This window comes from Mixophyes fleayi, chromosome 1 (genome assembly GCF_038048845.1).
Source record: "Mixophyes fleayi isolate aMixFle1 chromosome 1, aMixFle1.hap1, whole genome shotgun sequence".
NCBI lineage: Eukaryota > Metazoa > Chordata > Amphibia > Anura > Limnodynastidae > Mixophyes > Mixophyes fleayi.
The window spans coordinates 76,848,733-76,920,821 of record NC_134402.1 but is presented as its reverse complement, the minus strand read 5'-3'; the positions used below and the strand labels follow the sequence as shown (position 1 = coordinate 76,920,821).

General features: G+C 40.8%; 2 protein-coding genes across 4 annotated transcripts; one reads left to right on the top strand and one right to left on the bottom strand.

Moving 5' to 3' along the window:
• Positions 1–4,037: 4,037 nt before the first annotated feature.
• On the top strand, positions 4,038–8,068 carry CDKN2AIP (CDKN2A interacting protein). Of its 2 annotated transcripts, none has more exons than XM_075197241.1 (3): positions 4,038–4,639; positions 5,755–5,854; positions 7,300–7,434. In XM_075197241.1, exons 1-3 carry the CDS (start codon positions 4,389–4,391, stop codon positions 7,306–7,308), a joined length of 360 nt encoding a protein of 119 aa, XP_075053342.1. In that variant the 5' UTR covers positions 4,038–4,388; the 3' UTR covers positions 7,309–7,434. The 2 variants fall into 2 exon arrangements, with proteins under 2 accessions (XP_075053342.1, XP_075053333.1); XM_075197232.1 differs by having other exon boundaries at positions 4,041–4,639; positions 5,755–5,885; positions 7,300–8,068.
• Positions 8,069–43,148: 35,080 nt separating this feature from the next.
• On the bottom strand, positions 43,149–71,635 carry LOC142139527 (cytochrome P450 3A12-like). Of its 2 annotated transcripts, XM_075197214.1 has the most exons (13): positions 71,454–71,635; positions 63,637–63,730; positions 57,373–57,425; positions 52,972–53,071; positions 52,625–52,738; positions 52,051–52,139; positions 51,064–51,212; positions 50,828–50,955; positions 49,288–49,375; positions 47,586–47,746; positions 46,865–47,091; positions 45,476–45,638; positions 43,149–43,922 (listed from the first exon to the last, which is right to left on the bottom strand). In XM_075197214.1, exons 1-13 carry the CDS (start codon positions 71,522–71,524, stop codon positions 43,827–43,829), a joined length of 1,533 nt encoding a protein of 510 aa, XP_075053315.1. In that variant the 5' UTR covers positions 71,525–71,635; the 3' UTR covers positions 43,149–43,826. The 2 variants fall into 2 exon arrangements, with proteins under 2 accessions (XP_075053315.1, XP_075053322.1); XM_075197221.1 differs by lacking the exons at positions 57,373–57,425; positions 63,637–63,730; positions 71,454–71,635 and adding an exon at positions 54,004–54,192.
• Positions 71,636–72,089: the final 454 nt, after the last annotated feature.

Genomic DNA, 72,089 nt, shown 5'->3' with positions numbered 1-72,089 from the left:
GCTTGGGCCGGTTCTTGCCTACCCCAACCTGATGCCCAAGGTATTGCGCCCCTACCATTCCCATTTGACATCTGTCGGAATGTTCTGACATCCACGAGTGACTGATGTGCTCGAGCACCTGGGTGACATATCATCATCTTCATTATCTATTTATTTATATAGCGCCACTAATTCCGCTGTACAGAGAACTCATTCACATCAGTCCCTGCCCCATTGGAGCTTACAATCTAAATCCCCTAACATACACACACACAGACCAAGAGAGAGACTAAGGGCAATTTAATAGCAACCAATTAACCTACCAGTATGTTTTTGGAGTGTGGGAGGAAACTGGAGCACCTGAAGGAAACCCACGCCAACACGAGGAGAACATACAAACTTCACAGATAAGGACATGGTCGGGAATCGAATTCATGACTCCAGTGCTATGAGGCAGAAGTGCTAACCACTAAGCCACCGTGCAGCTCATATCCCACTGAAGATGGTTATGTCATGAAGATATGCCTGATAAAAATCTTGCAATTCTTTCAAGTGGTGATCCACCATTTCCGGAAGGTGGCCGGGGCATTCTTCAAGGGCATGGCAGTAAATTTGAACAGCTCAAACAAATTGATAGAGGCGAATCACTCCTGCCCCTCCATGGTAAGGTAGTCCTTGCTAACATCCAGGATGGACACATAGTGAGCACCCCCCAGCTAGTCTAGTAACTTATCTATTCAGGGAATGGGATACTCATTAGTCACAGTCACCTCATTCAGCCAACATTAGTCCATGCAGAACCATGTGATCCAGTTCTTCTTGGGCACTAATACTATGCTGGTCACCCAAGGGCTGTGCACAGGTTTGTTCACCCCCCATGTCATAATCTCTTCAACCTTTTCTTGACTATGGTGAGCATATTGAGACTCATCTAGTATAAGGGTTGCCCAATCGGCCGAGCCTCACTGGTGTTAACATGGGTGGCCCACTACATGTGTTCATCCCAGTTTGCTGGTGAATTGGGGCTGCTATACCCCAAGGTCTCACCTAGGTCCACTAGTAGGTCAGGAATGAGACTTGAGAATGAGATATATATATATGCAAATACAGCAACTCAAACAGGAAAAGTCCAGTGGATTCCCTTTACACTTCTTTACCAATTTCTCCCCTCCAAGTGGATGTACCAATGAACCTTATGAATAACCTGTTGGCCTGGGGGGTCTGTGCCAACTCATCCTGAAATTTAGACCCCTGGTCAATGACCACTACCTGGGGGCAGTTCACCCTGCTAAAAATATGCATCAGTTCCTGGGCCATCTATGGATGCCAGAGCTAATGCTTAGTTGGATCCAGTGTCATAGTTGACCACACTATCCACAGATACTTACTGGAATAGCAATGACTGGTGCCCCTACACAGCAGTCCATGTGGTTCCATACCAATCAAGATCTCTGGACCAAGTAGGGGCAAACCAAAGTGATGGATGCATCCGAGTCCCATCTCCTTGGTGGTGCGTTAGGTGCCGCTGGGGTGCGCTGAGGGATGGCATGACATGCATATACTGATGGTGGCATGTCAAGACCTCAGATAAAGTGCAGAGTTGATCCACTGTCATGCCTGGTGGATCCTCATCACCTAGGCCGGTTGGCTATTAATTATCCACCAGCCATGCTGATTGCTCTTGTATATCTGGGTTACCATCTGCCACCCACTCTCAGATCTCGGGAGCCAGCTTCAGCAAAAGCTGTTCCAATACCATCAGGTTTAATACCGAATAAATTATTCATTTTGTGAATTGGTGGAATTACCTCAGTTAAAATAGATATTCTGCCAAAATTCTATATTCATTACTAAAACATTCCCTCCAGGACCTTTGTTACTATACAACAAATGGTCATCGTTCATTTGGTCTGAGAAAGAAAAACAATAAACTGCTGGTATGAAAAAGTGGAGATGTTGCCTATAGCAACCAATCAGATTCTATCTGTCATTTATTTAGTACACTCTACAAAATGACAGCTATAATCTGATTGGTTGCTATAGGCAACATCTCCACTTTTTCAAACCCCCAGTTTAGTAACTATACCCCTAAGTCTGCTTTACTCCTATCATCAACGTTGACTGTCATGTGGCTGGACACACTGCGAGGAAACTCATTCTGAGATTATAATTTTCTAATGATGTTTCATTGTCCAAGATGTAACCTCTCCACCCTCTACTCACTCCATTCCTCTTTTCCTTACCTTTTATTCTTCTTTAAAAAAAAATCCTGGTCGAAAAAAACAAGCATCAAATGTCTTCTTTTTTTAATGTTTACTGTACATCTGCCTTTACTTATATTCCATTTACTATTTTTCAGTGTTAGAATAATACAGACAGACCCCTACACCTGGTACAAGATGATCTGCTGCTGCTCTTCCCACTTAATTTGCTATTGCAGATACCTTTGCTGAATTGTGTTTTTAAAAAAACACAGTTCTCATCAATAAATTAGTGGGATTCTAACCCTTTTTTTTTTTTTTATTTGCCTTTATATGTATCTAATGTAAATATTAAGAGATGAACATGTAAAATTATAATTTATTATAATTATTCTAAATTGAACTTTACCTAGTTTAAGTGTTGGTATTAGTAAATCTGCTTTCAGAACTCACTATTCAGTATTTAATCAGTTTTGTTTCACTTCCTCATAATCTCTTTATCTCCTCCCAGATCTATCATGGCAATCAACTGATATGTAATACTCTCACAATACAAGTTTGTGTGTGTGGTATAGTGGAAAAATGTGTGCATAAATTAATAGGGTAGGACCAGGTCACGAAAGGTCCATAAATATTATTAAAGAGAAATGACAGACAAAACTCCCCAACTTTGCTGACAGAATGCATACAGATAACAGAAAACTCATACTTGCCAACTCTCCCTGAATGTCAGGGAGACTCCCTGAAATAGGGGTGATCTCCCTCACTCCCTGAAGTGTCTGGCATTCTCCCTGATGCTGAGCCAGTACAAGACATGGTTGGCTTCGCCATCTGTGGCATAATGACACAGTTCAGAAATTGTGTCCTATGTCCATGTATTGATGCCTATGGAGGTGGCCATTTTCATGGAGACCAAAATTTAATCAAAGACTGACAGGTAAGACAACATGACTTCAGTAATGGAGACAGAAATGTAAAAGACACTTCAGTCTCTAGAGATTCATTAGCTGCTTTTCTTTAACGCATAGTTGTCTACTCTCCCGGATTGTCCGGGAGACTCCCGCATTTCTGGGAGACCTCCCGGTTCTCGCCCCTGCAATAGATAAGTGGCAGGGGGGGTCTTAATGACGCAAATATCGCATCATCTTAGCCCCTGCTGTAATTGGCCAAAATTGTAAAAATCATTGAGGAGGCGGGGCTAAAATGATGCAATTCATCAAGCCTCACCCCTGCACGTCCACCTCCCCTGGGATCTCCCTGAAGCCAACCAGGAAAAGTTGGCAAATATGAGAAAACTATGTCTAACATATGCATTCCCCTGTACTAACACAATTAAGCAAAAAAAAGTAATAATTTGAGTACCTCTTTAATTCAGTACAAGTAACTGCTATAGTAAATAAAAGCTGCACTATCACCTAGTAAAAGATTTTACTAAGATGCCCCCTCTGTATAGCTGTTCTTCCTGATGCTCCCTGGCCTCTCCACTTACAGCTCCAGCCAATAAAGGGTTGGAAGCGGACCAATAGCAGACCACTATAACAAGACTGCACTTGTGATTGGTCCTCCCGCTCAGCTTCACCCAATTGATTTGCCGGTTCTGTATTACAGCGCTGAATAGGAACGAGAATCCTCATGGGAAAATTACTGCATCAATTAGGGAGAGATAGTAAAATATTACATATAGAAGACAGTGCAGCTTTAAGTGGGAAGTTCCGCAGCAGAGCATTTTGTACCTGTTGAAACAGGTTATGTTGCAGGGCTGTGTACAGATACATTCACACCCACTAAATTACACAGCCACTCCCCCAAAAAGTGTACACAGCCCAAGTCTTTTCTCCTCGGCTTTTACTTTGCAGAACAAAAGTGTCCCTGGTTATTTTTCACAAACTACTTCGGCATCTCCAGAGCATTGTCAGTAACAATAAAACGACATTGCTAGTATATATGATAGACCGCTGATAAGGCTAAAGAGGAAATAATACGGAGTCCCGGTCTAACGGAAAAATTATATTGTTTTATTTTTTCCCATATCAAAGATGGCGCCGCGGCGCATTGGTTGGGTCACGTGCAGGTAACGGAAGTAATGTGATGTAACAATGAGGGGCGGTGACTTACAGCTGACGGTAGCTGATTCTGGAGTTTTGAAGATTTTGACTTAGTAGTCCCGGAGTCCGCGGCGCCTGGATACTGCTCCCCCCTAATAAGGGCATGGCGACGGAGGATGAGGTGTCCGAGTTCCTGAGCCAGAATCGGGAGACCGCCGCCTGGGCGGAGAGCTTACGGGGGGCGTGTGAGACGGACAAGCTGTGGCGGCACCGTAGAGAGTTCATTCTGCGGAACATGAGTGACTTCTGCGTGGTCGGAGAATTGCCGCAAAATCTCGACTCCAACCACAAGGGCCTGGACCGGCTGATCGCCTACTCCATGGTGTGGTGTAACCATGTCTTTACCGGGTGCCGGTAAGTGTGTGAGGAGACGGGTAATGGCCCAGCCGACGCCGTGCGCCTGGGGACGGCGACCAGTCATTATAGTGTGAATATACAGTGTCCTTGTGTACTTCACATAGGGTATGATGTGACACCATGTGTCTGTGCAGTAGGTAATGCTGTGCCACCTTCTGTCAACCAGTGGTTGTACTGTGACATCCATACTGTACTTATTTCAAGGGTCGGAATGTGCCACCCAGTCATGGGGTTTAGTGTGTCCCACAGCCCATGTGTACACAATAGGAACTGTCACTTGACCTCTGTGGCCATACATTGTTTTTTTGAGCCATCCTGGCTGTACATGTTGTGTTATTTAAGCTGGGTACACACTACAGAATTTTCCACCAACTTTTTATGTCGATGATTTTACATGCGACCGATGGTCCGATCGCTCGGTCCATGGACTGCATACACACTAGCCTTGTTTAGGACGATAAAGGGAAGAGCGGACGTCCCTTTAGCGACTTTTTACAGCCATGTTGTCGTGAGCAATGACTGTAATTTCGTACTCACTGTTGTGGATCGGCTGGAAGTTTATACACACTACCCAGCGGAAACGAGAGTGGAACGAAAATATTAAACGGTACGACCAACCAAATGAGGCGACAATCGTCCATTTGGGCAGACTTTCAACCATCGTGTCACTGCACACGCTGACCCGACTTTTAAACGAGCGGTCGTATGTCTGCTGATTGAGCCGATTATTGGACGAAAACCGTGTAGTGTGTACCTAGCTTTACTCTTTGGAAATCAGTCTGGGAACAATTGATTCAGTGATTTAGGATTACATTGATTTGTATTGCAACATTTTGGCTTATCAAACACTAAATTTGGGACGTCCTATGTTTTGCTGATCATCACTAACTGCCTTAAAAAAATGCAGGGTTTGCATGCCAGACATCCCTCTCCCCAGTAGTGTTGCAACAGCTTTGTTTCAGTTTTGATCTTACTACTTTCATTTCTTAAGAATTGTCTCTATTTGCAGTGCTCAGTCCTATGTTAATTAAGCTAAATAGAAACCTATGTTATATTAAGTTCTCAATCATTATTGCATTATTTTAAGTCTTTTTTTTATATTTTTATTACAGTTATCCCCATCCTGTTATGGAAAAAGTGCTTAAAATGGCAGAAACTATAAAGGTGATTGATGCACCAGTCCGCACAACACGAGATGAACTGGTTTCCAAGGTGAAGAAAAGAGGGATTGCAAGTAGCAATGGTTAGCAGAACATAGATATGAAACATAAGGACTTTAATATAATTTTGAGTGATTAAATGTGTGTTAAATAGTAAATTCACTAATTCATGTCAATTACTTATTTTTTATAAGTATGTATTTTTCCAGGGTGTATACGGGTGTTGGTAATCTAATTATAAAGAAATATTACTGTGTCTTATGCTTGTAAGCCTACCATCAACCCCGCTTCAATTGTGCAGTTTTTGCCACTTGACAACGCACACACAGAGTGTATGCTATTACAGCTATTGACGCCTAGCATTTATTAAAGACCTATAAAACACTATTTCTAGGAGAACCACTTTGTTAGATATACATAGATTAGTTCTAACTAACAAAACTTGGAAAGCCCTTTGATCAGTCTTTAGTAAATTACACTGTTAGCATAGTTTGTGTGTTTGAATTCTCTACTGGATCAAATACTAGGCCTGAATTGAACTGTTGTCAGGAGCATCAACTTAATTTACTTAGCGAGTCTGTTCTGAGATGCTCTGAAATACTATGGCACCTAATTACAAATATTACTGTTCTGTCTGAGAAGCAGTGTGTATGCGCCAGGTCCTCAAATGAATAAGCCCCTAAACCCAATAACTGAACCTACCCTCCCTGGAGCTGTCACACTAAAAAGCTGACATGTTCTTTTACTACAAGTGTCCAAATGTCACCAGTTCTCCTCCATATTGTTTAATTGGTAAATTCACTTGTCACTTCAAATCATTGTGATTGGATTGGTGTATTTCCCCACTGAGCTTCATTAATAAATTCATACATTAGGAGGAGAAAAGGTATAGATCATACATTTTAGAGTCTGCTAGAAATCTGATTGTGCAAAATGTGTCTGGCACAAAAAGCCCTAAATTTGTCATAAAAGAGCTTTTTGTGTGATTTCAGCCAAGTAGAGGATAGGGGGTAAATGTTTCAAGTTTTCCGGTGGGTTTGAAAAACCAATCAGATTCTAGCTATAATTTATTTAGTGCATTCTACAAAATGACAGCTAGAATCTGATTGGTTGCTATAGGCGGCATCTCCACTTTTCAAACCCGCCGGAAAACTCCGCTTGATACCTTTACCCCTATGTGTTAATTTTCACAGCAATTACTAACTTAGTAGAGTTTAGGGAGGATAATTTTAGTCATATCTAACTTATACCTAACAGTTTTAGAAAAGTGTGACAATTCTTCATTTTTAACAAGGTATTTTTCCCTTTTGAAAGGGTTTCTAGGGTGAAACCCAAACATTACCTAATTGGCGCTAATGCAGCAAATGTGTTGTAGAGAAAATGTGCAATGTCTTATACGTTAATCCGGAAAGCAAAATAAAATTGGTTAATTGGTCACCTTAAAAGATCAATATGTTCTTAAACAATAATGGTTCTTATTTTTTATTTTATTTGCAGAAGGGATAGAGGACGAACATTTCAAGAAGCAAAGATCTGCTGATGGCACATGTATGAAAACAGCGGGCCAGCCTAGTAATGTGGTGACCTCCTGTAGTGACGCACAAAGGACAGATGCAGGCTATTACCAACCTGCTACTCAGGAAAGAAGAAATAGCCGTGAATGTAATCAACAAACGGTGAAAGGTCAGTTACAGTCCAGTGTGAATACCATAAACGTACCTCGCCGACTGACCTCTGAAGACATTAAGGGGCGCCAGTCATTCTTCAACAGACTCTACAAGACCGTAGCCTGGAAGCTGGTTTCTGCGGGAGGATTTGGCCCTAACCTCAACCATTCAGAGCTTCTGGGCAATTCTATTGAGTCTTTAAAATCTACTTTGGACATTGCTTTTGTACCTCTGAAGGAATTGGCGGATTTGCCTCAAAATAAGACCTCTCTGGAAAACATAGTGTGTGAATTAAGGTGCCAGGCTGTCTACCTAGGAATGGGTTGTGGGAAAACAAAGGAAAATGCTAAAGCTGTGGCTTCTCGGGAGGCAATCAAACTTTTTCTGAAAAAGAAAGTAGTGGTAAGAATATGCAAGAGGAAATACTGTGGACGGGATGTTGAAGACTTGGTTTTACTGGACGAGGAATCCCGCTCTCCAAACTTGCCTCCTGCACTGAACAACCCCTTGGATCTAATATAAAAGACTTTTATGTTTTAAACCCTAGAGAAATATAGATACCTAATACTTTATATATTAAAATATTGAGTTTTCTCAAATTTTGTATTCTTTCATTCAGTTTTAATAGGAAAAAAATGTCACCTATATCACCTGAAGCATGTTTTGCTTCAGAAACTTCTTTTTATTTGGTTTTCTACATGGGTTATCTTAGATAATTTAATGTGTGTGGTTTTACATACATTAAAATGTTGGTATGGTTTTAATATTTTTTTTTTTTAATGGAATATCTTTCCCATATTGCTTATGTCTGTCCCAAAAATGTTTAGTGCATTTCGTCAATTTATTTAACTACACTAAAAAAGAAACTTGAGTATACTAAATTTATTATAATCCAGCGGTGTTAGTCATGGTTACAGGAAAAAGAAACTTTTGTTTTGTCTTTGCTATTGGATTTTTTTCATCCAAATCTAACTATTAGTGATCAGCAGAATCTCCTTGGAAGGCTAAGGTTTCAAATAAAAATGTTTTAAAATATATATTTTTATTTTGTATTGCTAATTTCTATCCCAGTCCGTCTGCTTCATGAAAATGTCAGGGCTGACATAATTAAATATACTTTTGTTTTTGTTAGTGTGACTTGTTGCCACTTTTTTTTTTCTTTCTTTTTCCTTGTTATAAAGAGTCCATTAGGTGACCATTAGTGATACATTACAGGTGATGCTCTGGTTTACTGCTGCCATTGATCACGTATACCCACATGCATATGAAGCATTTTTAAATGTAAATATATAGGATGACTATGTTGAAGTGACCAAACCATTATTGAATGCAGGCCAGTGACTAGATGCTTTTAGTTTCTTTGCTTGTTACATAGTACACAGGGCACTATTTAGTAAATCAAAGAAAACGGGGATCACTCAGAAACTCATTCACCTGGGATAGAGCATATTATTCAGCATGCCCAGAGAGCAGTGTATAGCTGTGATTTGTAGAGGAAGCCACCCTGGGAGTGAGCATAGCATAGTGTCACAGCTGGAGTGTGAAGCAGAGTTGTGGTGTCAGATGAGTGCTTGTTTCCTTTGCATGCCACAACTCTCCTGTGCAGGATAGAGGTGAAGCCTGGGAAGTAGCACTATCTAGTAACACAAATAGTGCTAGAGTCCTTTTTTAAGTATGGTCTTGCCTATGAGTCCACCATATCGGAGGATTCTTTTATGCTTGGGTTCATAGTGCATTAAACTAACACGGTTGATTTAATAGATGAAAACTGGGGTGCTGATTTGCCAAAATCACAGAGCATGTAGTGTAAATGTGGATGGTATCACAAATATCAAGATTTTGAATTTCTAATGCACTTTTCATCTGGTTTCCCCTCATCAAAACTGTTACTGTTTTTCCCAGGGATACTCTGGTTCTGTAATACAGTACTGATACTAAATTTCCATTCACCACTTTAAAATATCGGCAATGGGTGGATTGTCAGTGGGAGGAGCAATCCCATGTTGCGTCTTTTGATTGTTGTTTATGATTGGTTCTCCAGTTCAAATCCTTTCCCCTTTGTGGTTTGTGATTGGAGCTGTGAAAAGAACAACTGAGCCCTGGGAAAAACTACTGCACAGGACAGCCACTAGGGTTGGGGATAAGAGTGGGAGTAGGCTTGTAAAATGTATCATGTATGTGGTAATACAGCTTTAAAGAGAGCTTTAAGGTGGTAAAATTGTGTGTTTAAGAACTCTGGGCCTGATTCATTAAGGATCTTAACTTGAGAAACTTCTTATTTCAGTCTCCTGGACAAAACCATGTTACAATGCAAGGGGTGCAAATTAGTATTCTGTTTTGCACATAAGTTAAATACTGACTGTTTTTTCATGTAGCACACAAATATCAACTTTAAATTTCAGTGTACAAATAAGCTATCAAATATTTGTGTGCTACATGAAAAAACAGTCAGTATTTAACTTATGTGTAAAACAGAATACTAATTTGCACCCCTTGCATTGTAAGATGGTTTTGTCCAGGAGACTGAAATAAGAAGTTTCTCAAGTTAAGATCCTTAATGAATCAGGCCCTCTGTCTTTCCCTATCCAAAACAGTGGCACGCAGTAGTGAATGAGAAAAGTGACAGAATAATAGTAAAGGATAACTAATCAAAAGTGATAATTTTTCCAATTCAAAAATCATAATGTTGGATACTAGTTTGGAATCACTGCTGACAGTTTAAATGTGACATTTGCTTTAAATCCACATTTGTAAATGTAAGGCAGGCACACACAGGCTGAATCTGCTGCTCAGGTGTGTTAATAGAATGAATGTTCAATTTGGCCACACACACAAAGTTGTTCAAATTGTACGAGATTCAGGCATTTGGCCTTGGCACGAGCAGACAAAGCACTTGTGTTAGTGCAGCCGGAAGATATCTGGCATGCACAGGCCTACAAGAGCCATCATCTTCCAAACACATTTATGAACATGTCTAATAATGACCCCATCGATTGTGATGGACTCATTATTGAGTATCACAGTTGTTTTGAGCCATATATGAGCAGTATGTATGACCAGCATTAGAAACAAACTGTTGCTACAATTTGATGTGCTGTGAATAACTGCTACAGCTGTAATCATGGAAACTTCACCAATTACTTCCATGACTACTGCCTGAAAAAGGTCACTTATTCACAGCACATCTGTTAAGTTGGTGGAAAAGAGATTACATCTGCTGGTTTCCTATTTTTAATTACAAGGGGTAAATGTATCAAGCTGTGAGTTTCCGGTGGGTTTGAAAAGTGGAGATGTTTCCTATAGCAACCAATCAGGTTCTAGCTATCATTTTGTAGAATGTACTAAATAAATGACAGCTAGACTCTGATTGGTTGCTATAGGCAACATCTCCACTTTTAAAGCTCGCCAGAAACTCGCAGCTTGATACATTTACCCCCAAGAGTTGTTCCAGTAAATCAAAGTGAGAACCATGATTTTAATGGGGCAATATAAAAAAATGAGTGTGGTTAAGCTAGGTACACACTACAGAAAATTACTGCAGATACAATTTCTGTAACTTTTACTAATGGCTGAAAGTCCCGTTGAGCATGCAGATTTATTGTGTACACACCTACACGATTTATCTTCAGATATGTATTCTTCATCTGCCATAACCATCTGCTGAAAGGACCATTACTGGACACTATAGAGATCTGCCTACACAGCTGGTTGTGAGTGTGTACACACTTCTACATTTGCCCGACATTGTTCCATCGTTAATAGTGATTTTTAGGGAGTTTAAACAAAATTAAACGTTAATATGTGCTCTGGTACGATAAAACATGATCGTGGGAGTGTACGCACTAATGCAATATCTGGCCAAAGTGTTGTTTGTTGTGTAATTGGCACTATAATTGGATGAATGTTTGTATAGTCCACAAAAGAAGCTGCTTATTCACACCTCCCAACATGTCCCCACCAGCGGGATAGGGGGCATGATCACAGCAAATGGGGGCATGGCTATGTTGCAGCGATGGCGTGGTCATATGCTTGTACATACATCCCGAGATGATCATTTTGCCAACCCGATTTTCCATTCTAAAAGATCTGCGTTGTTCTCTTTGCAAATTGACTACTTTTGCAGGCACACAAACATGCTAATTTCAGGTCAGTTTTTAGACAAATATTACAATATTCAAAGAAATTGACACCTAAGGCCAGCTTGAGACTGCAGGTAAATATGTTTACAGCACACAGGGATTAGGCCTTTAGCAGCATTTTACAAATGGATCTGCACAGATCTTTCAGATGGTCTAAATCCAGATGGACTTATATTCTTCTTGCCTCTACATGCCACTTTCAAAAGAAAAAGAGGTATTTATACATGTTGGGGTTTCTTTAAAAGCCCATGTAAATGAATAGAGAGGTATTTAGGGTGTATCTGTGTTGTCAGTGTGCATTAAGTGTGCTCTTAAATAAAGGTCCCTCTGGATGCTGCCAAACAGGTATATGGTATATGGGCAAAAACAAGGTCCTCAAGAGACCTCACAAATTAAAGGAGATTATGTGCTCTTTTAAGGCAGGGCCATTACAAATTACATGCAATTATCTCTTTGCTATAGTTGTTTTCACCATCCAAGGTGACTCATTGCATCCAGTGCTATTTTCACTATATATGTGTAAACAAACAAAACGTTTTACTATGCACTCTCTATCCTGGAGAGACAATAGATCAGTGTGCCAGGTAGCATTACATTAGGAACAGGGGAGACTTTGATGAGCTCTCACTATACCGCTGATTTAAAAAACCAAAGAAAATGGTAGGAAAAATATATTTTAAAAAAAAATTATAACTACATATTTCCCCCCAATCTCACTGCTCAGCACCATAACATTGTGTCATTCACTGTGAGTGGACATGTGAGTATCATCTAGAATGAATGTTGCCCACCAGGGTATGTAATGGAAACAATGGTAAATACCCCCAATTACAGATTACCCTGCGACAGCCCTCAAACAATTTAAACTCTCTTATTTAGTGGTAATGACACCAGCAAATGCCTAAAAAAATATTTAAGAGAATCTCTAGAGTGACAATAAAGAAGCCTTCCATTAATCTGAATATAAAAACTTTTGTTGTCACAGCACATTTTACATGTTAAAAAAAAAAACTTCAAAATTAAACTTCCGTATTTCCCCATGTATAAGGCGCTCCCATGTATAAGACACACCTTAATTTTGTCCCCGAAATTTTTTTAAAAAATATTACAGTAGCTGTCACAAAAGGCAGGGAGATCACAATCAGAGCAGCTGGGCAGCACACTCTCCCTGCAATCGCCCCCTTCCCGCTGCCACTGTGCCTCTGTCCCCCTTCTCCTGGATCCCCGCTGCCACTCTGCCTGTCCCCCACCTGCTGGATCCCCGCTGCCACTCTCTGCCTGTCCCCCACCTGCCACTCTGCCTGTCCCCCACCTGCTGGATCCCCGCTGCCACTCTCTGCCTGTCCCCTGCCTGCTGAATCCCTACTTCCACTCTGCCTGTCCCCTGCCTGCTGGATCCCCGCTGCCACTCTGCCTGTCCCCCGCCTGCTGGATCCCCGCTGCCACTCTCTGCCTGTCCCCTGCCTGCTGAATCCCTACTTCCACTCTGCCTGTCCCCTGCCTGCTGGATCCCCGCTGCCACTCTGCCTGTCTCCCGCCTGCTGGATCCCCGCTGACACTCTGCCTGTCCCCCTCCTCCTGGATCCCCGCTGCCACTCTGCCTGTCCCCCACCTGCTGGATCCCCGCTGCCACTCTCTGCCTGTCCCCCACCTGCTGGATCCCCGCTGCCACTCTGCCTGTCCCCCACCTGCTGGATCCCCACTGCCACTCTCTGCCTGTCCCCTGCCTGCTGAATCCCTACTTCCACTCTGCCTGTCCCCTGCCTGCTGGATCCCCGCTGCCACTCTGCCTGTCCCCCGCCTGCTGAATCCCCGCTGCCACTCTCTGCCTGTCCCCTGCCTGCTGAATCCCTACTTCCACTCTGCCTGTCCCCTGCCTGCTGGATCCCCGCTGCCACTCTGCCTGTCTCCCGCCTGCTGGATCCCCGCTGCCACTCTGCCTGTCCCCCTCCTCCTGGATCCCCGCTGCCACTCTGCCTGTCCCCCACCTGCTGGATCCCCGCTGCCACTCTCTGCCTGTCCCCTGCCTGCTGAATCCCTACTTCCACTCTGCCTGTCCCCTGCCTGCTGGATCCCCGCTGCCACTCTGCCTGTCTCCCGCCTGCTGGATCCCCGCTGACACTCTGCCTGTCCCCCTCCTCCTGGATCCCCGCTGCCACTCTGCCTGTCCCCCTCCTCCTGGATCCCCGCTGCCACTCTGCCTGTCCCCCACCTGCTGGATCCCCGCTGCCACTCTCTGCCTGTCCCCGCCTGCTGGATCCCCGCTGCCACTCTCTGCCTGTCCCCGCCTGCTGGATCCCCGCTGCCACTCTCTGCCTGTCCCCCTCCTCCTAGATCCCCCCCCCCGCTGCCACTGTAACTCTGCCCCGCTCCCCCTTGATCCCCCCCGCTGCCCCTGTAACGCTGCCCCCCCCCCCCTTCCCCGCGCATCCCTGCTACTCCTGTATAAGACGCACCCAGGTTTTAGACCCAACATTTTGGGGAAAAAGGTGCGTCTTATACATGGGGAAATATGGTATTTGCCTTTGTTTCTGGCCCTATAACTTTGAACAGTGTACACGTGTTTGGTCTCCCTGAACTCAGAAAAACAATCTGATTACATGTTGGATTACATTTCTGGGGTTCATCAAATTACGTGAATGTAACCATAGAAGCAGGGATTTCCCCATATTACCTGGTTTTCCTATACAATGCCTATAAAATAAAACATATTTACACAACTATACTACAAAAATAAAAACAATATAAAATTCACCAGGGTAGTCCAGCATGGCTAAAGAAAAAGGGATCAGTGACCAGATTTGGGCTTCCAGTTCCAGATACTGTTTTAAAAAAAAAAGAAGAAAAGTAAAAAAAAAATAGGAAAAAAAATTGTAACAAGCCATGTTCATCACATGGTAATTTTCTCCTCTGATGAAGTTATTTCATAACGATACGCGTCAGGAGTTCATTCTGATTGTATAGATGATTCACTAATGCAACCTTATATATCGAACTGATAAGCTCTTGTAGTTTGGAGGACAGAGCTGTGACTACCATCTCTCAGGACAAGTCACTTTTACATGACTGTCCACAATTACAGGCACCATTTGCACCAGGCTATTCACTCACTCATCCAAAGCTCTGAATTAGGAGTCTGCGCACCTAGAAACAGTGGAGATCCGTGCACGGGATTTCCGCGAGCGGATCCTATCCGCCGGAGGGTCCTGCTGGAGGGTTTCACCAATACAGCAAAATATTAGAGCCTATGTGGTTCAAACTAGAGATGGGCGGGTCCGGTTCTCCGAGAACCGAACCCACCCGAACTTTGGGTATCCGAGTACCGAGCTGAGCAGCTCGGTACTCTCCCGCCCGTTCCGAATCCAAATCAAGGCAGAACGTCATTGTGACGTCGTCGGATCTCGGGGCTCGGTTCTCGCGATACTTCAACTTTATAAATACACGCCTCCACAGCAATCCATCGCCATTTGACAGAGGGAGAGAGCAGGGTGTAGTCATAGGCTAATTAGAGCAGGGACAGAGAATACAATATTGTTCTTGCAATTGCTCTAACCAAAATCGCTAGTGCAGAGAGGAGGATAGAGGTTTATTATTTTTTCTTCATATTTGGCACTCCCCAGCGCTTTTGGGGTGTCCCCCATAATTGTGCATTAATATTTCTGGCTGTCAAAAGTCATTTCTGTCAGCAGTATCTACTAAATAATTTTTAGCACTCCTCAGTGCTTTTGGGGTGTCCTCCCTATTTGTGCATTAATATTTCTGGCTGTCAAAAGTCATATCTGTCAGCAGTATCTACTAAATAATTTTTAGCACTCCTCAGTGCTTTTGGGGTGTCCTCCCTAATTGTGCATTAATATTTCTGGCTGTCAAAAGTCATATCTGTCAGCAGTATCTACTAAATATTTTTTAGCACTCCTCAGTGCTTTTGGGGTGTCCTCCCTACTTGTGCATTAATATTTCTGGCTGTCAAAAGTCATATCTGTCAGCAGTATCTACTAAATAATTTTTAGCACTCCTCAGTGCTTTTGGGGTGTCCTCCCTAATTGTGCATTAATATTTCTGGCTGTCAAAAGTCATATCTGTCAGCAGTATCTACTAAATAATTTTTAGCACTCCTGAGTGCTTTTGGGGTGTCCTCCCTATTTGTGCATTAATATTTCTGGCTGTCAAAAGTCATATCTGTCAGCAGTATCTACTAAATAATTTTTAGCACTCCTCAGTGCTTTTGGGGTGTCCTCCCTAATTGTGCATTAATATTTCTGGCTGTCAAAAGTCATATCTGTCAGCAGTATCTACTAAATAATTTTTAGCACTCCTCAGTGCTTTTGGGGTGTCCTCCCTAATTGTGCATTAATATTTCTGGCTGTCAAAAGTCATAACTGTCAGCAGTATCTACTAAATAATTTTTAGCACTCCCCAGTGGTTTGCGCTCAGAATGGATTCAAAGCAGTCCACATATGATCTGAATGAGCAACCAGGTTCTGTCACCAGTCCTGATGTTAGTGTTCCCAGTACGTCATCTGGCCAAGGCGATGTCAAACAACAGAGTGTTTTCAAATTAGTGCAAAAAACAAAAACCCAAAAAAAATTTACTGTATTGAAGCGAAAAAGAAGTGTAACTGAGCAAAAGTTAAGTGACGATAAAAAAAAAATTGCAAGCATGCCATTCTACACACGCAGTGGCAAAGAGAGAATGAGGCCTTCACCTTTGGCTATTAGTGGCAGATCCCAAAAAGTTACCCAGCCTACAATTGGTGCACAACTACTGTTACGCGTCAAAGCCGAGCTGCAAGATAACAGTGAGACATTACAGGAGAATATTTGCTCTGATTCACAAATGACAACAATCCCTGTGGAGAGTCCATCCAACAGTGGGATGTCTAATCGTGAGCATTCTGCTGATGTGTGCCTTAATAGCCCGAGTGTAGCCGGTGATACCCAAATTGAGGATGCCACTTTGGAATTAGAAGAGGATGAGGGGGAGATTTGTGTAGGCGACGAGGGCGCTAATGAGGATGTTGATGAGGATGAGGTTGTTTGTGTAAGTCCTGCACCAGTGGCAGCAGTTCTGGCACGTGACAAGAAAAAGGCCATTGTCATGCCTGGGCATAAAACAAAAAAATCCACTTCTTATGTGTGGAATTATTTCTACCCAAATCCAGACAACAATTGTATAGCCATTTGTAGTGTATGTGAAGCCACAGTCAGTCGAGGGAGGGACCTTAACCATCTTGGAACCTCGTCTATGTTACGCCATTTAACGAGAGTTCATGGCAAAGTGTTGGGAAAAGCTGAAAGTTCTTCCCAAAAGAATACAAGCACTCCCTCATCAGCTAAGACCCTCCGCTCACCGACATACCGACGGCTACAAAATACACCCACCACACCATCCTCATCAATATCCCCAGTAGCGCTCGGAGTTAGCCCGGCATCCCACTTAAGGCTGGATGACTCCGGCACTATTATTGATTCCTCTGAAGAAAGCGTTAGTCCTGCTGCTGCTGTTGCTGCTGCTGGGGGTGAATCGTCATCCCAGAGGCAGGTTAATAAAATGAGCAGTCCTACATTTCAGCAATTAACTGTGAAACAATCATTTGCGAGGGGAAGCAAATATGACAGCAGTCACCCAGTCGCCAAGCGAATCACAGACGCCATGGCTGCAATGTTAGTGTTAGATCTGCGTCCAATCTCCACAATAAACGCAGTTGGTTTTTCACAGTTAATTGAGGTTTTGTGTCCGCGTTACAGAATTCCATCGCGACACCATTTCTCCCGTAAAGCTATTCCACAACTATACCAAAAAGTGTGTAAAAATGTAGAGATTGCGCTGAAAAATGCCATTCTGCCCACTGTTCACTTAACCACAGATATGTGGACAAGTGGAAGTGGCCAAACCAAAGACTATATGACTGTGACAGCCCACTGGGTTGGTCATTCACCTTCACCAGCAGGAACAGCAGCAGCATGTACACCACTACGTAACATTTGTCACAGGCAGGCCACTCTTTGTATCACCGGCTTCACTAACAGGCATACGGCTGACAATTTGTTACGCAAACTGAGAGATGTGATTGATGCATGGCTTATACCACTCGGACTCTCCCCAGGGTATGTAATTTCAGATAACGCCAACAATATAGTGCGAGCATTACAGCTGGGTGATTTCCAACATATTCCCTGTTTTGCTCACACCATCAACTTGGTGGTGCAGAGCTTCCTACGAAATAACCGTGAGGTGCAGGAGATGCTTTCGGTGGCCCGTAAAATTTCAGGCCATTTCAGGCATTCAGCCACAGCATGTAGGAGATTACAGCAGCTCCAAGAGCAGTTTAACTTGTCCTGCCACCAACTTAAGCAAGAGGTGGTAACTCGGTGGAATTCCACCCTGTACATGCTTCAGAGGATGGAGGAACAGCGCAAAGCCATCCAAGCATATTGCACAAGTCATGACAATGGGAAAGGAGGGGGGATGTATTTCACTCTTGCACAGTGGGGAATCCTTTCAGTGCTGTGCAAGGTGCTGAAACCATTTGAAGTTGTGACATGTGAGGTCAGTGCAGACTCTGCTAGTTTGAGCCAAGTCATTCCTTTAATTAGACTATTGGAAAAGCAGCTTGAGAAAATGAAGGAGGAGCTGAAAGCAAGCAATTCAGCAAAGTATGTTGGCCTTGTCGATCAAGTACTTAATTCGCTTCACAATGATCCTCGAGTTATTAAGATCTTGAACTCGGATCAGTACGTTTTGGCCACTGTGCTTGATCCAAGGTTTAAAACCTACATTGAGTCTTTACTTGTAAATGAGCGAGATGTGAACTTTTGCAAGGAGCTATTGCTCAGCAAGTTGGCCGCTGAACTGGGCCTCGGCTTGACGACGTGTCCTCCTTCACTTTCTCAAGCTGTTGCTCGTAAAAAATTAAATTTCCAAAAAAGAAGCAGGGAAGACACAGGGGGCAGACCAGAACAATTTAACATCTGGGCTGGTTTGAAGGATTTTTCAAAAAAATGTGTCACTTTGCCCATAACTCCATCCAATATGAGTATAAACATGCAAAGGATGGTGGAGGATTACTTTCAAGAGGTAGTTGATATGGAAATGTCAGACAGTCCCTTTCCTTACTGGGAAGAAAAGCAGGCCATTTGGAAACCCATGTACAAACTTGCTTTGCAATACCTAAGCTGCCCACCCTCCAGTGTGTACTCTGAACGAGTGTTCAGCACAGCAGGGAACTTAGTCAGTGATCGCCGTAGAAGGTTACTTCCCAAAAATGTGGAGAAAATGATGTTTATAAAAATGAACTACATCTTCCACGAGGAAGGCCTTCACCATCCAAGACATCCAAGCACTGACTGTTCTCTAATGGCGGATTCAAGCGGCGATGAATTGATAGTCTGTGATGATGACGTACACACTGATGAGGGTGAGGATTAAGCTGAAGATGATGCCGATAACATCTTTTTAAAACTTTCTATGTAAGTGTAGGGTGCAATCTACCCCCAAAGAGGAAAGGGACTTGTGGCATTTCCATATCACATCTTGAAAGGCTGCTGTTAGGGCAATTTATCCTTAAGGGTAGGGTGTCATAGACAGAGTGACCCTAAACTGGCTTTGTCCATTTTTCATAATATTGTACAGTCTATAATGGCTGAATTTTTGGGTATTTTATACAAGTGGAGGGGGGCCTAGAGAGACAGAAACCAAACTGGCTTTTTCCATGTCAATTAATATTGTACAGTCTATAATGGCTGAATTTTTTGGTATTTTATACAAGTGGAGGGGGGCCTAGAGAGACAGAGTGACCCCAAACTGTCTTTCTCCATGTCAATTAATATTGTACAGTCTATAATGGCTGAATTTTTTAGTATTTTATACAAGTGGAGGGGGGCCTAGAGAGACAGAAACCAAACTGGCTTTCTCCATGTCAATTAATATTGTACAGTCTATAATGGCTGAATTTTTTGGTATTTTATACAAGTGGAGGGGGGCCTTGAGAGACAGAAACCAAACTGGCTTTTTCCATTTCTTTACATATTTAACTATAAGTGTAGGGTGTAATATACATTCAAAGACGATGGCTGCATTGCCAATATGCATAGATGGAGAGGAAGACAATCTGTTTTGTGTGTAGAATAGGCCTACCAACGAAGAAATAAACTGTTTTTTTGGATGATTTATTACCTCAACAATTAGATTACTTGTCTCTAAAACAGTTGGAGCACTAAATTGGGTTAATTTAGGCCCAAAAACATGGATTTTCCAAAAAAATAGCAAAACAAAACCAAACACAACCAAAACCAAAACACGCAATGGCGGTTTTGCAAAACCAAAACCAAAACCAAAACACGACGGTAATCCAGATCCAAAACCGAATCCAAAACCAAAACACGGGGGTCAGTGACCATCTCTAGTTCAAACCCAGAGTGAGGAGGCTGCCATATTATTCTGGTGTCTGTGAGTAGTAAATCAACCTGCTACAGTACAGAGTGCACCCAAATGTATTATGGACATATGATGTGTTATAACCCGGAGAGTAATCTGCAGTTCAAGTAGAAAATCAATTTGGTCATAGTGATTTACATATACAAATAAAGAGCAATCATTAGAGACAGTCTTTAGTTACCACCAGCTGGTCTATTCAGAGCACATTTATATCAGCTGGACAATAATTATTGTGCTATCATTCAGCTATATCCAACTCTGTTTACATTTACAACTAATATATGTGGAGAAGTGCTAAATCTGAAGCCATTCATTGTGTGATTCCACAGATTAACAACAGAGGATCCGGACATATATACTATATATCTTGTTATATTTGCATATTTTCACTAGGACTATTATTTAGATACTGTATTCTTGAGCTAGAGCTTTTCGAGTTTGTCATTATACATGTTGTGTTGTGTAAAGTATTTGAATTTTTATTTTTTATATATATTTTACAGTGATAACATATGTTTTGTTATGATATATGGCTAAATAAATTTTGTTTTGGATTTACCTGGTGTTGCACATGCTATATGAAAATTGTGTATAAATGTGCATATTGTGCACGCTTTGTAAAAATTTACTTTTGGTTATAAGCGCTGAACTCTGAGGTTTTGTAAGACATGTTCATCAGAATAACGCTAACAACTTCCTGGGTCAAAGGTATAGGCAATGCATAACATACGGTTAACATCTGTAACACCTCCCTTTGTTTAGTGTATAATGACATAGCTGAACGTTTACTGTAGGTTTCCATAATGGGGTATGTGGTATGCCATCTAGCATACTTGCATGTTTCATGTTCTCGTTGTGATGGTTCTCTGGTATGACGACTTGTGGTCATTCACCTTTATTAATGGTGGCTCAATTGGGGGTACCTGGCTTCATCATCAGTCTATGGCAGAATGTCCACCATAGTCCTGCAGAGTTGGCCATTCTGCTATTCACAGGGACACAACAATTCTGTCTGTAGAGGGCACCTTTCACATCCACAAGATATGAGCATGGTGCCACCTTTTGCACACAGAAGCCTAGTCTACAGCGGCCTGTGCGATTTAGAGGAATGGGCTTTGTATGTAATGCCCTCCGATGATGAGTTCAGGAAGTTACTTGGCTAATGAATCGTACTAATTTTGAAATCTGCTTCCTCTGTTGTAGTTTCTATAGTATGCCTAGTACCACACTGGGCAGAAGTAATCTGGACAGCTGATCTACCTTTACTGTTTGATTTTGGGTGGCGCAGAGAAATACTCAAACTTCAATTCAGGGGCAAACTACTCACATGCAAATCATTCAGGCTGGCCATGACACCCAATTTGTGCCTTGAAACACTTAATTGTAGTATCTGCTGACATGTCTGGTAGTAGCTTAGTTTCCCAAAAATCAGAGTAGTGGTCAACTATCAACAGAAATCCCTAACCTCTGTAGGTGTATAAATCCATGCTGACCATCTGGCATGGCCATATCTGAATCTCTTTCTGTTTTATGTGTGTTTATTTATTCATACTTGCCAACTCTCCCGGAATGTCCGGGAGACTCCCGAAAATCGGGTCGGTCTCACAGACTCCCAGGAGAGCTGACAATTCTCCTGCATCCCGCTACTGGCTTCCAAAAATTACGCGATTCGCGGTGAATTGCGTCATTTTGGCCCCACGACAAAACGGCATTTCCATCACAGGGGCGGGGCCGAAATGACGCGTTTGGCCGCGGCCTGCCCCCTCCCGCCCCCTCAAGTCACGCCCCTCTCCCGGAAATAACTGCGAAAGTAGGCAAGTATGTATTTATTACATGCTGAACAGTTGCTGACAGTGTTTGATCTCACTTTGCATGATGGGCCAGTACAATATATCATTCCACTCTGTAACATGCATCACCTCTGATGTGGTTTGAATGTATGCATGCTAGAATCTCTGACCTTAAATATTTGCCTATTATGACCCTAGGCCCCTTGCACAGAATACCATTCTTTATGCTGATATGATCTCTAAATGACCAGTAGTCCCTCACTGTGAGTCATGTCTACTCTTTCAAATCTGGCCAGTACAATGGACGTCATAGTCTGTAGAATTTCACCACCACCCATGGTATGCTGTAGGATCAGATGCAGTCGTTGATCTGTGACATCTAGTCTGCTTGGTGCAGTGTTGGTCTGCATTTGGTGCACATGGTCTGCTAAATGATGTACATAATGTACATATTAGGCTCTGGCTTGTAAATGACATGGAGTTTGCAATGTTAGCATCATGCTCTGAAGTCGCCTGGGTGGCTTCTTTAAGATTAGTGGCTTGTGCTCTGTCTCCACCAAGATCATTTCCCTGCCATATAGTGAGGAAAGCAGTGGCAAACAAACACAATATTCAAGCACTCCTTTTCAATATATATGTGTGTATATATAGATACATATATTACCTGTGTGTATATGTATTTGTAATCAGGGCCACATGTTCCTCATACAACAGTACATGTGATCCCCTGTGAATTTATTACGCCTTCCTAGGAAGTTGTTCCTCTAACTCCACCCCTTTGAGTTTACAGATCTCTTTGAGGTCGCATTCTCGTGTGGGCGGGGTTGTAAATGTATAAATTAGCATGCGCTTCTCTTCTCACATCGCACATCTTATTTATTATTTTTCTTACTCTGGTTTACACAGAAGATGCACCCACCGCAAACAAAATACCTCACTGCACACCATAGTCTTTACAAAATAAAGCTCAGTTCTTATGTCGCCAATACCTTAAAAAGTTTGGAGTTTTGGTGATATAAAAGCCGGCAGGCGTAGCTCTGATTGGTAGGTATTCTGAAGACCTGACGTCTAGGCCACGCACTGAGGACGTATTGTTTCTCTCACAGCCTAGGGGAAAGTCCCCGGACCTCGGGTAGAGAGTGCCGCGTGCTCCCGCAGCGCGCAATAATCCTGCCCCTCCACTCATATCACGTCCGCCAAGAAGCTCCCAGAGCCGAGCGGCTGGGTGAGGGCGGGACCCTTCGTCAGTACCCATAGAAACGCAGGTAGCGAGACACGTGTGTCACGTCAACAGAACGGGGCTCATTCTCAGAATGCTCATTTTATTTATGGTTTGGATATATATATATATATATATATATATATATATATATATATAACCATGTGTAATATGATATATATATAAAAAGTTATGGTAAACGAACAATAAACATAGTTTACTGGGTATAAAAACTACATTCCAAAATGTTTGATATATATTTGATTTTATATATATATATATATATATATATATATATATATATATAGGGCTCACTTAGGTTGTCTGCATATATATATATATATATATATATATATATATATATATATGTGTGTGTGTAATCGTGCAATATGATATATATTATATATATATATATATATACATATATATATATATATATATATATATATATATATAATCAAATATATATCAAATATTTTGGAATGTAGAGTTTTTATACCCAGTAAACTATTGTATTGTTTTATTACCATAACTTTTTGTTACTTACAGTTTAGACATCCACAATAGCGTTTATAGAAATTTTAAAATGTAAAAATTAAATTTGAGTGTTGTCCCTGAAGAAACTTGTGCCCACAATGTACCAAGCCTTGTTACAGCAGCCAATTAGCTGTGTCTCTGCTTGTTAAGAGTAGTAGTAGTAGTTCATCTGTTTTATGCCAAAAGGAATTGCATGTATTGCATGTCTCAGTCTGCCAATGTAGGTGGGCAGTTGCCCCAACTGCCAGGACCATTGAGAGGTATGTACACCTGACACTAGTACAGTTTTTTATTGGAGAGGGCGTGGGGTGCTTAATGCTGTATAAGCTGCAGCTCAATAGATCATCTTTGTGGGGGTAAATGAGTAAACTGTTATTTTACTGAATTTGTGAAAAAGTTATAGGTGGCCCCAGAGCTGGATTAAGGCTTCGGGGGGCCCGGGAACTTAAGACAGGGGGGCCCCTAAGATCTAAAATTAAGGGCATAGTGACACATCCTGCATTACATCACGTACAGCCCACAGTATGACACAGCTCTCCCAGAGGGCTCACTTAGGTTGTCTGCATAAGAAAAATCATTGCTTCCACAAACTAAAATACTGTACATTAAAACAATCATCAAAACACCATATTAAAATGGGTATTGACACCACACATTAATACTAGCAATGATATCACACATTAAAAATACCATTGATTATGTACACTAAAACTAGCAATGATACCGCACGCTAAAACTAGCAATGATACCGCACTTTAAAAATAAAATTTATAATGCACATTAAAACTAGCAGTTATACCGCAAATTAAAATACCATTGATAACGCGTCACTGGGCATGGCCAGGCCACCCTCCTACAGACAAAAAAACTGCATTGTTGTGTACACCATTGAACGGTCACCAAAAATTGGGATTGTCCTACTAGAATCACAACATTTCACAGACTTTGCTGCTCTCTCCTACCTGTTCTTCTCACTTTCACCACCTGTGCTGCAGGTTTCTTTAGTTGCGGCTTGTCTGGATCCTGGAATATTAGGGGCCCTATTTGGAGGAAAAAAAATGGGTACATTTAGAAAATTACAGCCACCCCCGGCGTTAAATCAGTACCACCCATGATTAATAATTAGGCCTTCCTCCAGCCCCAGGATTAAAATAATAGTATTCACATTTAATAAATAAACCTATTTCCCTCCCTACAAACAGCCCCAGCAATAAATTAATAGTATTTACATTTCAGAAATATACCTATTTCCCGCAACCGTCACTGCCATTAAATAATTCATAGGCACATTTAATAAAGGGACCTCATTCTCCCCAAACCACCCCATCTTAATTTAATTGTCCCCACTATTGTGTCTCTCCCCCCCCTTTTTCCTCATGCTGTGTCTCTCATCCTTTTTTCTTATACTGTGCCTTTCTCCCCCCTTTTTTCTCATGCTGTGCCTCTCCCCCTTTTTCCTTACTGTGCCTCTCTTCTCCCCCTTTTACCCCCATAGTGTGCCTCTCTTCTCCCCATTTTTCCTCCATACTGTGCCTTTCTTCTACCCCTTTTACCTCTATACTGTGCCTCTCTTCTTTCCTTTTACCTCCATACTGTGCCTCTCTTCTTTCCTATTTCCTCCATACTGTGCCTCTCTTCTTTCCTTTTACCTCCATACTGTGCCTCTCTTCTTTCCTTTTACCTCCATACTGTGCCTCTCTTCTTTCCTTTTACCTCCATACTGTGCCTCTCTTCTTTCCTTTTACCTCCATACTGTGCCTCTCTTCTTTCCTATTTCCTCCATACTGTGCCTCTCTTCTTTCCTTTTACCTCCATACTGTGCCTCTCTTCTTTCCTATTTCCTCCATACTATGCCTCTCTTCTTTCCTATTTCCTCCATACTGTGCCTCTCTTCTTTCCTATTTCCTCCATACTGTGCCTCTCCTTTTTCCTTTTACCTCCATACTGTGCCTCTTTTCTTTCCTATTTCCTCCATACTGTGCCTCTCTTCTTTCCTATTTCCTCCATACAGTGCCTCTCTTCTTTCCTATTTCCTCCATACTGTGCCTCTCTTCTTTCCTTTTACCTCCATACTATGCCTCTCTTCTTTCCTTTTACCTCCATACTGTGCCTCTCTTCTTTCCTATTTCCTCCATACTGTGCCTCTCTTCTTTCCTATTTCCTCCATACTGTGCCTCTCTTCTTTCCTATTTCCTCCATACTGTGCCTCTCTTCTTTCCTTTTACCTCCATACTGTGCCTCTCTTCTTTCCTTTTACCTCCATACTATGCCTCTCTTCTTTCCTTTTACCTCCATACTGTGCCTCTCTTCTTTCCTATTTCCTCCATACTGTGCCTCTCTTCTTTCCTATTTCCTCCATACTGTGCCTCTCTTCTTTCCTATTTCCTCCATACTGTGCCTCTCTTCTTTCCTATTTCCTCCATACTGTGCCTCTCTTCTTTCCTATTTCCTCCATACAGTGCCTCTCTTCTTTCCTATTTCCTCCATACTGTGCCTCTCTTCTTTCCTTTTACCTCCATACGGTGCCTCTCTTCTTTCCTATTTCCTCCATACTATGCCTCTCTTCTTTCCTATTTCCTCCATACTGTGCCTCTCTTCTTTCCTATTTCCTCCATACTGTGCCTCTCCTTTTTCCTTTTACCTCCATACTGTGCCTCTTTTCTTTCCTATTTCCTCCATACTGTGCCTCTCTTCTTTCCTATTTCCTCCATACAGTGCCTCTCTTCTTTCCTATTTCCTCCATACTGTGCCTCTCTTCTTTCCTATTTCCTCCATACTGTGCCTCTCTTCTTTCCTATTTCCTCCATACTGTGCCTCTCTTCTTTCCAATTTCCTCCATACTGTGCCTCTCTTCTTTCCTATTTCCTCCATACAGTGCCTCTCTTCTTTCCTATTTCCTCCATACTGTGCCTCTCTTCTTTCCTTTTACCTCCATACTGTGCCTCTCTTCTTTCCTATTTCCTCCATACTATGCCTCTCTTCTTTCCTTTTACCTCCATACTGTGCCTCTCTTCTTTCCTATTTCCTCCATACTATGCCTCTCTTCTTTCCTTTTACCTCCATACTGTGCCTCTCTTCTTTCCTATTTCCTCCATACTGTGCCTCTTTTTTCCTATTTCCTCCATACTGTGCCTCTCTTCTTTCCTATTTCCTCCATACTGTGCCTCTCTTCTTTCCTAATTCCTCCATACTGTGCCTCTCCTTTTTCCTTTTACCTCCATACTGTGCCTCTCTTCTTTCCTATTTCCTCCTTACTGTGCCTCTCTTCTTTCCTATTTCCTCCATACAGTGCCTCTCTTCTTTCCTATTTCCTCCATACTGTGCCTCTCTTCTTTCCTATTTCCTCCATACTGTGCCTCTCTTCTTTTCTATTTCCTCCATACTGTGCCTCTCTTCTTTCCTATTTCCTCCATACTGTGCCTCTCTTTTTTCCTATTTCCTCCATAGTGCCTTTCTGCGTTATTCCCTTTTTTTTTTTTTTACTTACCTTTCTGTTAGCTTCTTTCTTCTCCTCTCTTCTGTCTTCTTTTTTCTTTCCTGGTCCTCTCCGCGCTGTTCCTCACTGAAGGACAGGCGTGACTTGATGACGTCACGCCTGTCATTCAGTATCAACAGTGCAGGGAGGAGGAAGGACGCCAGCGCCGCGGTGAGGTGAGTAGTGTATCTTTTTTTTTTTTTTACTACCCGGCTCCCCCCACCAACGAAGTGAGCCCCGAACCCCCCCCTTCCGCCGCTGCCGCTGCTAAAAAGAAAAGTGTAAAATAAAAAATAAAATAAAAAATCAGTAGAAGTTATGCGCGCGGCGGCGGGGGGTCCTCGGAGAGAGGGTTGCCCGGGGCACATGCCCCCTGTGCCCCCCCCTTAATCCGGCTATGGGTGGCCCCCATCTGTGGGGTGGTGTAGGTGCATACTCTTAGACCCTGACCTCTAGAGATCCTGATACTCATAGTACATAGTTGATGAGGTTGAAAAAAAGACACCAGTCCATCATGTTCAACCCATTTTGCATCTCCTCAATCCCTATCTTATATTTGAAAATGATCCAGATGATGCAACCACCAATCTGTTTCAATCTGAAAAAATCCCTCCTGCCCCAATAATGCAGTCCTATTTCTCCCTGGATCCACTACTATGCTTCATTTTAATTAATGGCCATAACCCTGGATACCATTTTCCGCTAAATATTTGTCTAATCCTTTTTTGAACATATCAATTGAATCTGCCATCACAACCTTCCCTGTGTCATGAGCTGCAGCGGTGCCCTGATGCGCCGCAACTCACTGCTTTCTCCTAAGCTGCGCCCCGGCCATCACCATAACGACTGGGACGTCACTTCCCCTCTGTCCCGAGCATTCCATGTTAAGCAGCCGGGCGCGTGCACAAAAATTTAATTAAGCAGCCTTCTGAGGCTGATTGTGAGCCATGTGCCTCCTCTCTTCTGATTGACCCATCAATGTATTTAAGGCCGGGAGGGCTTAACCTCCCTGCTGGTTATAGCGTTCTGTGTGCTGCACGTTTTGCTGACCAGCTTTTTGCTCCTAAGGATACTTTCTATCTGTGACCTGATTCCCTGTTGTGACCTCGGCTTGTTTTCTGGACTCTGCTTGTTTGCCTATGCTCTTTGACCTTTTGCCTGTTCTCTGGATTCTCCATGTTTGCTACCTGCCTTGACCTCTGGCTTGTATATTGACTTTCCTGCTTGCTACGGACCCCAGGAGGTTCCTACACATGTATGTGACATATGAAAACAGTTATCAGATGATGATTAGAGATATAGTATGTGGAGATCACAAGCAGCAATAAGAGCGCTGAAAAATGTTTTTTTATTAATTAAAACTTTATACACCAAGCAGAATAATTACAAATCTATTTCTGATTTACAAACAGTTAATGTACCAATAGACAATGATATCTCACAGGAATTGTAGGAAAGTACAAATTAGATGTAACATTTAGGTCTCTAAGACGTCCTCATCTATAGGATGTTAGAGACAGATCAGCCCTGATATATATCAAATAGGATGATACAATTCAATTCTGTGTATTTATAAGAGTGGGGCTTTTACTGAAGGGTTTTGTTTGTTTTTATCTCACAATTATTTATACCATTTTGGTCACATTTCTCTTTCTATCAATTTTAATATTTTGCTATTATTATTCTCCAAATAAAGGCTTTGGCCAACCAATAAGTAAATGAAAGTTTATTTTAATAGATTAACTAAAAATATACACTACCGTGTATTAGTGAACTGGAGTGCCTTTTTTGTTTTAATTCCAATTCTGGTCTTTAAGATACAAAAGTTGTATTTGTACATAGTAATTATATCATCATCATCATCATCATCATCATCATCATCATTTATTTATATAGCGCCAACATATTCCGTAGCGCTTTACAATTGGGGACAAACATAAAAAACTAATAAACAAACTGGGTAAAACAGACAACGAGGTGACACCTTTTTTCTAAAGTAAACATGCCTAAACTGGCTAACCTTTTCTCATAACTTAATGACTCTATACCCTTCATCTATTTTGTCACCTTTTTCTGAATCATTTCTAGTTCCAAAATGGTTTTTTTATAGAGTGGTGCCCAGAACTGTACTCTGTATTCAAGATGAGGTCTTACCAACGATTTCTATATTGGCAACATTGCACCTTCTTCCCTTGCATTTATTCCCCTTTTTATACATGCAATACATTAATGACCCTTGCAGCTGATGCTACACCCCATCCTCTTGTTCCTTGCTAAAGTATGTAGTTAGCCGGACAGGTACACATAAAGGTTTAATAACAAACGAAAGTTGAACATGTGTAGAGTTGGCACAGGCGTGGTAGCACAGTACAACCACAGTTGACACAATGAATGGGCACTAGAACATCTTCCAAGGTTGAATTATTATTATTATTATTATTATCTTTGACTTATAAGGCGCCACAAAGGGTCTGCAGCGCCATACATTACATATACAGAAAACAAAGAACCAAGACACAACATGATGCAAAAATATATACAAACACAGGTGACAGGGTAAAGCATATCAGATTATTTCTGGGACAGATAGTGAAATGGATGGTAGAAATCAACGAGAAGAAAGCTGAAGCTTAAGAAAACAGGGAAACCAGGGCTAGCGAAGCAGGCCAAGAGGTACAGAGGGCGATGGAAAAATTAGAAGGAGCACACAAGGAAAGAGGGCCCTGCTCATCAGAGCTTACCACTTTTATTACATGTTTTACTCAGCACAAAAGTTTTTAACATGAATCACAGTAGTATCACTTCATACAATGGTCACAAAGCTGACACTCTCTCAATGTGGGGTTGCTTTACTACAGGGTATCTCTCCTTTTAAACTGTTCTACCTTGTGTTCCTCATGGTATACTCATGTGTACAGGTCTAACATACATACTCTGTGGATGCCCTTTCGGAACAGACTTCCACATTTCTGCACACTTGACTCAGTTAACAGTCAGACTAATAGGACCTGGCTTGGCTACACCCGCAAACTCGGATTACTACACATAGCAGTATCGTTTGCATCTTGTTGGGTTCAGGAACTTCCCTTTCGGAACCCAGGCTCTTGTTTTTGCTCTTGGTACGTATGGTGGCATGCACTTTAGCTGTCAGTATTCCAATATCTGCATCAGAAGGGTACTGGATATTAAAGGCTCTAGCACCAAGACAAGAGTTTAAATTCAAATGTCAATAAATGAAGGTCGCGCTGCTAAAAAAGCAAATCAATATTGGCTAAATAAACAGCACAGTTTGCGGAGGATCTCCTGTCGAGCAAAATGATTCAATTGACAAATTGCCAGGTAAATTTAACACTGCATTTAATAAACTTGTCAGTAATCCACAATCAATTGGACCTAAGATAGTGCTCCTAGGTCTATCAAATAAACCCTATAATAGGGTATACCTAATTAATGACACTGTATTAAAAACACACATATAAAAACACACATATAAAAAAAGGGGACACAACCGCGGCTGTAGAAAAAAGTTGGTGTACACAGAAGAAAACAACCACATCCAGATATAGAATAATCAGTCATAAATCCGGGACATCCAAAGCATTCAGTATGTGCTTAGTAGAATGCACACTGTTCTATGAATAATGTGTAAAGTACCTCATGGATACGGCCTCCTTCGAAATCAGACAGTGTGTGTGGCGAGATAAATCTCAATCACCTTATTTCTATGATCCGTCAATAAAGCAGATGATCCGTTTTTCAGATGATATCATTCCCTCTGAGGTTAGCCGGTCTCTAAACACGGACTCCGCTGTACAACACAGATCCGGTAATAATGTTGTCTCAATTCCGGCTGGAGAGCGCTCTCGGTTCATTTAAATTCAAATGTGAAGGTTTAGACACAAAGATGAGGTAGTATTCACTTTTGAAGTGAAGAACTTGAAAATAGAGTCCAAGTTCACATTTAAATGATCTAGTCTCACCACTACATGCTAGCCACCCCAGAAGTGGTTCCATTCACAGGCACATTCATACAAGGATCATTTATGGTCTAGAGCTGGGGTCGTCAACCCCCGGCATGCGTGCCGAGGGTGGCATGCAGCCCCCTGTGTCCTGGCACGCCGTCCGTCCTAAATGACAGTTCAGCAGTTCAGTGTCGGGGTAGGAATGAATGACAGCCGGAGAAGAGCGCAGCAGTTCAGTGTCTGGAAAGGAATAAATGACAGCTGGAGAAGAGCTGAACTGCTGCGCTTGCGCGGCTGTCTTTTATTCCTTTTAGTTCAGCTCTGCTCTCCAACATCTTGCAGACAGTGAACTGCGCAGTTCCTCCCAAGCACCATTGCGGAATGGATCATGCTTGGAATAGGTAAGTACACAATTATATAATTTTTTGTTCATTCATTAGTGGCTTAAAATTATTTTTGAGGCAATTGTGGGGCATAACAGTCATTGGGGACTTTTTTGGGTGGCTGAATATTAATTGGGGGCATTTAATGTGTGGCTTAAAAAATTTGCAGGCACCTTGTGAGGCATAACAGTCATTGGGAAGATTTTTGTGTATCTTAAAAATATTTTGAAGCACTTTGTGAGGTATAAAGAGAATTGGTGGCATTACTGTGGCATAAAATGTATTGGGGGCATTACTGTGGCATAAAATGAACTGGGGGCACTTATGTGAGGCATAAAATGATTTGGGGCAACTGTGTGGCTTATTTTGAATTGGGGCAACTGTGTGGCATATTTTAAATTGGGGCAACTGTGTGGCATACTTTGATTTGGGGGGCAACTGTGTGGCATACTTTGATTTGGGGGGCAACTGTGTGGCATACTTTGAATTGGGTGCAACTGTGTGGCCTATTTTGAATTGGGGGCAACTGTGTGGCCTATTTTGAATTTGGGGTAACTATGTGGCATACTTTGATTTGGAGTCAACTGTGTGGCATACTTTAAATTGGGGGCACAACTGTGGCATAATAAGGATTGGTGGCACAACTAACATGGATTGTGGTGATTTATGTATGGCATAAAATTAATTGGAAGTATTACTGTGGCATAATATGAACTGAGGGTATTACTGTGGCATAATATGAACTGGGGGCACTACTGTATGGCATAACATGAACGTTTATTTGTTGGTCCCATTACTATTAATATTATCATGATATTAGCGTGATAAAATAAGAAATAATTAAATTAGGGCTGTGCACAGGCAACTTTTGAGGTCTCGTGTTTTGTGTTTTGGATCCGGATTTTCATTATTTTTGGGGTTCGGATTTGTCTCGCAAAACACTTGACGAAAGGTCTCGGTTCGGATTTAAGGTTTTGGATTCGGATTTTTTTTAGAAAAAACATAAAAAGTTTAAAAATCAAGTTTTTGGGCTTATTTTCACTCCTATGCTATTAGTAACCTCAATAACATTCAATAACAAGCATTTCCACTAATTTACAGTGTATTCTGAACACCTCACAATATAGTTATTAGTCCAAAACGTTGCAACGAGGTATCTTTCTGGACTGCGTAGAGGAGTGGGTCACCACAATATATATAATAAGAAAACCATCAACTTGTATGATTCGCACCAATAAATGTACCTGGACTGCGTAGAGGAGTGGGTCACCACAATATATATTAAAAACCCTGAACTTGTATGATTCGCACCAATATATGTACCTGGACTGCGTAGAGGAGTGGGTTACCACAATATATATTAAAAACCCTGAACTTGTATGATTCGCACCAATAAATGTACCTGGACTGCGTAGAGGAGTGGGTCACCACAATATATATTAAAAACCCTGAACTTTTATGATTCGCACCAATAAATGTATCTGGACTGCGTAGAGGAGTGGGTCACCACAATATATATAATAAGAAAACCATCAACTTGTATGATTCGCACCAATAAATGTACCTGGACTGCGTAGAGGAGTGGGTCACCACAATATATATTAAAAACCCTGAACTTTTATGATTCGCACCAATAAATGTATCTGGACTGCGTAGAGGAGTGGGTCACAACAATATATATAATAAGAAAACCATCAACTTGTATGATTCGCACCAATAAATGTACCTGGACTGCGTAGAGGAGTGGGTCACCACAATATATATAATAAGAAAACCATCAACTTGTATGATTCGCACCAATAAATGTACCTGGACTGCGTAGAGGAGTGGGTCACCACAATATATATTAAAAACCCTGAACTTTTATGATTCGCACCAATAAATGTATCTGGACTGCGTAGAGGAGTGGGTCACCACAATATATATAATAAGAAAACCATCAACTTGTATGATTCGCACCAATAAATGTACCTTGACTGCGTAGAGGAGTGGGTCACCACAATATATATTAAAAACCCTGTCTGGATTTGGATAAAAATAACTCCAGACCGAAGAGGTGCATTTTTTGGTCTTCTGACCAGGCATGACGATGGGCTTTTTCATCCCATGGACATCAGCTGTTTCCCCCCCTGGTGCCTCATTTACAATAACCACATCACCATCCTCATCATCAAGTTCCTCCACAGCGCCAGCTACATCATCAATAGCCTCCTCCCGAGCCACCTCTTCCCGTACAGTGATGGGAAGGTCAGACTTGACAACCACCAACATCCTTGGACTCGCCTTGTGGATTTGTGATAATTTCTCTTTAGAAGGCAGAGTTGTTTGCTGTTTTGTTGCTGACAGCATAACTCTCTTCAATTTTTTATAGGGGGGGGGGAGGAGGAGGGCTAAGATCCGTGGATGAAGCTGAACCACTAGTAATGAACACGGGCCAGGGCCTAAGCCGTTCCTTGCCACTCCGTGTCGTAAATGGCATATTGGCAACTTTATGTTTCTCCTCAGATGATTTTAAGTTTCTCTTTTTGCTACTTTTTCTTAACTTGGGCTTTTTGGATTTTACATGCCCGGTACTACGAGATTGGGCATCGGGCTTGGAAAACGACGTTGATGGCATTTCATCGTCTATGTCATGACTAGTGGCAGCAGCTTCAGCATTAGGAGGAAGTGGGTCTTGATCTTTCCCTACTTTATCCTCCAAATTTTTGGTCTCCATTATATGTAGCACAAGATACTGCAGAATGTGTGAACTTGGTAATATTGCAGTACCAATGGACTTATACTGCTGGATTGGTTTTGCAAATTTGGTTATAATTATATATTTTTTTTTACATTTTTTATTTTTTTTTACTTTTTTTTTATTTTTTAAAAACTTGGGAATAATGGGGAAATAACTATGCCCTTAGAAGCACAGAGCACAGGACACAGCACCACTGGACTGAACAGGACACGGCACAGGACCCAGCAGCACTACGGAACTCAGCAGGACAGAGCACAGGACACAGCACCACTGGACTGATACTGCAGAATGTGTGAACTTTGTAATATTGCAGTACCACTCGACTTTTACTGCTGAATGTGTGAACTTGGTAATATTGCAGTACCAATGGGCTTATACTGCAGGATTGGTTGTGCAAATTTTGTGGTAATTAAAAAAAATTAAATTAGTTTTTGGTATTTTTTTAAATAACTTTTTTTTATTTTTTTAAACACAGGGGAATATTGGGGAAATAACTATGCCCTTAGAAGCACAGAGCACAGGACACAGCACCACTGGACTGAACAGGACACAGCACAGGACCCAGCAGCACCACTGACCTCAGAAGGACAGAGCACAGCACACAGCACCACTGGACTGATACTGCAGAACACAGCACAGCACAGCACAGCACAGAACTAAACAGCACAGCACGAGATCTACCAGGACAGAGGACCACCTAACACACCCTCCCTCTACCCTGATCAATGCCCGAGTGAAGATGGCGGCGACTAGCGGGGAATTTATAGGATCCGAGTATCGCGAGATCCGACAACGGGATTATGAGTCAGAGCCTCAGTTTCAGATTTGAATTTGGCGCCAATACCCGGATCTGTCTCGGATCCGACTCGGATCGGCAACGTTCGGGTGGGCTCGGATTTCAGAAATCCGAGTGCGCTCATCTCTAAATTAAATATATATATATTTATACACACACACAGTGTTTGAAGTGGAAATTTAGTAGTGGCGGTACGGAAAATGTAAGTGGATGGAATTTTATGGTTTTACAATCAAAGCAGTAGAGGAATTGGCGCTACGGCTTACCACCGTATACAGAACACTTCAACACACACATATATATATATATATATATATATATATATATATATATATATATATATATATATATATATATATATATATATATATATATATATATATATTAGAGATGGTCACTGACCCCCGTGTTTTGGTTTTGGATTCGGTTTTGGATCTGGATTACCGTCGTGTTTTGATTTTGGTTTTGCAAAACCGCCATTGCGTGTTTTGGTTTTGGTTTTGTTTGGTTTTGTTTTGCTATTTTTTTGGAAAATCCATGTTTTTGGGCCTAAATTAACCCAATTTAGTGCTCCAACTGTTTTAGAGACAAGTAATCTAATTGTTGAGGTAATAAATCATCCAAAAAAACAGTTTAATTCTTCGTTGGTAGGCCTATTCTACACACAAAACAGATTGTCTTCCTCTCCATCTATGCATATTGGCAATGCAGCCATCGTCTTTGAATGTATATTACACCCTACACTTATAGTTAAATATGTAAAGAAATGGAAAAAGCCAGTTTGGTTTCTGTCTCTCAAGGCCCCCCTCCACTTGTATAAAATACCAAAAAATTCAGCCATTATAGACTGTACAATATTAATTGACATGGAGAAAGCCAGTTTGGTTTCTGTCTCTCTAGGCCCCCCTCCACTTGTATAAAATACTAAAAAATTCAGCCATTATAGACTGTACAATATTAATTGACATGGAGAAAGACAGTTTGGGGTCACTCTGTCTCTCTAGGCCCCCCTCCACTTGTATAAAATACCAAAAAATTCAGCCATTATAGACTGTACAATATTAATTGACATGGAGAAAGACAGTTTGGGGTCACTCTGTCTCTCTAGGCCCCCCTCCACTTGTATAAAATACCCAAAAATTCAGCCATTATAGACTGTACAATATTATGAAAAATGGACAAAGCCAGTTTAGGGTCACTCTGTCTATGACACCCTACCCTTAAGGATAAATTGCCCTAACAGCAGCCTTTCAAGATGGTATGTGAAATGGAAATGCCACAAGTCCCTTTCCTCTTTGGGGGTAGATTGCACCCTACACTTACATAGAAAGTTTTAAAAAGATGTTATCGGCATCATCTTCAGCTTAATCCTCACCCTCATCAGTGTGTACGTCATCATCACAGACTATCAATTCATCGCCGCTTGAATCCGCCATTAGAGAACAGTCAGTGCTTGGATGTCTTGGATGGTGAAGGCCTTCCTCGTGGAAGATGTAGTTCATTTTTATAAACATCATTTTCTCCACATTTTTGGGAAGTAACCTTCTACGGCGATCACTGACTAAGTTCCCTGCTGTGCTGAACACTCGTTCAGAGTACACACTGGAGGGTGGGCAGCTTAGGTATTGCAAAGCAAGTTTGTACATGGGTTTCCAAATGGCCTGCTTTTCTTCCCAGTAAGGAAAGGGACTGTCTGACATTTCCATATCAACTACCTCTTGAAAGTAATCCGCCACCATCCTTTGCATGTTTATACTCATATTGGATGGAGTTATGGGCAAAGTGACACATTTTTTTGAAAAATCCTTCAAACCAGCCCAATGTTAAATTGTTCTGGTCTGCCCCCTGTGTCTTCCCTGCTTCTTTTTTGGAAATTTAATTTTTTACGAGCAACAGCTTGAGAAAGTGAAGGAGGACACGTCGTCAAGCCGAGGCCCAGTTCAGCGGCCAACTTGCTGAGCAATAGCTCCTTGCAAAAGTTCACATCTCGCTCATTTACAAATAAAGACTCAATGTAGGTTTTAAACCTTGGATCAAGCACAGTGGCCAAAACGTACTGATCCGAGTTCAAGATCTTAATAACTCGAGGATCATTGTGAAGCGAATTAAGTACTTGATCGACAAGGCCAACATACTTTGCTGAATTGCTTGCTTTCAGCTCCTCCTTCATTTTCTCAAGCTGCTTTTCCAATAGTCTAATTAAAGGAATGACTTGGCTCAAACTAGCAGAGTCTGCACTGACATCACATGTCACAACTTCAAATGGTTTCAGCACCTTGCACAGCACTGAAAGGATTCCCCACTGTGCAAGAGTGAAATACATCCCCCCTCCTTTCCCAATGTCATGACTTGTGCAATATGCTTGGATGGCTTTGCGCTGTTCCTCCATCCTCTGAAGCATGTACAGGGTGGAATTCCACCGAGTTACCACCTCTTGCTTAAGTTGGTGGCAGGGCAAGTTAAACTGCTCTTGGAGCTGCTGTAATCTCCTACATGCTGTGGCTGAATGCCTGAAATGGCCTGAAATTTTACGGGCCACCGAAAGCATCTCCTGCACCTCACGGTTATTTCGTAGGAAGCTCTGCACCACCAAGTTGATGGTGTGAGCAAAACAGGGAATATGTTGGAAATCACCCAGCTGTAATGCTCGCACTATATTGTTGGCGTTATCTGAAATGACATACCCTGGGGAGAGTCCGAGTGGTATAAGCCATGCATCAATCACATCTCTCAGTTTGCGTAACAAATTGTCAGCCGTATGCCTGTTAGTGAAGCCGGTGATAGAAAGAGTGGCCTGCCTGTGACAAATGTTACGTAGTGGTGTACATGCTGCTGCTGTTCCTGCTGGTGAAGGTGAATGACCAACCCAGTGGGCTGTCACAGTCATATAGTCTTTGGTTTGGCCACTTCCACTTGTCCACATATCTGTGGTTAAGTGAACAGTGGGCAGAATGGCATTTTTCAGCGCAATCTCTACATTTTTACACACTTTTTGGTATAGTTGTGGAATAGCTTTACGGGAGAAATGGTGTCGCGATGGAATTCTGTAACGCGGGCACAAAACCTCAATTAACTGTGAAAAACCAGCTGCGTTTATTGTGGAGATTGGACGCAGATCTAACACTAACATTGCAGCCATGGCGTCTGTGATTCGCTTGGCGACTGGGTGACTGCTGTCATATTTGCTTCCCCTCGCAAATGATTGTTTCACAGTTAATTGCTGAAATGTAGGACTGCTCATTTTATTAACCTGCCTCTGGGATGACGATTCACCCCCAGCAGCAGCAACAGCAGCAGCAGGACGAACGCTTTCTTCAGAGGAATCAATAATAGTGCCGGAGTCATCCAGCCTTAAGTGGGATGCCGGGCTAACTCCGAGCACTACTGAGGATATTGATGAGGATGGTGTGGTGGGTGTATTTTGTAGCCGTCGGTATGTCGGTGAGCGGAGGGTCTTAGCTGATGAGGGAGTGCTTGTATTCTTTTGGAAAGAACTTTCAGCTTTTCCCAACACTTTATCATGAACTCTCATTAAATGGCGTAACATAGACGAGGTTCCAAGATGGTTAAGGTCCCTCCCTCGACTGACTGTGGCTTCACATACACTACAAATGGCTATACAATTGTTGTCTGGATTTGGGTAGAAATAATTCCACACATAAGAAGTGGATTTTTTTGTTTTATGCCCAGGCATGACAATGGCCTTTTTCTTGTCACGTGCCAGAACTGCTGCCACTGGTGCAGGACTTACACAAACAACCTCATCCTCATCAACATCCTCATTAGCGCCCTCGTCGCCTACACAAATCTCCCCCTCATCCTCTTCTAATTCCAAAGTGGCATCCTCAATTTGGGTATCACCGGCTACACTCGGGCTATTAAGGCACACATCAGCAGAATGCTCACGATTAGACATCCCACTGTTGGATGGACTCTCCACAGGGATTGTTGTCATTTGTGAATCAGAGCAAATATTCTCCTGTAATGCCTCACTGTTATCTTGCAGCTCGGCTTTGACGCGTAACAGTAGTTGTGCACCAATTGTAGGCTGGGTAACTTTTTGGGATCTGCCACTAATAGCCAAAGGTGAAGGCCTCATTCTCTCTTTGCCACTGCGTGTGTAGAATGGCATGCTTGCAAATTTTTTTTTATCGTCACTTAACTTTTGCTCAGTTACACTTCTTTTTCGCTTCAATACAGTAAATTTTTTTTTGGTTTTTGTTTTTTGCACTAATTTGAAAACACTCTGTTGTTTGACATCGCCTTGGCCAGATGACGTACTGGGAACACTAACATCAGGACTGGTGACAGAACCTGGTTGCTCATTCAGATCATATGTGGACTGCTTTGAATCCATTCTGAGCGCAAACCACTGGGGAGTGCTAAAAATTATTTAGTAGATACTGCTGACAGTTATGACTTTTGACAGCCAGAAATATTAATGCACAATTAGGGAGGACACCCCAAAAGCACTGAGGAGTGCTAAAAATTATTTAGTAGATACTGCTGACAGATATGACTTTTGACAGCCAGAAATATTAATGCACAATTAGGGAGGACACCCCAAAAGCACTGAGGAGTGCTAAAAATTATTTAGTAGATACTGCTGACAGATATGACTTTTGACAGCCAGAAATATTAATGCACAATTAGGGAGGACACCCCAAAAGCACTGAGGAGTGCTAAAAATTATTTAGTAGATACTGCTGACAGATATGACTTTTGACAGCCAGAAATATTAATGCACAATTAGGGAGGACACCCCAAAAGCACTGAGGTGTGCTAAAAATTATTTAGTAGATACTGCTGACAGAAATGACTTTTGACAGCCAGAAATATTAATGCACAATTAGGGAGGACACCCCAAAAGCACTGAGGAGTGCTAAAAATTATTTGGTAGATACTGCTGACAAATATGACTTTTGACAGCCAGAAATATTAATGCACAATTAGGGAGGACACCCCAAAAGCACTGAGGAGTGCTAAAAATTATTTAGTAGATACTGCTGACAGATATGACTTTTGACAGCCAGAAATATTAATGCACAATTAGGGAGGACACCCCAAAAGCACTGAGGAGTGCTAACAATTATTTAGTAGATACTGCTGACAGATATGACTTTTGACAGCCAGAAATATTAATGCACAATTAGGGAGGACACCCCAAAAGCACTGAGGAGTGCTAACAATTATTTAGTAGATACTGCTGACAGATATGACTTTTGACAGCCAGAAATATTTATGCACAATTATGGGGGCCATCCCAAAAGCGCTGGGGAGTGCCAAATATGAAGAAAAAATAATAAACCTCTATCCTCCTCTCTGCACTAGCGATTTTGGTTAGAGCAATTGCAAGAACAATATTGTATTCTCTGTCCCTGCTCTAATTAGCCTATGACTACACCCTGCTCTCTCCCTCTGTCAAATGGCGATGGATTGCTGTGGAGGCGTGTATTTATAAAGTTGAAGTATCGCGAGAACCGAGCCCCGAGATCCGACGACGTCACAATGACGTTCGGCCTCGATTTGGATTCGGAATGGGCGGGAGAGTACCGAGCTGCTCAGCTCGGTACTCGAATACCCAAAGTTCGAGAACCGAACCCGCCCATCTCTAATATATATATATATATATATATAAACAAATACAATAGATAGTACAGCGCGTAACTCTGAGAAGATAAACAAGTTCCAATTCAAATATTGTCCTTTGGAAGAAGTGGATATCCTATGTTCAGGGGGCTGCCAAAGTTCCCACAAAGCCAGTTGGTGGACTGGAATAATCTAAAACAAAATAAGTAGGAGGGGGCGCCACATAGTATAATACTGTATTCAACAATACAGATAGGTGTACCGCAAGCCAGAATTTAAATCACCAAGTGGGCATAGGCACTCAGGTATTAGAAGTGAATCAGTAAGGATAATGTATAATTCCTCCTGATGAAGTCTCCGCTTAGATGAGACGAAACGCGTTGAGGTTTAATTCTAAGAGCCTGCTGATTTATATTTAATAGCGTGGCAGCGCATTCTGTGTTGAACTTGGCTGAGGATTATTTCCTAAGGACTCAGTGATCTGGATCTTTGGCAATGTGGTAGCGTGATAGTTACTGAATCCTGCTGTCCTGTTCCAGCTCAAAGATACCCAGATGTGGCTACCACTGAGGATATTTGAAGTGTCTGTTCATGCTCCTGTAAGTGTTGAGAATAACACTCCACCAACTTGAAGGGGAATCAAAGCTACTCTATCTATGAAGGGACCGACTATACCTACAGATAAGCTTTAAAGTTCTTTTATCTGGTACGCATATTGGTATGGTGTTGGTGATCTTGGAAATATTTCCTCCTCTGTGTGTTTTTATCCTTACTGATTCACTTCTAATACCTGAGTGCCTATGCCCACTTGGTGATTTAAATTCTGGCTTGCGGTACACCTATCTGTATTGTTGAATACAGTATTATACTATGTGGCGCCCCCTCCTACTTATTTTGTTTTATATATATATATATATATATATATATATATATATTTATATATGTGTCAAAGTGTTCTGTATACGGTGGTAAGCCGTAGCGCCAATTCCTCTACTGCTATCTTCTACTGATATATATATATATATATATATATATATATATATATACACATACACACACACACATATATAGAAATATATATATATATATATACACACATACATATATATATATATATATATATATACACACACACAGCAAGCCCCTGCTAGGGGGGACGATCGCCCCGATCGCCCCCCCCCCCCCTGGATCCGCCACTGTTTCTAAGGAGTTAGGGCTTCTCTCAATACATTAAGGGGTTACCGCTAGCAAAGAGTTTAGATGGGTTTCTCCTGGCAAAAGATTTCCCATGCAGTAAGACTCCTCTTACTGCTACCAGGCAGTATCACTGTGGGTATTTTAATGGTAAGTAGCAACGATAATAGATTTTCTATTGTGGGTGCTCCGGTTTCCTCCCATACTCCAAAAACATACTAGTAGGTTAATTGGCTGCTATCAAAATTGACCCTAGTCTCTCTCTCTCTCTCTGTCTGTGTATATTAGGGAAATTAGAATGTAAGCTCCAATGGGGCAGGGACTGATGTGAATGAGTTCTCTGTACAGCGCTGCGGAATCAGTGGCGCTATATAAATAAATGGTGATGATGATGATTGCTGCAATATGTAGCAATATAAAACCGATGTTATTGCTGCTACATAATAAATAGGGGTCTCAGTGCATTTGATTGAATAAAGAGCAACATGAGTGGTAAGTAATGAGGCCTGTATTGAATTTGGTATATCACCTGATTAAGGTCTGTGCTGTAAATTAGCCACCAAGGAATGAGCTCTGTATTGTACAATAGCCACCAGAGAATGGGGTGCATCTTGTGCACTAGCCACCAGAAAACTGGCAATGTATTGCACACTAGCCACCAGAGAATTGGGTCTATACTGTACATTACCCTACATTTTGTAGTCTCTATTATATACTGTCTGCTTTGTATCTGAGTCAAAGTGTTTTATTGTATACTTTTATCAAAATTCATAACTATTTTTTTTAGTATGGTAACTAAACAATATTACTATATAAAACCACACCCACAAAATGTGTAAACATGTAAGTCTAATTTTCACCAACAGTCCTGATGTACTGCAAAAAAATAGTTGTTTTTGCTAGAAAAGGGCTGTGTCTTTGCTATAAATTGGCGGTTCTTTTGAAAGTAGACATGTATTTGGCAGAACAATGGCTCAGTGGTTAGCAATTCTGCCTGAGAATTATGCATGAATGCTTACTTGTGTGTCCATGTTATGTGTTAATGAGGACCTGACATTTCTGTTAACGTGTCCCCTCTTGCTATTCAGAGTCCAAAAAACATGCGTCCGACCCTCCAGCTTGCCTGGATACATAGAAAGTGCTAATAGCACAATGAGTAGCGCTCTTACCCTCACCTGCCAGCCCCTTGCACAACTCCAGCACTTCTCACTGATGTACAGTGGTGACATGTAGCTGGGGGCTGCAATGGCCACAACTAGCATGCTAGCCCTCAGGTCGGTCTTGGGAGTGAAAAATTGAGAATTTCACAGTCTTGATGATAGTGTTCCTGCAACTCTCATTTGACTAACTTGAAGTTGTAGCATTTAAAATGTGATCCCTTTTACTATCATTCAGAAATAAACACATGACACTTTAGGCAACTTAATGTACTCATTATTTGTTTGCTTACATTGTACTGGTGTAAGACAATGTGTTCCCTACATCTGGCCAGTTGGTGGGACACAATTAGTAACTAGTAACTTCTTCTTCACAACTTCTTAATATACCATCAAAATACGTTTGTGTAAAACTAAATACAATTGACCTTAGCATTATAGATAGGTTGCCCCTTATACCAGTATGTTTGTCAATACAGTTTAATAACCTGTAGGTGTCACTGTTGCTGACTTTTACGAGTTTTTTTTATTTATTGGCATTATATAAAAGTACTATCCAACATGGCATAGTGTATTTCACCAAAGTAAAAGAATTAAGCAGATCTATTATTGCTGAAGATCAATAGTATTTAATTTTAAACAACATATTAACATGTTATATTGTGTTGACAGTTTTTCTTGAAAACAATTTATTTTTAATCCAAAAAGGTTTTTCATAGATAAGCAGAGTTTTTATGATCATTTAAGGTTCATAAAGCAGTTATTCGGGCTTATGTAACTAAGAACTACTGCTAATACATTTGGCTCATGAGTGGTATTATCAATTGTACTTTATCTGCTTTCCCCAAAGGCCAATAGAGAATCCTAATTATATTCAATTCAGCAGATATCAGAAATGTTTGGTCTGATTCATATGATGTCTGTTCATTGGTGACACATCTAGTGAACTATCTTGTGGTCTTCTCTAGGCACTAGATTGAGAATAACAGGTTTTGTTGTCTTTAGGAATCCTTTTGTGTCAATTTCCAAAGGGATCTGTAAAATAAATAATTGTTTTCATATAAGTTGGATTCAACAACTAAAGGCACAGTTGATTTGTCTTTTATGTTTGGTTTAATCAGATTATTTAACATGACCAGTTCCAACCTGTAAAAAACTGCTCTGCTCTCAAATTTCCCAGTTATTTTTCTATCACAATTACCTGTGCTGAATTCATTAATTGAAGAGAAAGGTGTTTTTGATCTTCAATCAATTTAGCACATGTAGCTATAAAAATAATAGAGAAGTACAACATTTTTATTGGGTGGAATAGGGCATTTTGGAGTTCCTGCAAGCCTGTTTCGCCCCGGGTATATCAATTTTCTAGATCCGCCCCTGGTGCTTCCCAAAAATGATGCAAGGACAGAAAAGAACATAACATTTTGGGGGCCGTCCCCATTTTTCTGGAGTAGAAGTGGGTCCACCCCCACCCTTTTCTGTACTTGCATCAGTAAACATACCTGGGTATCCATCACTAATACCTATGTGCAAAATTTAAATGTTTTCTATGCATAATTACTAAAATCTGTCAACTATGGACTATAAAGCAAATGAGAACATGAGAGGTCCCTTCCTTTTCAGCTGTAGTTTCAGGTAATTATTTTCAGACCTCTCTGAGCATGCTCTTTGTGCATATACAGTACATCTAGAAAGTATTCACAGCGCTTCACTTTTTCCACATTTTGTTATGTTACAGCCTTATTACAAAATGGAATACATTCTTTTTTTTTCCCCTCAAAATTCTACACACAATACCCCATAATGACAACGTGAAAAAAGTTTTTGGGAAATTTTTGCAAATTTATTACAGATAAAAAAACTAAGAAATCACATGTACATAAGTATTCACTGTCTTTGCCTTGAAGCTCAAAATTGAGCTCAGGTGCATCCTGTTTCCACTGATCATCCTTGAGATGTTCTTACAGCTTAATTAGAATTTTGAGGGGAAAAAAGGAATGTGTTCCATTTTGGAATAAGGCTGTAACATAACAAAATGTGGAAAAAGTGAAGCGCTGTGAATACTTTCCGGATGCACTGTATACCATACTTTCCTACCTTTTAAATCATGTGGCAGAGGGTAGGAGGGGCGTGACAATGTCATTATGTCACTATAGCCCCGCCCTTACTATAAAATACAGAAATTCAAGGTATTGAATAGCAGGGGGGAGGCTTAATGACGCAATTAAGACCCGCCCCCCCTGCTGTTCACTGCCGTGAACTTCGGCATTTTACAGGGTCCGGGAGGTTTGCCCACTCTCCCGGGAGCCCAGGATGACTCCCCGAAATTTGGGAGCCTCCTGGAAAAGTAGGCAAGTATGAAGCACACTGCATTTTGTTAGTCCCTCCTATCCTCCAAAATTGTACAGGGAGGTGAGATAGAGAAGCTTCCTGCACCTACACAACTTGTTAGGTGTAGTCACTTCCCTTATGTCAGGTACGTGATCTAGAGGACAGCCATGTATAATCTATTATTGATGGTGTGGCCAGGCCAGTAAGCAACACCACTAAATGAACTGTAAGCAGGAAAAGTAGCTGCTTTGATTTCTTACTGGAGTGTCTTTGCAAGGTCGGAGAGAGAAGTTCTGCAGCAGTAGGGTGATGGCTGATTTCATGTTGATCAACGCAAATCTCATCCCTATGCAGTTACGTGGTCCAGCTCCAAAAGGAAGGAATGTATATTGGTCTTGTTCTTCTCTATTCTCCTTACTGAACCTGTGATACAAAGAAAAAATAAAGCTTTTACTACAGTAGTAACTTGCCAACCCTGAGAACAGTGTTAGACTACGATTAAATGTATAGAATTCAGGACATGTATGTTTTGTTTCAGAGTATGTCAGAAAACATGATACGCTGCATTATTATTAATTTCATTTATATAACATATTACACAGCGCTTTACAGTGAATGCTTACTCATTCACATTAGTTCTTGTCTACAATTTAAATTCTCTGCTAGACAATACATTCAATTGGCTGCGCTACTGTAAAAAATAATGTCTACTGCGCACTATTACTGATATTACGTGATAGTGTACATAATTACTGTTAATACGGTAATTTCAATGCCGGCTTTTTGCTTACAGCTTCCTGAGCCGCGAACAAAAGTCTATGTAAAAATTACCGTATTGACGGTAATACACTTAGCACAGCGTTATTCTGGAGGGAATTGAATTCCCCCTATAGGGCTTATTTAATATAATTGTGAGCTGTGCCTAAATGTTTTGTAACCCATAGCAACCAATCTGATTGTAACTCATTTTCCTAGTGTAGATTTTAAAATGACTATTAAAACTATAATCTAATTATTTGTATGGGATATAGCACATTTATGTAATTGTGCATATCATTATGTTGTTTATTAAAGCTTACTTATTAAATATTATTAGTTGAAAGGTTATCGCATATTTGATAACCTGCACTAAGGGTAAAATAATTATACATATACATACATATTTAAACTAAGTGTCCCCTTAAATTTAGGGTAAATATGTAAATTGTGGTAATATTTTGTATTATGTAAAATTCTGTTTAATTGTGAAAAACAGTAAGTTTGTCACATATTCATCATCACCAGCTCGGTGCTATAGACAACGGACTGTTGTTCACAGTTGTCAGAGAGTTTCAGATCGGGCAAGTCGTGGCTCTGTCCTATCAGTTTTTCTCTGACAATCGTGAATGGTGTGACTTATATTTAGAAAAGCCTGGAGAATCGTGCACTAATGGATAATATCTCCCAAACCACAGGAACAAACCAGGGTATGGGGCTCCCTCTACTGTTCGGGGGTGCGGAGTTATCATATAATAGGAAATTTATATAAATATTAATCTAACAGTTCTTGAATAAATAAGGTGCTTTTCATCTTTTAACAGGCATTACAACTATCCTATGGCTTTAAATTCAGTCCTACTCCGAAATAAATGTGTCTCGCTCTGCGATACCTTTCAGGTCTGAACTCCTCTGGGTCAGGCCAGATGTCAGGGTCACGGTGCAACACAAATGCTGGAATCACTGTAACAACACCTGCTGGTATGGTCACTCCATTTATCTCAGTTGTTTTCTTACAGACGCGTTCAATTCTCCCAGCTGCAGGGTACAGTCGCAGGTTTTCAGAAATCACCATATCAAGATATTCCATCTGCATAAGAGCATCGTATGTTGGAGGAGCCTGGGGACAATAAACACATTTTCAATATCATAGAACATGCTTTATAGGTTCAATATGTGATATATGGTATACTTGTACTTTTGTGAAAAATTGATAATGGTGCAAACAAAATTAAAAACACTATTTCCCATGATCTGGACTTTATTCTCCTTTCAAGCGCTTGACTTCAGCCCTATTTGTTTTGTGTATTTTTTTCCACATTAAGTAAGGTCTTAAGCATATTGAGTAACAAAGTCAAAGTTTGTTTTTGGTTTCGATTGCCAAAACAAAAGAAGCTCCTCTTGCCCAATGAGACTCTGTTCTTATGAGCTCTATAAACAAGTTGGAGGGAGCCAACACCCTCTTTACAAGCTAAATGATACTAGCTCAGGAACCAAGCTTCCAGCAGCAATTTCAATATGACATCACTCAGTTTGAAAGTGTTCCAAAATGGGATGCACAATAGAAGCAGATGGTGCATAAGACAAATACATGTTAGGAAATACTGTAATTACTTTGTTTGGGAGGATGGTGTCTATCTCCTCCTGAAGTTTAGTTTGGACATCAGGGTGAGTAGCCAAATGGTAAGACAGGAACATAAGTGTAGTACTGGTTGTCTCATAGCCAGCCAAGATGAAGATAAGTCCCTGAGCCATAATCTCAGTGTCTGTCAGTACTGTGGAACACAGAGCAAACACAGTTGGTAATAATATTCTATCTATAATTGAATAAGAATAAAGTTTTTCTTGTTTTTTAAAATGGTGCTAAAAAACAACAACAATATTCCACCGTTAATCGTGCATAGTACTGTCAGGATATCAGGGAGCAATATAAAGTGACCAGAGCACAGACACAATGATAGAAGTGTAATAACCTGGTAGGCAAAATTCAGATAAAAGCTAATAAAATATTATGATTAGATCGAAAGTTATTTGCGAACCGTATTTTCAAGCTTCTGTTTGTCCCAGTTTGTCATTTATGCGGTAAGGTACTTTGTACATTTTGTGACAGCTTATACATAAAACTATACAAGTATAAGAAACTGAGGGAAGTACACCAGCATCTGCTGAATATATATAATAAGGTATATTGTAGAGGCATCTCAATAAGTATATAAATATAAAGAGTATAAGCAAATGAATTAAAAAGCAGCTTAATATTTAAGACATCGGAAAAACTGACATTATTTTCACTTGGACTGCTACAGATATAAGCGATTGTCCTGTGTGTCCAAAATAGAGGATTAAAAATAATGTATTATGACATGCATACATTTTATGTAAGAAGAGGGGACAGCTTGCCCCCAAAATAATTATATTATCATTTACATAGGAATACTACATGTTCTAGACGCATTGTTTTCTTTGGGTATAACGTGTATATGGACTTACAAAGTGAATAAATATGAACACCCTTTAGTGAAAACGAAAGGAGGTTCACAGGCAAACAGGTCCCCAAAGCAAGATAAATCCCTCAAAGTCTAGCTCACAGAGCAGCGCTACATGTAACATGTAGTCTGCAAAATGTAAATAAATCAAATACAAATAGTCAACAGCCATTAATAAATATACAAAGGTTACAATACATTTTAGTAGAATGTAAAGAAGCAAATTGTTGTAAGCCTCAAAAGAGCACAGAGATGTCATACTATAGTAGTCATAAGAGAGGCATATATAAGAATACAGTCACCTATATTACTAATAGAAATCTGTATAACATTTTCATTGAATTAAAACATGTAATATTCCTGTGTACATGATATAATAATTTTACCTCAGATTTTTACTATTTTGGTCAATATTTTGGACTGGCGATCTCCATGCCAGACTGAAGTTTCCGTCACCACTAGTCACATGATTAGTGGTGAAGCAGTGTTTCTTGGCATCATATTTTTATCTATACATTTTATTCTCAAATGACATAGTAACCAACAGTATAGACATAAGTTTTCTAGATGTTATCTTTCGGAATACATGTGGATACCCTGTTAGATTCAATGGCCAGTCTGAGCCTAGTATTAATACTGAGATCAGGCTGTAAGGCTCTTCCATTATCCTGCACTGACAGTCTCTTTCTCAGTAGCTTGTATAAAATAGCTTACAGAGGTGAACCTCTGTTGTACTGTGATTTTCTTTCACATACACACTTTTGCCTGAGTCTACATTAGTTTGAATATCTATCTTGCTGTTTGCAGACTGTATAAATCACACTATATACCTTTATAGTCATGACTCTCCTCCCCCGATGGTGCATTGTTGTCTTTGGCTTGAGAATCCACCATAAGTTGTAGGAAATCTACCCGGTCCTAGAATTAACATATATTTGCAGTAGACATGAATATATATAATATATTCATTTACAATTATATACACGCAATATACCATGTTAAATTAAAATGTAATCAACAGACCCAAACATTAGCTTTGCTGATTTTGATTTTTGTGTTATGCAACCTCTTAAATGTGAGACTACCCTTATGTTTGTCTTTTTTTCCTTTTATGACTTTTTAAACATTTTCTTTCCTCTCCACCGCGGAAGCCACATTTTATTAATGTTTTATCTACACTCTGAATGTTATTGTATCATTGCTAGGCAAGCTGACCATAGTACAACAAAATAATTTAAAATGTACATATTAAGCAGAAACCAGTGTAAAATAAGTAGGTGTTCCCTACTTATTTTATATAGGTGCTGTGTTATCTATAATTAATTACAAATCTCCGTAGACCCTCATGGTATATTCATACTTTTTAGTATACCATGAGGATCTACAGAGATTTTTAATTTATTTTTTAGATAATAAAGGGAACACATACTTATTTTATACTGGTGTTACCCTCTAACACTAACAGCAAATTAAAAAAATCCTTCCCTTTGCCGGCAAAACCCTAACTATGGTACCACTACTGGTGTGAAAGTACAGATGCTGGAATCATTTACTGGATTTGTGCATACTTAAGGTTAGATAGCGTTAGAGGTAATCATCAAGTTTAGAATCCCTAATTATGCTACCATTAGATGGCATGGACACAACGGATACTATATATTAATCTCCATTGTTGTCGTTTGTGCTGGAAAAATGTAGGACATAGGTTGTCAAGTTCTATATATTTTGTTTAGTATAAGAGAGAGTTGTCCTGATTCAAGTCTGAACACAAATTTTGTTTTACATTAAATACATAAAGATGCTTTCAATGAGTACTGTACATACAATGGGTTTTTATGGTTCATCTTACTTGCATACACGTTTTGTGCTATCTAGTAGCAGGCATATGTGTACCTTTTAAATCAAAGACTATGCCGTGTCAGTCATCACTATCAGTCGCCATTTACACCAACCCTGCAGCAGGTGCAAATGATTAAGCTGAAACCAAGCTGATTCAAACCCAGGTTTTGAATCAGCCACATCTACATCAGACCACTCTTACTGTACATTTCCTATGTTAGTACGACTCTTCCCTCCCCCGTTCAGCCACTCGAGTCGTAGGCAGTCGTGTCATGAGTTCAGTCATGAATTGTATGAAATTGTGTTCACTGGCATAAGGTCCGTTTCTGATAATGCGCTATTTCACACATTATGCGATACGTAAATGGGCCTACATCCGAACATGAATCAGGCCCAGTCTGTCTAACTTCAGCCCAAGCTTTTGTATTGTGTCATTTTGTCAAATTGTTGGAGGGAATTGAGGCACTGGGGCCCTAGTTTCACCACTAGATCTGTTCATCTCAAATTATTCCACATTAAACCTTCACTTACTGTGTGTATTCCTTTCTGCCTGCTTTTCTTAATGCGTTCTATGGCATCCTGGAAAAATTTGAGAACACTCACAGGAAGAAAACAGAAATTCAGTTTCCCCAGGAGAGGAATAAGGAACGGACACAGGACTGCAAGAAAAATATATAATTCAATAGTTAGACGATTCAAGATAACCTGATAGACCGTTAAATTGTAAACATTGAATATAGAGTTGAGTAGATAATTGAATAACTTACGTGTTGTTAAGAACAGAGGGTTTAAAAAGGAGAAGGTGAAAAGCTTTTTTCCATTAGTTACAAATGGATCGTTGGGATTGTTCAGTGAATCCACATTCACACTGAATGATGTGCTGAGAACAATGTCCATACTGTAGCTTCCAAAGGTGCTGGGAAGACAACATGGTAAAATAGCTGTAAATAAACTGAAGTTACCAAAACTAGTATATCGCTGTGACTTCCCAAGGTCCTTCCTATCCATCCAGCAAAATGGGTCTGTAGGTGTGATGTTATACAAAAACACTCAGTCAAACCAAAGTTCCTAGGAAATGCCACTTGCTTACATTGCACTCTAACTGCCCCCCCTCCAAAAAAACATAATCCAATGTGGTATTTGAAGCAGTAGCTCAGTTATTAATCTATCAGTGTGTACACAAACTGCTCCCCCATGGGCTGCTATCGACTGTGTCAGTTGTATAATTACAGCATATAGTTTCCTGTTTGTTAGAACTGTATATAATCTTGATAGGACACAAGTGATAGAAATAAATATATTAACTCCTGTAAATAATATCAGTTTACAGTGATAGTTTATAATTGGTGACTTCTGATATCTTCACTTCGAAGTTCATTAGGAAAACTTGAGTATTATGAGGCACCATGCCCACCAAATTATTACAATATTGGAAGTCATAGCAGAGATTCATGGCCTGTAAAAAGTACTTGACCTGCGTCCTAGTGCCTTATATTGTAATAGAAATACTCAGACATATATTATATGCGTATCAAATACAGTATGGGATACATTATCCCAATATCACAGCACATAGGCTTTTATTTATATCTGTCTTCACAAGAGAACACAAACAAAAACACTTCAATTAAATATACTATTTTTATTAACCTACGTAGTACTGTATCCACACCTGTGAAAAAGTTCATATTTATTTTCCATTTAGTTTGGCTGCATTCTCAACTAGGTCAAACGCTTATAGACCACATACTTACTCCTTCATGTTTATAAACTCTTTGTTACCCACTTTCTTCAAAACATTCTTCACTAAAAGTTGTCCGTAATTTAGTATTATTGGGAACATCTGTAAGAATGACAAAGTTTGTTTATTAAGTGTTCCCCAGTCCCATAGCACATTTAAGAAGCACAACTAGAATTCCTGATTCATATATGATAGTCTTACTTTATACAGAGTGAAAATTATTATTCTGAAAAAAACATGTTCACCAAATGCCACCAACAGAATGGAGACTGTGCATCCCTTCATAAATAAAACAACATCTATGGATGTTATTTTATACCAAGCTATTTAATAAGACATTTTGAATAATAGCAAGACACCTCCATTAGTTGTAGAACATCTCTGCTGTGCTATGTGAATGAATTTGCACTCATATAGCAGGCCTAATTGTATTATATTATGTCTAGCTAGGACAGAAGTAGGCAACCTATGACTTATAGATCAACATCAGCCTCCCTCCCAAGTCTAGGGTCTTTTTACGTTTTAGTCCTTATTTATAACCAACAGAAAAAGTGTGCTCTGTTGCATATACAGTTTATATACTTTACCTGCTTTAGTTTACCACTGGTGAATGTAGGTGACAGCACTGTTCGTATCCTCTTCCACTGGTCATCCTCCGCAATTGACACTGCAGAGTTTAGGGGTCCGTTTAGACCAAAATTCTAATAAAGCCAGAAAGAACAAATCAGCATTGTGTTAATGTGAATCCAGGCATATAAAACTCTTTTTGGACAAAAGCAGATTTAAAATGTATAGATATCAATGTAATTAAGTTAGAGGTGTTGACTTAAATAACATAAAACTTTCATTATAAAACATCCAACATCTAAACACCATTGTTAATGACCACAGTCGTTGGAAAAAACTGGGATTGGATTGAGGGACTATCACTTACCCTTCTGTTTGTGAATGTGCTGTAGCATTCTTTAACTAGAATGGATTTAATGATTACTGGATCCATAATGGCAAGAACTGGCTGTCTGCCATCGTAGAACCTGAAAAATAAAATAAAAACCCTTACAAAAGAACGCTGCCAATGAGGAACATGTGACCTAAGTCAAAGCAAAAACTAACTGCTTTTATTAAACATAACAAATAGAAAATAAAATACACTAAACACTAAGGCAATCCAAAGGAATATACTAATGTACAATTCATAATCTGCGTTCTCAGTACGGACATTTCAGATTCAGTCATGGCCTTGAGTGATGTCTATACAGCAGTGAACTGATTTGTGAAGTGCACTCTTCACCTACACACAGACTTGTGCCTCAACAATATCACTGGTTCCTAATGAAAAGATAAGCTGCATCGTGATTAATACTTGTTCAGCTAACAAAATGGTTAGTTCCTCTAAGTGTAGGTGATGGGCACACTTTAAATAGAAACAAAACATCCTTTGAGATTACTTCTCTTCCTATACCTATAGTCATTATAGTATATACCCAGTTCCTGAATACATTAATAACATACTAAATCATACTTGCCAACATTTTTTTTTCCTTTTCCGGGAGATGCCGGCTGGGACGTGGGCGTGCAGGGGGCGGGGCTGCGAAATCGCGTCATTTTGGCCCCGCCCCCGTGACGGAATGACGCAAATCGCGTCATTTTACAGTGGGGGCGGGGCTAAACGCCGCGATTCCGGGTGAATCGCGGCGTTTAAACTAAATTTTTACCCCTTCCTATCAGGGAGATTGCCACACTCGTCCGGGAGACTCTTGCAAAATGCGGGAGTCTCCCGGACAATCCGGGAGAGTTGGCAAGTATGTACTAAATGTATGCAAAGAAAACATAATTTCAGATTATAGTTAAATGGACAGTGTCAAATTTATAAAACTAAACAATTTACCACAAGATCCATGATTAAAACTTAGGATAGCAAATATAGAAATTAATAATGAAATCTATAAATCATGGTCAATGGTACCAAATAATTTGCCAAAGCCCAAACAGGCTTAAATAGTGGCTGAGACGCAATATGGATCTCCAAGAACCGGACCATCGCACTCAGCCACGGCGGAAGACGACTGAGATGCTACATGAAACACCGGATAACCGGACCATCGCACTCAGCCACGGCGGAAGACTGAGACGCTACATGAAACACCGGATAACCGGACCACTGCACTCAGTCTCAGGTAGGTTCAGAAACCCAGTAACCTTTAAGAAAAAAATGAATAAAAAAAATGAGTACTATAACATGTGCACATGGACACAAAATGTAGAAAGCTTAAAATGTAAATATATAGGCCATAACATCAATCCATGGTCTTACACATCACATAAAGAGAGGGCACTGTAGTCTTTGTTGAGCTACCGGCATGGTAGCAATCAACTGATCCATGACATTTCAATATACTAAACTTGTCTTCAGTATTATCGCTTCCCTACAAATACCACTTCACTGGATCCAATTATTTGTTTAAGACTTAAGACCATGCGTTGAAGACATAAAAATCCATACTACCATCAATATAGATACAATTAGGACATTCCAGTGTAACATTGCAATCCAGCATTTTCAGACAATTTGTAACGCCAACATAGCTTTTCTGAATGCCAAACCCTAATCTTATATTGACATTAACTGGTAATGGATGTGCAGAGTAAATTAAAATCTCAGCAAACAATACCCTGCATTAATATCTGTACACAATCACTCTGTGCAACCAAATGAAAGACATGAATACCATCGCTAAATTCCATTACCGTAGATTTATAGGATCTCAACAAATATATATTTCACATCCTAAAGAGCTGTGTTGCAGCCTAAAAAATACATACCAACAACTCAAAAGACAAAAATGTCAAGGACATATTTATATATGTCAAGCATAAGAATAGTGGTTTGTCTGTATTTGAATCAAATCACTGCTGTTACACATTCATCTGGGGTCAAAAAAGATTAGGACCAAACCAATTCTTTATTGCACAATGACAACGAAGCATGAAAACAAAGCACTCATCCAAGTGATCAGTGGGATTTAAGGGAAGAAGGAGCTTTTCATGTTATTGTAAGCTTGTGAGCAGGGTTCTCTTACCTCTCTGTCTGTATGTATGTATTACCCAGTATTGTTTTATTAATGTCTGTTCCCAATTTTAAAGCACTACGAAATTTGCTGGCGCTAAATAAATAAATGTTGACGATGATGATAATGTTAAAGCCAAAACAAAAGGCAAAACAATCCTGCATGTAAAAAACACCCTCAAGCTGGCTCAATTCCATTACTAAACTCACATCCACCCATCATGATTTATGGTTGTTTGAATTGTAGCTTGCTTATAGCTAGCACAAGATGGATAACATTCTGCCAGCAAATACATTCCCATATATTAGGAGGCAAATCTCTTTCATATGCTGGGGGGCTGGTGCGACTATACACAATGAAGAGCAGCACTGTCTCGCTGCTTATAATTGGCTGTTTGAGTATTGCCCCCTCCCAGCTAACAGTACTTAATTCATTAGCATTGCAGGTACATTATATGATTTTATAGCTGTTGTTCACATTACTTAATTTACTATTTCATTTGGACCAGTGGTTCCCAAACTTTTGCAGTTCGCGGCACCCTTAGAGTCTCCAAATTTTTTCAAGGCACCCCTCCAAAATAATTATTGAGCAGTCCTGTTTTAGAAGTAGTTGGGTCAAAAAATTGTAATAAGTATTTAGGTCAGGACAGAAATACTTATTTAGTTGTATGCAAAAATGCCCCCTCTGCATCCAGACACTCTGCCCTCAGGCACTCTGTCCCCTCTGCATCCAGACACACTGCCCCCTCTGCATCCAGACACACTGCCCTCTCTCACACTGCCCTCTCTCACGCTGTCCCCCCTCCTCTGCCCTCTCTCACGATGTCCCCCCTCCTCTGCCCTCTCTCACGATGTCCCCCCTCCTCTGCCCTCTCTCACACTGTCCCCCTCCTCTGCACTCTGTCACGCTGTCCCCCTCCTCTGCTCTGTCACGCTGTCCCCTCCTCTGCCCTCTGTCACGCTGTCCCCCTCCTCTGCCCTCTGTCATGCTGTCCCCTCCTCTGCCCTCTGTCATGCTGTCCCATCCTCTGCCCTCTGTCATGCTGTCCCCCTCCTCTGCCCTCTGTCACGCTGTCCCCCTCCTCTGCTCTCTGTCACGCTGTCCCCTCCTCTGCCATCTGTCATGCTGTCCCCTCCTCTGCCCTCTGTCACGCTGTCCCCCTCCTCTGCCCTCTGTCATGCTGTCCCCCTCCTCTGCCCTCTGTCCCCCTCCTCTGCCCTCTGTCACGCTGTCCTCCTCCTCTGCCCTCTCTCACGCTGTCCTCCTCTGCCCTCTGTCACGCTGTCCCCCTCCTCTGCCCTCTCACACGCTGTCCTCCTCCACTGTCCCTCTCACGCTGTGCCCCTCCTCTGCCCCGCTGTCCCCCTACTCTACCCCGCTCTCACCCTCCTCTGCCCAGCTGTCACCCTCCTCTGCCCAGCTGTCACCCTCCTCTGCCCCACTGTCACACTCCTCTGCCCCACTGTCACACTCCTCTGCCCGCTGTCACGATCCCTCTCACTCCTCTGCCCCGCTGTCACACTCCTCTGCCCCGTTGTCACACTCCTCTGGCCGCTGTCACACTCCTCTGGCCGCTGTCACACTCCTCTGCCCCGCTGTCACACTCCTCTGCCCGCTGTCACACTCCCTCTCACTCCTCTGCCGCGCGCCAGCCATAGAAAAAAAAGAAAGAACACAGAAACTTACCAATCCGCCGGGCGCCGGGACCCAGCATCCACCTCTCTCCCGCAGCTGTCACTGACGTCGATATTCAGTGACAGCTGCGGGAGAGAGGAGGCTGCTGGGTCCCGGCGCCCTGCGGATTGGTAAGTTTCTGTGTTCTTTCCTTTTTTCTATGGCTAGCGCGTGGCACCCCAGTGACAGCGCCGCGGCACCCCTGGGAGCACCATTTTATAATGAAATGTCCGGGAGACTCTCGAATTCTGGGTAGGTCTACCGCACTCACAGGAGAGCAAGCCATTCTCCCACATCATTTTGGCCCCGCCACAGATGCAAAACGACACTTTAGAATGCACTAAATAATGACAGCTAGAATCTGATTGGTCGCTATAGGCAACATCTCCACTTTTCCAAACCCGCAGTTTAGTAAATATACCCCAGGATATTAGAATGTGGGAGATAACTTAACTTTGCGTTTGAACAGGGAACATTGGAGATTCATTTCTTTATAACATATTACTCTTTACCTTTGATATCAACACTTAAATATTAAATATTATGTATAAAATTATTTGAAAATAAAACATTAATCATAAAAATAAACTTACCCCCAAATTTTTCCATATTTTTTGAAACATTCCAAGTCAAATTCAGAGACACCCTGAGGAAAAAGGTTTATTGTATCAATAACAGGTAAAACACACACATCCCAAGTAAGAGCATTATCTATTCACAGTTTACTTTAAATTATTAATATTACTTGCTGTTATATGCATACGTATATACCAGGGCCGGACTGGCCATCAGGCACTTCTGGCAAATGCCAGAAGGGCCGATGGCTAGTTGGGCCGATCCAGCGAGGCAGGATTCCCGACCAAGCAGCGCAGCTCACTGCGCGCTGCTCGGCGGACAGTTTCAATGTGATATCCGGCCAGTAATCACATGGGACGGCACCTGTCACGTGGTGCCCGTCCCATGTGATTACTGCCCGAACATCACATTGAAACTGTCCGCCGAGCAGCGCGCTTACAAGGTAAGTGTGTGCCAAAAATATTGTAGTAATATTTTATGTATTGAGTTTCATACTGTATATTAGTATATGTGTGTGCCATGTATATATAGTATATGTGTGGGGCCATGTGTATATATAGTATATGTGTGGGGCAATATATATATATATATATATATATATATATATATATATATAGTGTGTGTGGGGCCATGTATATATAGTATGTGTGTGGGGCCATGTATATATAGCATATGTGTGGGGCCATGTATACAGGCCCGGCGCTCCCATTAGGCAAGGTTAGGCAGTTGCCTAGGGCGCCGGGCTCTGGAGGGCGCCACAGAATGAAAATTACTTTAAAACTGTGCGGCGACCGCTGACCATACCTTTCACGGCCGCCGCACAGCGTTCAGATAAATACAAGGGGAGGGGGGGAAGAGGCTATTGATTAACATTGCCGCCTTTCTGCTCCGTCTCCTCCCCTCCACTCACTGACTGTCGAGCGTGACATCATCATCACAGCCCGACAGTGTCAACGAGTGGAGGGGAGAAGACGGAGCAGAGAGGAGCAGCTTTATGCAGGCAAGGTAAGGAAAGACGTGGGGAGGGGGGGGAGGGAGGAGTGACAGTGTGCCGGGTGCTGATTTTCAAAGTGTTCCTGCGGCTTGCCAATTTTTGCGGCGGGGGGGACGCCGATTTTCAAAGTGTTCCTGCGGCGGGGGTGCTGATTTTGACAAAGTGCCTAGGGCGCCAAGGACCCTAGCACCGGCCCTGCATGTATATATAGTATATGTGTGGGGCCATGTGTATATATAGTATATGTGTGGGGCAATATATATATATATATATATATATATATATATATATATATATATAGTGTGTGTGGGGCCATGTATATATAGTATATGTGTGGGGCCATGTGTATATATAGTATATGTGTGGGGCTATATATATATATATATATATAGTGTGTGTGTGTGGGGCCATGTATATATACTATATGTGTGGGGCCATATATATATATATATATATATATATAGTGTGTGTGGGGCCATGTGTATATATAGTGTGTGTGTGGGGCCATGTGTATATATAGTGTGTGTGTGTGTGGGGCCATGTGTATATATAGTGTGTGTGTGTGTGGGGCCATGTGTATATATAGTGTGTTTGTGTGGGGCCATGTGCATATATAGTGTGTGTGTGTGTGTGTGTGTGTGTGAGTGTGTGTGTGTGGGGCCATGTATATATAGTGTGTGGGGCCATGTATATATAGTGTGTGTGGGGCCATGTATATAAAGTGTGTGTGTGTGGGGCCATGTATATAGTGTGTGTGGGGCCATGTATATAGTGTGTGTGGGGCCATGTATATAGTGTGTGTGTGTAGGGGGGCCATGTATATAGTGTGTGTGTGTGTGGGGGGCCATGTATATAGTGTGTGTGTGTGTGTGTGGGGCCATGTATATAGTGTGTGTGTGTGGGGCCATGTATATAGTGTGTGTGTGTGTGGGGGGGGGGGGGGCATGTATATAGTGTGTGTGTGTGGCCATGTATATAGTGTGTGTGTGTGTGGGGCCATGTATATAGTGTGTGTGGTGGTGTGTGCGTGCAGTATTTTAATATAATATGTGAGGGAATGGAGGTGGGAGGTAGGCTATTTAATGGTGGAGTGTAGATGGGGGCTAATTATTTAAGGTGAGGTGAAGAAACCTTTAATTTCATGCTGGGGTGGTTTAGGGCTATCAATTGAATATGGGGCTGATTTTGGGGAGGAGGGCTATTTATTAAATGTGAATATGAATTATTTATTGCTGGGGATGGTTGTGGAATATGGCTATATTTATTAAACTTTAATGCTATTTAATTTATTGCTGGGACTGTCTGCAGGGAGGGAAATATGTTTTGAGTAAATTGGTATACTGTTAATTTAATGTTGGGGCTGGTTGGAGGGAAATAGGTCTACTTATTAAATGTGAATATTATTATTGGGGACTGGAGGGAGGCCTAATTATAAAACGTAAGTGCTATTGTTTTAACACCTGGGCTGGTTGGAGTTTTCTAAATCTCATGTACCCCATTTTTTTCAGAATTGGGCATCCAATATTCCAGGATCAAGACAAGAAAGAACTGAGCTAAAGAAACCAGCTGCTACAAGTGGTGAAAGTGACCAAGACAGGTAAGTCTGCCAACTGTCCTGAATCTGGTGGGGCAGTCCTGAATTTGGGTGACTGTCTCACTTAGTCAGGATTTGGTTTGACTGCAAGGACAGTTGGGAGGTATGTCCTGCTTCACAACGTACTGCTTGTGAAGGCAGAGCTGTGTGCTTCTAACATTAGTGCACACAGTATTGCCTATGTATTTGTCTAAAATGATAACCATGTTACATAATAGGGGCCCTGCTGTCTTAAATACCCCGGGTCCCCTGAGCCTTAATCCAGGTTAGGGGAAGGGAACTGATAGCTGCTCTCAGTTCCCGGACAGGACACAGACTGCAGAGAAAGCCGAGGATCTCTAAGTATCACAAGATCTGGTAATCTCGTGAGACATTGAGCTTCCCTGCTCACTCTACAGGAAGTTCCCACCCTTATGGATGTCAGCAGCACCAGAAGCATTCCCAGTGGGATGGGGATGGCGTGATGTGGCTGGGAGGGCATGATAAATGTAATGTTTTAATATAATGTATGTATCAATGCCCCATGTTGGCCACACCCACAACACAATGTGGCCACACCCTTTTCAGCACCGCCGCTGCGCGGCGGCGCACATTTTCTTTCATGCTGGTACTGAGTTGGGCCTGTGTACTTGAAATGTCAAGGCTGATTTTTAGTCCCAGTCCGGCCCTGGTATATACTGTATATTTTCAGAGAGCTTCAGGAGATCATAAAAACAAAAAATTGATTTCTTTTACCTGTCACCCTTATTAAGTGTGCAAAACATAATATTGTTATTGTCAGTATATCACAATTCACTTTAAAATAGCTGGACTTGTGACAGTGCAGTTATATAAATTGTAATAAAAATAGTGTATAGTAAACTCAAAAATGTAAACGCTCACGCTTCCATTAAGACAACTGCAGCAACTCTGATCCAGGGAATTGTCAGGAAACTGTTCCCTAATAAGGTAAACTAGACTATGCTTTATGGTTTTTCTGCCTTGCTGTGGATGAACTAGCCGTTTTGAGGATGAAAAATGTAACTGATGGATTTTACAACTATATGTAAGTATATGCAACTTCTCTCAGCCTGGACAATGATTTAAGGTTATGTAGGAAAGAGATCAATGGGTATTTTTAGTAAACTGCGGGTTTGAAAAAGTGGAGATGTTGCCTATAGCAACCAATCAGATTTTAACTGTCATTTTGTAGAGTGTACTAAATAAATGATAACCGGAACCTGTTAGGTTGCTATAGGCAACATCTCCACTTTTTCAAACCTGCAGTTTAGTAAATATACCCCCAAATAGCAAGGCATGGCATAGCAGTTATGTTTTCTGGTACATCTCTGGTCATGTCCCCTATGTGTGAATACACAAGTTTCTATGGAGCATTTCTGTTAACAAGGGAACTACAATTCTGGTACTAAAATACTGTCACTAAGGGGGTATTTCAATTAGCCGAGACGTTCCTCAGAACATCGCAGCTGCGTATTTTTCGCTATACTACGGTATAAATCTCAGCTCATTTTTCCTCGCACCCCATAGAGGTGCAGGAAAAATTAACGAGGATTTCTGTCAAAATCTCCTCCGTGAAATGTCTCCTGGAATGGTCGCGAGACACTTTGCGGCTAGGTCCCACCTAAAACGCAGCTTTCTGCATCAGGGTGATGAGAGATTGGGAAGCCAGATGACTGCAACCTACAAAGCTGAAGGACTTAATCCATTCAATAGATAACCATAGAGCTAAACCAAAGGGGACGTGACAGTAATAATCTGTTGTGAGCTGCATCAGTATTAAGAGAAAATGAGCTACAATCCAGCCTCCAGAAACTCATTCCTTTTTCTACACAGGGGAAGGGTACATTATATTAAGGGAGACATTCTTTAAATGTGGACCACCCTTCAAAGAAAAAGTAAACAAAGAGATCGGACATATAATATACTAAGCAAGTTTTATTTAGTAATATAATTGTAGGAATATTATTTTGCTTAATGATATACAGTATTTAATATATAACAATACCAAATAGTAGGTGTACTGACTTTTATGCTCACTCTATTGTTATGTTAGGAGGTGTATACTGTACTATATGCTACAAACTTCCAAGACACTATAAAACCTCACAAATACCACCAAATGCTAAAACTCACAGTAATACACAGCTCTGTCTGATACTAAAAAGACAGACACCTTTTGGAGCCAGTTAATATAACTATAGGGATATAGAAGCGGTGGGTGGGATATTATGAAGTCTAGAATTTATAGAGGAATGTGTTCTGGTCTGGCCAAAAATCGTTCTGTTTCAATTTATAGTTTATGTTTTTCTTACATGAACTATTGTATCAACTCTCAGTTGCATTCAAAGAAATCTGCAGAAACTTTCCCTGATCTAACTACTCATTGACAGATGATATTGGTTGCTAAGTACTGTATTCTATTGTAAGAACCAAGAATATTTTAACCCATCCTAAACATCTTGCAGGAACTCTATTGCTATTCTTGCAGGAACTCTAATCCTGTTTGTAAAATCAAATCCTTAATTTATTTTCTATTTCTGTTTCATCATTTGCTATAACCTCACACATGATATCAAATGAAATAATATGAAAGAAGTATAGCACTGTGCTTGTCAAATGAAAACAATTAATTGAAAAAAATATATATTTACAAACATCATGTTACAGATATGAAGTAGTTCACCATTCCATGACCATATGTCTACTGCTACATCCCACTTATGGGCTATGTGTTAGGATGTAAACATTTTTATATCTAGAATGTGAATCCATGACATTTTTGTATATGGAGAATAAAATTATGTTTAACGCTTAATAATTCAAAAACACATAAAGAAATGTACTTTATAAGCAATAATCTGCTTTTTCTGCAGTTGGTCTTCCTCATATAGTAAACCTGTCCTGGCTTCATAGATAATTGGAATGTTCTGTATGTTTACATTAGCATCTCCCAGCATAGTCTCTTATCCACCCAGTCCCAGAGGCTGCTATTTAAACTGGGTGTGTATGTTGTGTTCTTTTCAGGTTAATCATTCTTCATCTGCTTGATGAATATTTGCGCTAGGTACAGTATGTTTACTATTTAGTTGACTGCATACAGATATTGCTGCCTTTCAATGAAGGGAGAAACACTGATTAATTAAGGGCTCTGTATGTTTGTTCTATCACTACACATTATACTGTATACTTTGTTATATCTACAGGAAGTGTGACATACTCTGATTGCTAGGAAACATATCCTGGGTAAAGGTAACATCTTAATTGCACAGTATTGTTTTCTGCAACCTCTTCTGTAAAGAGGAACAGTGTAATAAATTTTGCATGACAGTCTATTGCCCTTAATTGATAAAGCTGAATTCAATAACAAGTTATATAAATAAAAATGAGCACGGATCAGCTCACTGTCCGCTGGTTCCACCACTAATCCTGCCCGCTGTATAACTAAACTTGCGCGTAAGCTATAAAGAGCGCAGAGAACCAAAAAGGGAAGTCGACATACGTTTACTGTAGTATTGTAAGATTGATTATTTAATGATTTTATCATTAGTACTACAGCATATGTTGTTGCTTTACAAATACTTATCATTAATAATAATGGTAATGATAACGCTTATAATATAAACAAATCATACATTATAGCTGGTTATTAGAATAACATTACAAAGCAATCTGATGAAGTTTCTTTATACTCACATTTCTGTTTTCCAGAAAAGTCCCAATAAATGGCAGAGGCTTAGGACCAGGTATTCCATATTTTATAAATACTCTGTAAGGTACCACGGCATAGCTGGGGAAAAAGCAGAAACTCATTGAGAGATGTATGTGATGCTATAAATGTATTTTAATTACAGATCACTGTTTCATAATTAACAGAAAATATAGGTGACATTATTTTACCTAATAATAGTGGCTGTAAAAGGGAAGCTATCACTACAATTTGTTGCGTTAAAATAAATATAAATGTTTGTAGTTATTAGCAAATATATCCCAGCAGAATTAATTGGATATATTTCTCATTAGAAATGGCATTTGTATAATAACACTAATTACATTTTTCTGGGTTAGGAAGGATTTTTTCCCTGTGAGGCTAAATTGTCAACTGTTACAGAGGTGGTTTGATTTGCCTTTCTCTGGATCAACAAAATTTAAATTTATGAAAGGTTGCACTTGATGGACATATGTCATTTTTTGACCTTTCTAACTATTTAGCTATGAAACAAGTCCAAGTAAAATGTTACATATAGAAAAGAGGTATGGTAAATTTAGAAAATAGAATAGGGACTGGAAGGGAACAGTGTACAACAGGATTATTTTACTTACTAGAAGTCCAGTATCTACACAAACATTTTCTACTGGTGCTGAAGACATTTTACACATGAGAGCTAATTAAGAGTCCATTCAGGCAGGCAGGCATGGTGAGCAACAAGCAGCTAGCAAGCACCTTTGTGTATGTATCCTTGAGGACTCCCACTCAGCTTACAGACCTCAGCATCTGCTATTACTGCCAAGACAAGGAAATGGGGCTGCATGCCTTTAGAATATGATACCACCATGATCCTGCATATCGGTTGTGTACTACCGACTGATAAACTCAGGTCAAAAATAAATGAGTTTGTCACTAGAAACCATTCTTTTTACAATTACCATGCCCATTTATCTTTTTACTTGGGTTGCGTTACATTGCTTTGCATTTTTTTAGAACACCACTTGTTCTGTTGTTCGTGCTTGTGTGCTTGCCGCATTTAAATTAGAGATGGGCAGGCTTGGTTCCCGAGACCCAAACCCGCCGGAACTTCAGGTATCCGAGTACCGAGCAGAGCAGGCGCCAATTCGGATTCGAAATCGAGGCAAAACGTCATCGTGACGTCGTTGGATGTCGGAGCTCGGTTCTTGTGATGTTTGAAATCCATAAATAGCCGCCTCCACAGCAATCCAGCGCCATTTGACAGAGGGAGAGCGAAGGGTTAGGTCGCAGGCAGCATTAGAGCAGGGAGAGAGCAATTCTTCTAGCAATTCTTCTAGCACTTGTTATAGCACTTGTTATATCACTTGTTATAGCACTTCTTAGATCAGGAAGAGAGGTGGATAGAGGAGGCATTTTTGCAAACATTACGAACTGTTTGGGGTGTCATATTTCCTCCTCCAGGAACTATTTTCTGCCTGCAGAAATCGAAATATACCAGCAGTATATATTTTGGAATTTGCACTACAATTGCTTGGGGTGTGACATATTGCCCAGTTCCAATTAATCTATTTTCTCGTACTGAAATTATTAGATACCAGCAGTATATATTTCTGAATTTGCCCTACAAGTCTTTAGGGTGTCAGATATTCCCCACTTCTAAAAAAAAAGCCATTTTCTGTTGCTGAAAAAAATATATACCAGCAGTATATATTTCTGAATTTGCACTATAAGTGTTTGGGGGTGTCCCGTATTCCCCTGTGTGAAAAAACATTTTTTCTGGTGTTGAAGGTATTATCTAGCAGCATTATATATTTCATATTTTGCACTACAAGTGTTTTGGGGTGTCCCATATTCCCCTGTCTGAAAAAACTATTTTTCTGGTTTTGAAAGTAATATCTAGCAGCACTATATATTTCTGAATTTGCACTACAAGTGTTTTGGGGTGTCCTATATTCCCCTGTGTGAAAAAACAATTTTTTTGGTGCTGAAAGTATTATCTAGCAGCACTATATATTTCATATTTTGCACTACAAGTGTTTTGGGGTGTCCCATATTCCCATGTCTGAAAAAACTATTTTTTCTGGTGTTGAAAGTAATATTTAGCAGCACTATATATTTCTGAATTTGCACTACAAGTGTTTTGGGGTGTCCTATATTCCCCTGTGTGAAAAAAACAATTTTTTTTGGTGCTGAAAGTATTATCTAGCAGCACTATATATTTCATATTTTGCACTACAAGTGTTTTGGGGTCTCCCATATTCCCCTGTGTGAAAAAACAAATTTTCTGGTGTTGAAAGTATTATCTAGCAGCACTATATATTTCTGAATTTGCACTACAAGTGTTTGGGTCTCATTAAAATGGATTCAAAGCAGTCCACATATGAGCAGGATCAGCAAGCAGGTGCTGGCACCAGTCCTGATGGTAGTCTTCCCTGTACGTCATCTGGTAAAGCCTATGTAAAAGTACATAGTCTTTTTAAGTCAGTGAAAAAAACACACCCAAACAAAAATTTTACCGTGTTGAAGTGAAAAAGAACTGTAACTGATGAAAAGTTAAAAATTGCCAACATGCCATTCTACACATGCAGTGGCAAAGAAAGAATGAGGCCTTCGCCTTTGTCTATTAGTGCCAGATCGAAAAATGTTACTGAGCCTTCTTCTTGTACAGTCACTCGTGACCAAGCAAGACCAAGTAATTTGGAGTCCAAAAGCACAACTACTATTACGCGTGAAATCCGAGCTGCAAGAAAACAGTAAGACATTAGAGGAAAATATATGCTCAGAATCAGAAATGACACCAATCCCTGTGGAGAGTCCATCCACCAGTGGTATGTGTAATCGTGAGCATTCTGATAGTGTACCCATAAATAAGGGCCCTTTCAGCATTTCTGCTGATGTGTGCCTGAACAGCCCGAGTGTACACCATTTGAGAATGCCACTTTGGAATTGGAAGAGGATGAGGGGGAGATTTGTGTAGCTGACGAGGGCGCTTATGAGGATGTTGATGAGGATGAGGTTGCTTGTGTAAGTCCTGCACCAGTGGCAGCAGTTCTGGCACGTGACAAGAAAAAGGCCATTGTCATGCCTGGGCATAAAACAAAAAAAATCCACTTTTTATGTGTGGAATGATTTCTACCCCATTCCTGACAACAGTTGTATAGCTATTTGTAGTGTATGTCAAGCCACAGTCAGACGAGGGAGGGACCTTAACCATCCTGTAACCTCATCCATGTTACATCATTTGACAAGAGTTCATGGCAAGGTTTTGGGAAAAGCTGAAAGTCATGGCAAATAAATAACAAGCACTCCATCATCAGCTAGGACCCCTCTGTCACCTATATCCCAACGGCTGCAATCTACACCCACAACACCGTCCTCATCAATATCCTCAGTAGCGCTCGGAGTTAGCCCTGCATCCCACTTAGTAAGGCTGGATGACTCTTGCACTATAGTTGATTCCTCTGAAGAATATTTAAGCGTTAGTCCGACTGCTGCTGCTGTTGGGGGTGAATCTTCCTCCCATAAGAAGGCCAAGAAAAAGAGCAGTACTACATTACAACAATTAACTGTGAAACAATCATTTGCTAGAGGAAGCAAATATGACACCCAGTGGCCAAGCGAATCACAGACGCCATGGCTACTATACTAGTGTTAGATCTGTGTCCAATATCCACAATAAACGCAGCTGGTTTTTCACAGTTAATTGAGGTTCTGTGTCCACGTTACAAAATTCCATCGCAAAACCATTTTTCCCGTAAAGCTATTCCGCAACTATACCAAAAAGTTTGTAAATATGTAGTAATTGCGCTCAAAAATGCCATTCTGCCCACTGTACACTTAACCACAGATATGTAGACAAGTGGAAGTGGGCAAACCAAAGACTATATGACTGTGACAGCCCACTGGGTTGGTCATTTGCCTTCACCAGCAGGAACAGCAGCAGCATGTACACAACTACGTAACATTTGTCACAGGCAGGCCACTCTTTGTATCACCGGCTTCACTAACAGGCATACAGCTTAAAATTTGTTATATATGTGATTGATACACGGCTTATACCACTTGGACTCTCACCAGGATATGTCATTTCTGATAACGCCAAAAATATAGTGAGAGCATTACAGCTGGGTGATTTCCAGCACATTCCCTGTTTTGCTCACACAATAAACTTGGTGGTGCAGAGCTTCCTAAGAAATAACCATGAGGTGCAGGAGATGCTTTCGGTGGCCCGTAAAATTTCGGGACATTTCCGGCATTCTGCCACAACATGTAGGAGATTGCAGCAGCTCCAAGAACAATTTAACTTGCCCTGCCACCAACTTAAGCAAGAGGTGTTAACAAGGTGGAATTCCACCCTGTACATACTTCAGAGGATGGAGGAACAGCGCAAAGCCATCGAAGCGTATTGCACAAGCATAACATTGGGAAAGGAGGGGGGGTGTATTTCACTCTTGCACAGTGGGGAATCCTTTCTGTGCTGTGCAAGGTGCTGAAACCATTTGAAGTTGTGACATGTGAAGTGAGTGCAGACTATGCTAGCTTGAGCCAAGTCATTCCCTTAATTCGACTATTGGAAAAGCAGCTTGAGAAACTGAAGGAGGAGATGAAAGAAAGCAATTCCACAAAGTATGTTGGCCTTGTAGATCAAGTACTTAATTTGCTTCGCAATGTTTCTAAAGTAATTAAAATCTTGAACTCGGATCACTACGTTTTGGCGACTGTGCTTGATCCAAGGTTTAAATGATTCTTTGCTTCAAAATGAGCGAGATGTGAACCTTTGCAAGGAGCTATTGGTCAGCAAGTTGTCCGCTGAACTGGGCCTTGGCTTGACGACGTCTCCTCCTTCAGTTTCTCAAGCAGCTGCTGCTCGGAAAAAATTAAACTTTCAAAAGATAAACAGGGATGACGCAGAGGGCAGACCACAACAGTTTAACATCTGGGCTGGTTTGAAAGATTTTTTAAAAAAAGGTGTGACCTTGACCATCCAATCCGAGTATTAACATGCAAAGGATGGTGGAGGATTATTTTCAAGAGGTAATTGATATGGAAATGTCAGACAGTCCCTTTCCTTACTGGGAGGAAAAGCAAGCCATTTGGAAACCCATGTACAAAATTGCTTTGCAATACCTAAGCTGCCCACCCTCCAGAGTGTACTCTGAAAGAGTATTCAGCACAGCCGAGAACCTTGTCAGTGATCGACGTAGGAGGTTACTTCCGAAAAATGTGGAAAAGATGATATTCATCAAAATAAACTACATCTTCCATGAGGAAGGCCTTTACCGAAACCAAACTGCCTTTGTCCATTTCTTTTTAACGTACAGTCTATGCAGGCTGATTTTTTTCTATTTAACTACAAGTGGAGGGGGGAGGGCTAACACAGACTGACACCAAACTGCCTTTGTCCATTTCTATTTAACGTACAGTCTATGCAGGCTGATTTTTTCTATTTAACTACAAGTGGAGGGTATAATATACAGACAGACACCAAACAGTCTTTGTCCATTTCTATTTAACGTACAGTCTATGCAGGCTGATTTTTTCTATGTAACTACAAGTGGAGGGTGTAATATACAGACAGACACCAAACTTCCTTTGTCCATTTCTATTTAACGTACAGTCTGTGCAGGCTGATTTTTTTCTATTTATCTAAAAGTGGAGGGGGGGGGTCTGATACAGACAGAAACCAAACTGCCTTTGTCCATTTCTATTTTTATTGTACAGTCTATGCAGGCTGATTTTTTCTATTTAACTACAACTGGAGGGTGTAATATACAGACAGACACCAAACTGCCTTTGTCCATTTCTATTTTATTGTACAGTCTATGCAGGCTGATTTTTTTCTATTTAACTACAACTGGAGGGTGTAATATACAGACAGACACCAAACTGCCTTTGTCCATTTCTATTTTATTGTACAGTATATGCAGGCTGATTTTTTTCTATTTAACTACAACTGGAGGGTGTAATATACAGACAGACACCAAACTGCCTTTGTCCATTTCTATTTTATTGTACAGTCTATGCAGGCTGGTTTTTTTCTATTTAACTACAAGTGGAGGGGGCCTATATAAACAGAAACCAAACTGCCTTTGTCCATTTCTATTTTTAACGTACAGTCTATGCAGGCTGGCTTTTTTTCTATTTAACTATAAGTGTAGGGTGTAATATACACCCAAAGACGATGGCTACATTGCCAATAGTCAAAGATAGAGAGGAAGACAACCAGGCTTGTCTGTATAATTTGCAGGCAAGTGTTAGAATTAAGGACGGCCTACCAGGGATTAAACTGTATTTTTCTTAAGGTTTGGGTGTACACTAGAGCCAAACAGAAAAGATGCTTTGGGCATTTCTATTGGCTCACTTATCCAAGAAACAGGTGGAGCACTAAATTAGGTTATTTTAGACCAAAAAAATTCAATTTTTGTCAAAAATTGCAAAACAAAACCAAACAAAACCAAAACATGCAAGAGCAGTTTTGCCAAAACCAAAATCAAAACACGAAGGTAATCCAGATCCAAAATCAAAACCAAAACACGGGGCTCAGTGACCATCTCTAATTTAGTTGCAGTGACCTCTAAAACTCAGTTACAGACAGTTAAAGCCCCTCCCACATTTTTAGGACAATGTTCTGACTGGATCTGATAAAGTTCAAAAATCTAAAATTACAATAATTTGAGATGATCTGACATCAATGAATCAATTAATGAATCCACAAATCCACAGACTGTATTTGTACAGAGCAAGCCTTCTAGTAAATGTTTGGCTCTTTATTGTTAGAGAAGTATTCCCAGTAATGTGACAACCTGCTCAATGTGGTCTATTGTCAGACCCGTTTACACGCATTGTACTTGCATTGTATACATGAGTACAATGCAAGTAATTTAATGCCAACCTGTATGAGGTATTAGAAAAGATCAGGGAAAGTAGTTCTGTAGTAAGTTTCCGTTCCCTCTGTACTGCTAGGGAAGCAGAAACACAGTATGGGGTCTATGCATCATAAGATGCGGTGCTGATAAACATGCACCGCAGTGATAAATATTTATGTACTGCTAAGATGCACTACACCGGGGCTACCCCTCTAATGCGAACACTTTTTGACAGGAGGACTTTCACTGTATCCGATTCTGTGAAGCCAAAGAGGCTTCAGCAGAATCCCATAGGAAATGACAGGTAACGCAATGCGAAGCTTATCAAAGTTTGATGCATTGCAGAACATCACAGTCCCCATAGTAATCTATGGGGACTACGATGCTGCACAATGTTAGCCTAAACGGAGGAGATGTTGCAGAAATCTCCGTTAGGCATGTAATGCATAGCAAACATACTTAAAGGATGCGGAAACGTTTCCGCATCTTTTAAGTAGAAAATGTGCTTGATGCATAGACCCATTGCTGTGGTAAGAATAATAGAAGCTACAGAAATACTTGCTTACTGCCCAGTTTGCATAGAGAGGTTGTTGTCTCTGTAAAGAAGAACAAATGTCTGCCACTCCTATGAATTTAGCTCGTTTCAGTGCAGGCATCGCCTTAAATGAACCCAGTACCTACCACAACACACAGCAAAATCAACAGACTGTCATCATTGTCCCATTCTTTACAAATTCAGGCGAACAACTGCCCTGTACATTTATATTTGAGCTGCTACTTGTTTCACTGTACTAGATTTGAATGTGTATAATCTCTAAAGAAAAATACACACATATATATATATATATATATATATATATATATATATATATATATATATATATATATAAAATGTTACACAATACAAAAGACAGAAATGTACAATAATGGATAGATTATAGACCCTGAGATGCACTTACTAAGTGAAAAATGCCAGCAGCAGGATTAGCAGAACCCATGTTTCCTTAGAAAAATCGGGGAGGAAATACATATTTTAGCTTCCTTGGTTGTCCTTTCTCTCTTATTAACCAGGTCTTTCCCTTATTGTCTTCTTCACTTCTTAGCTTCTTGCTGTTTAGCAGCTGAAGTTATATACAGGGGCAGGCTGGGCTAAAACTTGCCAGCCCTCCCCTGGTTATAAATTGTTTCCTTCCCACTAGTCACGCTGTTCTGCTGAGAAGAGAGCAGGGCGGAGACTAGAAACATAAACTATACTGTGTGTGTAGAATCAGGAAGCAGTTATCTCTCTGTTCTACCACAAGTCAGGCAGTCAAGATTACTGCTATCTCTTCTCATGTTAGTTATGTACTTTGTGCACGGCAAACTGCAACTGCGGAGGCATTGAGTTAGTATATTAACCCGTTGTGTCCTAGACATTTTTGGTTTTTATACATTTAAATTGAGTTAAAATTAATTACCAACTTTCCCTACTCCAAATCCAAATACTTCTTACTGTTTATTTTCATTAGAAATTAAAAAAATCTCAGATTGCAACTGTTAAGGGTGTGTGGATAGTTTTAAGATCATGGACTGAATAATCAATAACACTTATTTAT

Excerpts from the sequence above, each read along its gene's own strand:
- CDKN2AIP (XM_075197232.1), top strand. The coding sequence starts at position 4,389 with ATGGCGACGGAGGATGAGGTGTCCGAGTTCCTGAGCCAGAATCGGGAG. Across the intron at positions 4,640-5,754 it reads CATGTCTTTACCGGGTGCCG|TTATCCCCATCCTGTTATGG; the intron begins GTAAGTGTGTGA and ends TTTTTATTACAG. Across the intron at positions 5,886-7,299 it reads AGGGATTGCAAGTAGCAATG|AAGGGATAGAGGACGAACAT; the intron begins GTTAGCAGAACA and ends TTTTATTTGCAG.
- LOC142139527 (XM_075197214.1), bottom strand. The coding sequence starts at position 71,524 with ATGTATTTCCTCCCCGATTTTTCTAAGGAAACATGGGTTCTGCTAATC. Across the intron at positions 53,072-57,372 it reads AAATATGGAAAAATTTGGGG|GTTCTACGATGGCAGACAGC; the intron begins GTAAGTTTATTT and ends TTTATTTTTCAG. Across the intron at positions 49,376-50,827 it reads GGCAGAAAGGAATACACACA|GACCGGGTAGATTTCCTACA; the intron begins GTAAGTGAAGGT and ends TGTTAATTCTAG.